The following is a 72089-nucleotide window of genomic DNA, read 5'->3' as shown; positions in this document are numbered from 1 at the left end:
CTGTTGATTACTAATAAGCGCTGAAATTCACATACTGCCTGGTGGTGTGACTGCAATCACAGGACTGGTCCAAGAACTCCAGTAGCCTTTATAAGAAACGCCGTCCGGTTTGACACGGACCCACACCTTGTATCTGGTGTCGGGCTGTAAACCACGCAAAACCAGCATGGTGCTGGCTTTGGTCTCCTCCACCTACAGAAAACAAAAGTCCAGATGAATTTCAACAAGGATAAAAACACACCACTAATCAAAAGTCTGGAACAACTCAATGGTTTTTTGAAATGTCTCTTATGCTGATGAGGCTGCGTTTATTTGATTAAAAATACAGTAAAAATGGAAATGTTGTGAAATGTTTTAGCATATTTTAACATTTAATTTATTCCTGTTAATAAAGCTTTTCGTGATCACTACTCCAGTCTTCATTGTCACATGATCATACTCATTTGCCTATTTAATGGTTCATTATAGTTTTATTATTAGTATCAATACTGATCTTTGCTTATTTTTTGTAAAAATTTTCCTTCACATTCGCCAATCGTTGGAAGTTTTGTTCCTCGCCACTGTTGCCACTGGCTTGCTTGGTTTGAGACTTGAGGAGCTGCGCATCAATGTATTTGCTATTCGGTGTTTGGACTGTCAGCTGTGAAACTTAAATCACACTGAACTGAACTCTAAAAACTGGACTGACAGTTTCAATTTGGTAGAACTTCTATGTGAAGCTGCTTTGACACAATCTACATTGTATAAGCGCTATAGAAATAAAGATGAATTGAAATTATGATCATTTCAAGTTCAAATTAAGTGAGTTTCAAATTCTATCCCTTTATCTCCTCTAACTGCAACAAATGTGAATCTGCGGAAGGCTCCTTAGGACATCTTTTTTGGTCATGCCCAAAACTTTACGAGTTTTAGACTGAAATTTTCAGATTCTACTCTAAGGCTTATTCTTGTGTCCTCACCCCTGATCCAGCAAGCGCTGTTTTTGGTTGGTTTGACTCACTTTGTGGGGTTCAGTCATCAAATTAAAAAAGCTGTCCAATATGGAACGTTGGTGGCTAAAAATATATTCTTTGTCTATGGAGAAAGGCATTAAAAGCACTTCTTAAATCCTGGCTTTCTGAATTCTCTAGCACTTTACATTTAGAGAGACTTGGACACAATCTTTCTGATAGCATTGCTAGCTTCAAAGCCACCTGAAAACCCTTTTTTAGGTGTCTGTCCAATGTCAAGGATAACAGTTTAAAGGTTTAACCCTGTCATTGTTTGCATGATCACCATATTGCCTGTGCCCACTGGCCTAGATATACAGTTGAAGTCAGAATGATTACACCACTTGTTTATTTTTTCCCCAATTTCTGTTTAACAGAGAGCAGATTTTCTTCAGCACATTTCTGAACATAACAGTTTTAATAACTCATTTCGTAAAAAAACTTGCTGGATAAATTTTCCCTTTAAATAATAAAAGGACTAAGCCGACAAGAAAATTAATAAATGAATGAATGAATGATGACAGTAAATAATATTAGACTAGATATTTTTCAAGACTCTTCTATATAGCTTAAAGTAACATTTAAAGGCTTAACTAGGTTAATTAGGTTAAGTAGGCAGGTAAGTTATTGTATAAGGATGGTTTGCTCTGATTTCAGACAGTCGAAAAAAATTACCCTAAAGGGGCTAATCATTTTGTCCTTTAAATGGTGTTTAAAAAAATCAATAACTGCTTTTATTCTTGCTAAATAAAACAAATAAGACTTTCTCCAGAAGAAAAAATATTATCAGACATACTGCGAAACTTTCCTTGCCCTGTTAAACATCATTTGGGAATTATAAATAATTTAAAAAGGGGCTAATAATTCTGACTTCAACTGTATATGTGTAACTTTGTTAAACTATGTATAAAACTGGAGGAACTGATGTGACAATGGTTTTAAAATCTTTTTTTTCCCGTCTTTTTTGTTTTCCTTTTTTTTTGTTTTGTTTCATTTGCCTTTTCTGTCTTAACAGTTGTTGTTGCTTTTTATATTGCTTTATGTTGCTTTAAGGTCAAAATAAAAATATAATATAAAAAAATTAAGTGAGTTTTTAAAAAAGCTTAAAACAAACTAAATAATCTGCCAATGGGGTTAATAAAATAATCTTAATTCAAAGCAAAAACACCATTATTTTGCTCAATTTAAGGTAAAAACTCACTTAACTTTGACATTTTTGACTATATATTTTACCCGTCTAGAAAATGCTTCTTGATTAAAGAATTTTATGTCAAAAGGAAAAACAAGCCTATTTTTCTTACTCCATTGGCTCGGGTATACACTGCAAAAATACTTTTACTGTTTTTGTCTAAATATTTTTTTTGCAGTGTATACCTGAACCAATGGGGTAAGAAAAATAGGCTTGTTTTTCCTTTTGACATAAAATGATTTTGCTTACCCCATTGGCAGATTATTTAGCTTGTTTTAAGGAACAATTCACTTAATTTTGGCACATTATTTCTTAAAACAAGACAGAACGTTTTGCTCGTCTACAAAAATTGTCTTGATTTAAGATTATTTACGTATTTGGACTAGAAACTAAAAATCTAAGTAAGAAAATCATTTTTTGCAGTGTTGCGAGTCGCTGTCAGATGTCTCGCTGACGCTTTTTGGACTAATTGCAGTCTATTCAGGGCATTTTGACTAACACCCGCAGACAAAAAGTTGCAATAGTCAAGTCTCCCCAAAATAAAAGTATGGATACCCTTCTCGAGGTCATTAAAATAGAGAAATTTGCCACAAGTCGTACATGAATTTAGTTTCCATTGAATTTACTTGTTTGTGAAATTCCAAAGCACTATCGAACTGAAACCCTAGGTTTCTAACAACAGGTTTTTGATAAGTTGATGGCCTCAACCTAATTATTCCAGAGGGGCAGGATCCTCAAACCAAACCAGCTCAGTTTTTTCCACATTAAAATGTAAAAAGTTTGACGACAGCCAGGTCTTCACCTCGATTAGACATCTTATAAGGGAGTCAAGGCCATTTCTCTCATTACAGGGCACAACGATGAGGACTGCCTGATGGCCTGGGGCCAGCATGTGAGATGCTCGGGACAGTAGACAGTATCATTACTGGCCCGATTGCCTTGTCACTAAAGTTTAATTTGCCTGTGACTATTTGTCAATTGCGTGCAAATACAGTCTTAGAATCGAGAAACAGTTTGGGTTTTTAAGCCTTCAAATGCTACCTTCTCTGTGATGTCACAAGCACTATATTGCTTTTAGGTTCCTCTTATGTGATTGGATGTTGTGAGGATGTTATTTTTTTCCATAACAACCAGTACAGCGAAAAGACGGCAACATCAAATGATGATGCTAAAAGAAACGTTTGTTTTTCATTTCTTGGAAGCAGACATTGCGAGGGTACACCACAACTAAAAAAAAAAAAAGAAGTGATTTTTTGTACAGTTTGCCATCAGTTTGGCACGTCAGCCACTTTTGTTTTGCAATAAAATACCTGCACATTTTCCATACCGCTACTTCTGTTTGCATAACACTTTGAATTTTGCTCATTATACATTAACTAACATTTTTTATAATATTTAAATTCTAGATTCACAAACATTTTTTTATTTGTGGCTAAGAAATAGCTATTAACTTTTTTTGGTGGGGCCAGTGAAAATATTAGCAGGGAAAGTCAATATCTGAACCACTGGTCCAACCAGGCCAGTAGAAAAAATCTTTAGCGTTAAACCCCGCATTATTTTTAAGAGGGACATAAATCTGAATATCGTCAGCATAAAAATGAAAAGCCACCCCATACTTACAGAAAAAACTGTAGAATATTGATATACACTGTAAAAAAGATCTGTAAATTAGCAGCTTTCCATATATTTTGTGATTCATGTTTTTATTTTTACATTTATTTATGCTTCTGAATTGCTCTGAGACCTTGATCTTTCTGCCAACAATTTTCAACCTTGACAAGTTTCAAAATGGCTTGGCAAATAATAAACTCTCAGTACAGTTATTTGACAGACTTATTTCTCTATATAATATTTCTCATACTGTACTTTTATATGATTTACAAACCACTAAAACGTCAATAAAAGTCACTTTGTTAAACTGTAGAGTTAAACTTTCAACGTCAAAAGTCGACAGAACAGTGATCAACATCCTATAATGCTATTCACAACCGTAAATAAACAGTGTAGATCAGGGATGGCTAACCCTGTTCCTGGAGAGCCACCTTCCTGCAGATTTCAGTTGCTACCCATATCAAACACACCTGAACCAATTAATTACACCTGAACACCACATGATAATTACAGGCAGGTGTGTTTGATATGGGTTGCAACTGAAATCTGCAGGAAGGTGGCTCTCCAGGAACAGGGTTGGCCACCCCTGGTGTAGATATATAACGTACCTTGCCCATGTGACTGTCCTCCACAGCGTATCTGACCTCATAAATCAAACTGTCATCAATGTATTTGACTGCAGGAGGCAGCCAGCTCACGTTCAGCTGCCCTTCCTTCCCCGAGCTCCAGACTGTGACGTTTCTGGGAGGATCCGTCAACACTGCCAGAGGAACAATAATAATAATAATAATCCATTTTATTCATTCACAATAAGTCATTTAGCTGATGCTTTTATAAAAGTGACTTAGAATTGAGGAAAAAGACGATCATTTTTAGACACAAAGTGCTAAACAGCCTTATAAAACATCTCACACATGAGGACAGCATGCATTCAACTTGTGTTCAACATTCACACAAAGAACAATAATGAATGTGAGAGAATGCAGAAAAACACTGAAAAATGCTTACATTATGGGACTTTTAAGTTAAATTTGTCTCTAATGATGATTAGATCAAGCCGCGCAGAAATGACCAGGCATATTTTTGATATTTGCTTCCATCGCTGAGGAATCCTTCTCAGAATTTTTACCATGCCTGTCTTGCTAGTTAGCTTATCACTTGGAAACAACTCGGTTTATCAACTGAACGTATAAAATCCATACACAGTATACTGAAGTATAAAAAGTTATGATGAACTTGCATTTGCGTGAAAATCTACTTGAACTCCTCGTGAACGGTTTTGCTGAACTAATTCTCACACTTACACCGGGTGACCGTACATGGCCTATTAAGTGTTAGGCCAGTGTGCTGCAAACACAGACGTTGTGGGTTCAAAACCAGCATAGGGCAACATTAGTGAGTTTTAGAGGCTGAGCACCGAAGATGACATGAAGCAGAAGTTGTTGCAGGCGTTTTTTAAGCCCTGCTAACACCATAGTAGGATAAATATGTCAGTGTCTTCACTGTGTTCTGTGGCTTGAATTCAGATTTTGGTGGTCATCTCGCAAACTGTCCTTGGACTCAAAAAGAAGAATTTTTCTCTTATCAGTCCACATGGTAGTCCACTTTTCTGTAGGCCGGTTGGTGTGTTCCTTAGCAAATTATAACCTCTTCTGCACATGCCGTTTTTTAACAGAAGGACTTTGCGGGGGGTTCTTGAAAATAGATTAGCTTCTCATAGACGTCTTCTTACCCTCTCAAGGCAGGCGTTACAGATTTGCAACAGTTAAAAATGAACTACCTTATTACTCCAGATACATATTTTATTATATGTATTATATGAGTTTTTTTTACTCAGAATTACCACTGCAGGACTTGGTTGTCCATTTGCAACAAACAGTTTCCCCACTTGCTCACCAGATGACACACAAAAAGTTTCTTGGAGTACCACATGACAAAGTGACTTGGAAACATGACCTACTCAATGAGGATTTGGATTTGATTTGGATCCCATATTGTTTTTGTTGTTGTTCTGCCACTTAAAAGCAATTTGTTACATTGTTTGAAAAGTTGTATATAAAAAGGTAATATTCAGTCGTCAGTGTCTTATTACCACACTGAGCCAATGTTGCAAATCTGGAACATCCCAGAATGCCTTGCATGTGAAGGTCTCTCTCTCTAAAAAAAAGTCAGGATTCTATTGTACTACGCCATATGATAATTTTCCCCAAATATCAGATTTTTTCTGTTTTTAAAATTTAATTTGAGCCTGAGAGGGCTAACTGTTACTTACAGGTAACTCCAGACCGTCTTAGATCATCCTGGAGCTGATCATTGGCTGAGCCTTTGCCGTTCTGGTTATTTTTCAATCCATGTTGATGGCTGCCTTTCGTTTTCTTCCACGTCTCTCTGGTTTTGCCCTCCATTTTAAATCATTGGGGATCATTTTAGCTGAACAGCCTATATTTTTGCACCTCTTCATAGGTTTTTCCCTCTCCAATCAAATTTTAATCAAAGTACGGTGTTCTTCTGAACAATGTCTTGACGTTTCACTTGCCTCACACTGCAAAAAAAGCTTTTCTTACTAAGATTTTTTGTCTTGTTTTGTAGTCCAAATATCTAAAAATTCCTAAATCAATAAGAATTTTCTACACAAGCACAACATATTGTCTTGTTTTGAGAAATAATAAGCCAATATTAAGTGAGCTTTTCCATAAAACAAGCAAAATAATCTGCCAATGGGGTAAGCAAAATAATCTTACGTCAAAAGAAAAAAAACAAGATTATTTTGCTTACCCCATTGGCAGATTATTTTGCGTGTTTGAAGGAAAAACTCACTTGATATTGGCATATTATTTCTCAAAACAAGACAATATGTTGTGCTTGTCAAGAAAATTCTTCTTGATATAAGAAATTTTAGATATTTAGACTAGAAACAAGACAAAAAATCTAAACAAGAAAAGCATTTTTTGCAGTGCAGGCTTTCAAATGCACTTTCAATAAGTCCTGACTCATCCTTAAACCTGATTCACACCTGTTTTTTTCACAAAATTGATTACCTCACTGAATGAATGCTACTCTGCTATGGAATGGCCAGCCCAATCCCCGGATCCTAATCTAATCGAGAACTTGTGGGGTAATATCAAAAATGCTTGGCATGAAAAACCAAGAAATTGTGAAATTTTGTTAAAGAATGATGGAGTGGAATAACAGCTGAAATGTGCCACAAATTGGTTGAACTCATGCCACACAGATGTGAAGCAGAACAACTGTGGTCATACAGCTAAATATTAGCTTAGTGATTCACAGGAACACAAGCGTTTGTACAAAATAGTTTTGAGTTTGCACAGTCAACGACAGACATTGCTATTTTTTTTTTAACACAGCCCTTTCAACTAATTGCCCAATTGCACAGCATTCAGAGTGTGCATATCATGAATGCTGGGTCTTGTTTTTTTTCTGAAAATATACTGCACCTACTAGTACCTTATTTTCCATGTATCAATAAAAAATATCCTAAAAACCTGGATTATTCTGGTTAGTCACGATGTACTGCTGTTATTTTGAACAATACTGAACAATTTCTGACAATAAAAAAAACAGAAGATGACAACACTGCAGCACACCTACAATAAAGATTGTTATTGTGCATTTGTTCAGACGCTAAAAGTTCAATACCTAGTATGAAAAGACTTGATTACACTTACAGATGTTCTCAACATTGAGGCTACGATTATACAGCATCTGACCATCACGGAGAACCTGCACGTCCAGAGAGGTGAAGAACAGGGCTTTGGGCAGTTTGCAGAAGAAGACGCTTCTGTTGCTGCTCAGTAAAAACAAAGATGAAACCGCACAATCCATCTTGTTCTCATTCCTGAAGACATATGAAAAGAAGAAGTTACATTGGTTAATATGCACTGACACAGTTTCAGAACTTCTACGTTAAGCTGCTTCGACACAATCTACATTGAAATAAAGATGAATTGAAAATTGAATATCTTCATTAGACAAATGAACTGCATCAATAAAGGGTTGAGATCACCCAAAAACCTGCCTGAACACTCTACCTCAAGTGGTTTTAAACTTTGATGAGTTTTTTTTAATTTTGTTGAACAGAAAAGAAGATTCGAAAGTGATGGTTGTTGGCTCCTATTGACTTCCATAGTAGGAAAAAAACAAATACTATGGAAATCAATGAGTCCCAACAGCTAACATTTGTCAAATTATCATCTTTTCTGTTCAACAGAGGAAAGAAACTCAAATAGGTTTGGAAGAAGTAAAGGGTAGGTGATTAATTCTCATTTATACCTTTAAGTAGTCAGGGTGTCTTATCTCAGTTTGTAGGAATACATTGAGAAACAACAAATAATAATATGCGATTGACTTACATGTATGTATATGTGAAGGTATAGTTATCTTGTGAATAATTCGTCCCGTCCTCCTTTTCCCAGAAGCAAGTGAAGTCCTTTTTCCCCTCCACAAAACATTTAATATCCTCGGTTTCATCTCGGATTAACTGGGCCACTGAACAATCAAATTGTGTTGCAAATATCATCAGCGACAACAGCACGTTTATTTTTGATTAATAATGCATTGATAATAAAAGCACAATGTGGAGCAACATTCAAACATTCCTTTCAAATCAACATTAAGCAATGAATTCTTACAGATTTTGGATATGTTTTTGTATAATGTGGATTTGGAGCTTAAGCAGCTTGCATATTTCACAAATATTTAGAATATCTGAATTCTTCATATTCAAAAGTTCAATTTGCATTTAATAAAAATGACAGTAAGAGCAGTCATACTGTGAACTTTAACAATGTTAAATGACAACAAAAAGCTATTATTTACTTTAAAAACTTAGAACTGTTAAGTTTATTTCGCTAAATTTTTATAATTATGCATAAAGTGATGTACTTTAAGTAAAGTGAACTAAACACTTTGAAAGCAACGGATTTGCTCGCTTTAAGTCAACTAATTGCTTTAAAATCTGCGGGTTTACGCAACTTTTTTAAAAGTAAAGTCAACTAACCACTTTAAAATTGACGTGTTTACCCACTTAAAGTAAATTCAACTAATCGCTTTAAAAGCAACAGGCTTACTCACTTTTAAGTAAAGTCAACTAATTGCTTTAAAATCAACGGGTTTACTCATGTAACAAAGTAAAATTGGTCACACTTTACATTAAGGTTCATTAGTTAATGTTAATTAATGCATTTACTAATGGGAACAGGCGACGCAGTGGCGCAGTGTAGCACGTTCGCCTAACAGCAAGAAGGTCGCTGGGTCGCAGGTTTGATCCTCGGCTCAGTTGGTGTTTCTGTGTGGAGTTTGCATGTTCTCCCTGTGTTCGCGTGGGTTTCCTCCGGCTGGTCCGGTTCACCCCACAGTCCAAAGACATGCGGTACAGGTGAATTGGGTAGGCTAAATTGTCCGTAGTGTATGAGTGTGTGTGGGTGTGTATGTGTGGATGTTTCTCAGAGATGGGTTGCGGCTGGAAGGGCATCCGCTGCTCAAAGACTTGCTGGATAAGTTGGCGGTTCATTCCGCTGTGGCGACCCCAGATTAATAAAGGGACTAAGCCGACAAGAAAATGAATGAATGAATGAACTAACGGGAACAAACAATGAACAATACATTTACTACTGTATTTGTTTATATTAGTTAACGTTAGTTAATGAAAATACAGTTGTTCATTGTTAGTTCATGTTAACTCATGGTGCATTATCTAATGTTAACAAGCATGGACTTGGATGTTAATAATGCATTAGTAAATGTTCAATTATGATTAATAAATGCTGTACATGTGTTGATCATGATTAGTTTATGTTAGTAAATGCATTAACTAATGAACCTTATTGTAAAGTGTTACCGTAAAATCAACTAATCAATTTAAAATGAACAGGTTTACTCAACTCTTTTAAGTCAACAAATCCTTTTAATATAAACAGGTTTTCTCACTTTAAGTAAAGTCAACTAATTGCTTTAAAATCATCAGATGTTCTCTCGTTTTTGAGTAAAGTCAACTAATCGATTTAGAATTGACAGGTTTATGAAACTTGAAGTAAAGTCAACAAATCCTTTTAAAATGAACGGGTTTACTCACTTTACAAATATCTTTAAAACCATTAGGTTTATTCACTTTAAGTAAAGCCAACTAATTGCTTTAAAATCTGCAGGTTTACTCACTTTAAGTCAACTAATCGCTTTAAAAGCAACAGGTTAAATCACTTTTTGAAGTAAATTGAACTAATCGCTTTAAAAGCAACAGGCTTACTCACTTTTTAAGTAAAGTCAACTAATTGTTAAAATCATCAGGTTTACAATTTTTTTTTATAGTCAACTAATCCGTAATTAATGGGTTAATTAAAGTAAACTAACCGATGTAAAACTGTAAGGTTTACACAACCTATTTTAACATGAAGTCACCTAATAAATGCAAAATCTCCTCAACTCAACTTATTTCTAGAGCACTTTCAACCAACCACATGGGTACCAAAGTGCTGTACATAAAAACACATAATACATGCAAACATACAAGGAACCAAAGTACATAAACTCACAACACATGACTAAAAGCTAAAGAGAATAAATGTGTTTTCAGTGACCTCTGAAAACACTCAAAAATTGGAAGATTGTTCCAAAGTCTTGGAGCTGCTACTGAAAAGCTCTATCACCTCGACATATCAAGTGTCACCGTGGAACTTGCAAATAGACTCGATTCTTAGAGCCAAAAGATCTCACGGGTTGGTGTATATTAAATAGCTCAGAAATATACTCAGGTGCCAGGAAATGGAGGGATTTAAAAACATACAGCAGCACTTTGTACTGAATTCTAAACTGGATAGTCAGTGTAGGGAAACCAGTACAGGTGAAAATCGACAGGTTTACGAAAGCTTTTTTCCCCATAAAGTCATCTAATCAATTTAAAATGGACAGGTTTACTCACTTTTTCTTTAATTTAAGGTCATCTTATTGCTTTTAAATGATTAGGTTTACTAACTTTAAAAAGCCTTCCCTTTAAAATGAACAGGTTTACTCACTGTTTTAAGTAAACTCAACTGATTGCTTTAAAATTGACAGGTTTACCGACTTTTTAAAGTCATCTTGCTATAAAATTGTTGGGTTTACTCACTTTTTTAAAAAAAGTGAAGTCAACTAATTGATTTAAAGCGGTTGGGTTTGTTTACTTTTTTTTAAAGTAAAGTCAAATAATTGCTTTAAAATCAATGGGTTTACTCACTTTTTTTCAGTAGCCAATTTTGCTTTTTACAGCGTATTTAAAAACTATTTTAAAATGTAAATGATTTATTTGTTGCAAGCAGCCATTACTCCAGTCTTCAGTGACACATGATTAACCATGTGAGCAATTTATATATATATATTTTTAAAGCGACTTAAAAAAAAAACTTTTTCGCCCTAAACAGGTAGTGTTTATATCCTTTTTTTAAAAAATTGCTTACAATAAAAAATTGAGTTAAACATCTAGTTAGTGAAAATTTAAATATGGATGCAACTTTATACTCAAAAACAGTAAACCAACAGATTGCGTTTCTTACCTTTACTTTCAAAATATTTTCCTCCTGAAGTGACAAATGCCAGACACAACATGAACACAATTTTCAATCTATCGCTCCTCATTTTTGTCATCCATTTAGCTTTACAAACTCATTAATAATCCATATAACTCTTCCGAAAGCTGTATTCTCATTTCCACCGGTGCTTTATGTCCAAATACCATTGCAGAAACCATAGACGGTTACGTGTATCTCATCCGATAAGCAGATCTTGTACTATAACAGTGTGTTTACGCTTTTACTATTGGAGGCGGAGCATCAAAGCGAGTGTTGTTTACAGGGAGGGGCTTAAGATCATGCTGCCACTACTCAATCCTCCCTCTCCAGATGCAAAAACGCAAGGTAGTTTTTTTTTTTTTTAAGGATCTTTAGGAGTTGTAAACATCTTGTAGGATGAATTGCATGTTCATGATCTGAAATACATTCTTCAGGTGTTTAGTAATGTGTGTTTTTTAGAGCACAAACTGCACTGGTGTTGTTCTGAACGAAGTAACCGGTTCTTTTTATCACAGCCTGACACTCTTGTTTTTTTAATGCTCAACCTGCGTTATCAGCGCAGCGCTGAGCTCCTCACACACAGATAAGCGCGCGTATTGCAGCCCTATCCAATTTGCATGCAGCTCACTGCCTATTATCACCGTGGCAGGACTGTGCCGTTATTTCAACCCAGGACACATTGTTAAGATGCCAAATGTGACTTTCATCCGTAAAGGTTAAATTACCCAACATTTACTCACTCTTGTTTTGGTTTTAGACCTTTAAGAGTTTCTTTTTTATGTTGAACACTAAAGAAGATAATTTGAAGAATGTTGGAAATCGGTAACCATCAACTTCTTTAGTAGAAAAAAACAAATTCTATTGAAGTCAATGGTTAAAGGCTTCCATATAATTTCATATATTAGGATATTTTGAAGAATGTTGGAAATCGGTAACCATCGACTTCCATAGTAGGAAAAACAAACACTACTGAAGTCAATGGTTAAAGGCTTCCATATATTATATATCAAGATATTTTGAAGAAAGTTGGAAATGGTAACCATCGACTTCCATAGTCTTTGTTTGTCCTACTATGGAAGTCGATGGTTACCGTTTTCCAACATTCTTCAAAATATCCTAATATATAATATTTTATATTATATGGAAGCCTTTAACCATTGACTTCCATAGTGTTTGTTTTTCCTATGGAAGTCGATGGTTACCGATTTCCAACATTCTTCAAAATATCTTGATATATAATATATGATAATATATGGAAGCCTTTAACCATTGACTTCCATAGTGTTTGTTTTTCCTACTATAGAAGTCAATGGTTACAGGTTTCCATATATTACCTTAGATGTATTATACCAAGACATTTTGAAAAACGTTGGAAACTGGTAATCATCGACTTCCATAGAAGGAAAAATAAAAACTATGGAAGTCAATGGTTACAGGTTTTTATATATTACCATATATTACATACCAAGATATTTTGAGGAATGTTGGAAACCTCTAAATATCGACTTCTATAGTAGAAAAAAACAAATACTATGGAAGTCAATGGTTACCGGTTTCCATATATTACCATATACAATAAACCAAGATATTTAAATTAATGTTGAAAACCTATAAACATCGATCTCCATAGAATATGGTAATAAATAAAAACCTGTGAGCATGGACTTCCATTGTATTTGTTTTTCCTTCTGTGGAGGTCGATGTTTATAGGTTAATTAATGTTGTTTAAATTAATGTTGAAAACTTTGTAAACATCGACCTCCATAGAAGGAAAAACAAATACAATGGGAGTCCATGCTTACAGGTTTACATTTATTACCATATATTATATACCAAGATCTTTTGAAGAATGTTGGAGACCTGTAACCATCGACTTCCATAAAAGGAAAAATAAATACTGTGTAAGTCGATGGTTACAGGTTTCCAACATTCTTCAAAATATCTTCTTTTGGGTTCAACAGAAGAAAGAAACTCTAATAGGGTTGAAGAATGAGTAAATGATGAATGTTTCAGTTTTAGGTGAACTATCATTTTTACAGGTGGTTTTACACATGCAAAGATATTGTTTTAGTTCACTTTAATATACATTCAATACTTTTTTCAGATCTAATTTAGACGCTACAACATGCACAATAACATTTTAAAGGGTACTATGCATGTAAGACTGAGGTCAAGGGTGCATGTATTTCCCTGGTTTCCTCTGGCTCTGGAGGTTGGTGGGTTTGCGGTGGGTAACAGGAAAATAAAACTCAGGAAGCCTATTTGCCATTGTTTTCTGTGTGCGATGATAAAATAAGAGGACTTGGCAGAGATATGGGTATAAAGTCGTAAATTACAGATGCTATCAACTCCTGCGAGTGCACAAAGTCACTTTCTTTTCTTCGAAAAGGCTTTTATTTGTGCTTTACATGCTGTCAAAAGTACAGTTCACCCATAAATGAGCATAATTTACTCACACAAGTCAATGGTTACAGGTTTCGAACATTCTTCAAAATATCTTCTTTTGTGTTCAACAGAAGAAACTCAAAGCTATTTGAAAGAGGAGGATGAGTAAATGATGACAATTTAAATTTGTATTGCTTTTGAACCTTTAAGAAGTTCCTTTTTTCTTTTGAACACTAAAGAAGATATTTTGAAGAATGTTGGAAACCAGTAACCATCGACTTCCATTGTAGGAAAAAATAAATAAGAGTGCACAAATGTTCCCCTTTTTTTGCGAAAAGGTTTTTATTCGTGCTTTACACTTTCTTTCTTTTTTTGCTGATGTTTAAATGTAGAATTCACCCAAGAATGAGCATCATTTACTCAGTCAAGCAGTTCAAAAAGTCGATGGTTACCGGTTTCCAGTATTTACATTTACATTTAGTCATTTAGCAGACGCTTTTATCCAAAGCGACTTACAAATGAGGACAAGGAAGCAATTTACACAACCAAGAGCAACAATGAATAAGTACTAAAGGCAAGTTTCAGGTCTGTAAAGTCTAAGAAGGGAAGTGTTAGTAGTTTTTTTTTTTTTTTTTTTTTTTTTTTTTTTTTTTTTTTGTGTACAATTAGTGTGATATTCAAAGAGGCAATTGCAGCTTAGGAAGTGAAGTGGAGACTAAATAGTTGAGTTTTTAGTCGTTTCTTGAAAATAGCGAGTGACTCTGCTGTTCTGATGCAGTTAGGGAGTTCATTCCACCAACTGGGCAGATTGAGCGTGAGCGTTCGCGAAAGTGATTTTTTCCCTCTTTGGGATGGAACCACGAGGCGACGTTCATTCACAGAACGCAAGTTTCTGGAGGGCACATAGATCTGCAGAAGTGAGTGCAGATAAGAAGGTGCTAGGCCAGAAGTCACTTTGTAGGCAAACATCAGAGTTTTGAATTTGATGCGAGCAGCAACTGGCAGCCAGTGCAAACGGACTAGCAGTGGAGTGACATGTGCTCGTTTAGGTTCATTGAAGACAACTCGTGTATTCTTCAAAATATCTTCTTTTGTGTTCAACAGAAGAAACTCAAATGTGTTTGAAAGTGGAGAATAAGCAAATGATGATAGTTTAAATTTTTGCACTTGTTTTAAACCATTAGGAGGTATTTTTTTCAGTTGAAGACTAAAGAAGTTTATTTGAAGAATGTTGGAAACCGGTAACCATCCACTTCCATAGCAGGAAAAACAAATATGAGTGCACAAAGTCACTTTCTCTTCTTCGAAAAGGCTTTTATTTGTGCTTTACATGCTGTTAAAGTTATAGTTCACCAAAAAATGAGCATCATTTACTCACACAAGTCAATGGTTACAGGTTTCCAACATTCTTTAAAATATCTTCTTTTGTGTTCAACAGAAGAAAGTCAAATGTGTTTAAAAAAGTGGAGGATGGGTAAATGATGACAATTTAAATGTGTATTGATTTTGAACCTTTAGGAGTTTCTTTTTTTTCTATTGAACACTAAAGAAGATATTTTGAAGAATGTTGTAAACCGGTAACCATCGACTTCCATTGTAGGAAAAATAAATACGAGTGCACAAATTCACCTTTTTCTAGTGAAAAGGTTTTTATTTGTGCTTTACATGCTGATGTTTAAATGTAGAATTCACCCAAGAATGAGCATCATTTACTCACACTTAAACAATTCGAACAGTCGATGGTTACAGGTTTACAACATTTTTCAAAATATCTTCTTCTGTGTTTAACAGAAGAAATTAAAAAAATTTTGTAAGTGGAGGATGAGTTAATGAAGTAAAATTTTGTGTTGGTTTTGGACCTTTAAAGTTTCTCTATTTCTGTTGAACACCAAAGAAGATATTTTGAAGAATGTTGGAAACTGGTAACCAACTACTTGCATGGTAGGAAAAATAAATAAATATGAGTGCACAAATTCACTTTCTTTCTTTCTTTTTTTTTTTTTTTACACTTTTACTTGTGCTTTACATTCTGATAGCAACAGGGAGTACAGTTCACCCAAGAATATTGTGTGTTGGTTTTGAACCTTTAAGAATTTCTTATTTTCTGTTGGACACTAAAGAAGATATTTTGAAGAATGTTAAAAGCCTGTAACCATCCACTCCCATAGTAAAAAAAAAAATGGAGAATAAGGAAATGATGACAATGGGTGAACTATCCCTTAAAGGAATTTCATAAGAAATAGAAACTACGACTAATAAAACGGTTTTGCTATAAAAGGATGAAAACAATTAAAGAAATTCATGTTTGCTGCTCATGTAAGCGTGTCTGAACCCTGAATGAGAGGTTTGAGGGCTCAGATGAAGAAATGTGTGAGAGTTTAACCATCCAGCAGTGTATTTAACAGCATTAAGGCCAGCTGGCACTGAAGAGGATAAAAACCCGCGGGAAAAGCTTGAGTGCAGGCGCGGGTCTGCTATCTGTTTACTCTGAGAGAACAGTGGACATAACGGACAGCCAGAAGAGTGTGCAGAAACACTGATAGAGGAGAGCAGCCCTGTCCACTGCTTAATCAACAACACCGCTCATGTTTGCCCTCAGTCTTATGTGATTTGTTGATATGCATTTAGCTGGCTGAGAAGTCAATTAATTACAACAAAGATCAACCTCATCTCAGTCATCCATCAGGGGTCGCCACAGCGGAATGAACCGCCAACTATTCCAGCATGTTTTACACAGAGGATGCCCTTCCAGCTGCAACCCAGTTATGGAAAACACCCAAACACTCTCGCATTCACACACATATATCACAGCCAATTTAGCTCACCCAATTCACCTACAGCGCATGTCTCTGGACTGTGAGGGAAATCCAGCACAACACAGGGAGAACATACAAACTCCACAGTCCACACAGAAACACTCACTGGCCAAGCCTGGACTCGAACCAGCGACCTTCTTGCTGTGAGGTGACTCTGCTAACCACTGAGCCATGTTTTTTTTAGAAAATTTAAATGTTCGAATCACTTAAATTTGTAAAAACAATTAAGTTAACAACATGAAGGAATTGCATGGGTCCCAGCATTTTTTACGGTGTAGTTTTATAACTGTTTTTCTCTCTGTTGTGTTCATGTATGTTGTCAAATGTTTTTTTTTTTCTAGATAGACATAGCTAGACAAGATATTTATATCTGCAAGCCAAGTTTCCTGTTCTTGGGTAAAGGTGTTAAGGCTATGTTCCCCTTTTTTTTAACCATCATGTTTGCATGGTTTAAAAAACTGCATAACAAGGATGAAGCTATCACATTGTGTTATACACTCATCGGCCACTTTATTAGGTACACCTGTCCAACTGCTCGTTAATGAAAATTTCTAATTAGCCAATCACATGGCAGCAACTCAACGCATTTAGACATGTAGACATGGTCAAGAAGATCTGCTGCAGTTCAAACCGAGCATCATGTAAGAGAAGAAAGGGGATTTAAGTGACTTTGAACATGGCATGGTTGCTGGCGCCAGTCGGGCTGGTCTGAGTATTGTAGAAGCTGTTGATGTACTGGGTTTTTTACGCACAACCATCTCAAAAGTATCAAGTGGCAGTTCATAGCCTTGTTGATGCCAGAGGTCAGAGGAGAATGGCCAGACTGGTTCTAGCTGATAGAAAGGAAACAGTAACTCAAATAACCACAGGTCTGCAGAAGAGCATCTCTGAACGCAAAACACATCCAACCTTGAGGCAGATGGGCTACAGCAGCAGGAGACCACACTGGTTGCCACTCCTGTCAGCTAAGAACAGGAAACTGAGGCTACAATTTACACAGGCTCATTGGACAATAGAAGATTGGTAAAACGTTGCCTGATCTGACGAGTCTCAATTTCTGCTGCCACATTTGGACGGTAGGGTCAGAACTTGCCATCAACAACATGAAAGCATGGATCCATCCTGCCTTGTATCAGCGGTTAAGGCTGGTGATGGTGGTGTAATAGTGTGGCACACTATTGGCACACTTTGGGCCCATTAGTACCAATTGAGCATCGTGTCAACACCACAGCCTACCCGAGTATTGTTGCTGACCATGTCCATCCCTTTTTGACCACAGTGTACCCATCTTCTGATGGCTACTTCCAGCAGGACAACTCACTATGTCATAAACATCTCAGCGCTAAACATCTCAGACTGGTTTCTTGAACACGGCAATAAGTTCACTGCACTCAAATGGCCTTCACAATCACCAGAGCTCAATCCAATAGAGCACCTTTGTGATGTGGTGGAACGGGAGATTTGCATCATAGATGTGCAGCCGACAAATCTTCAGCAACTTTCTGATACTATCATGTCAATATGGTACAAAATCTCTAAGAAAAAATTCTAGTACCTTGTTAAATCCTACACCACAAAGAATTAAGGCAGTTCTGAAAACAAAAAAGGGTCCAACCTGGTACTAGTAAGGTGTGCCTAATAAAGTGGCCGGTGAGTGTATAAAGATTGTTAACTTCTTCAAATAACAAATGAGGTCATTATTTTAAAAAGTGTGCCAACAATGAACAATTTATAATCAGGAACACTCCTTTTATCTGTATTCTAACAAATGTTTATTTTATTTTATTACACAAAATACTTCTCGAATTTTATAATAAGCACAAGACATTGTCAAAATCAAATCAAGAATAAAAGACGGAAAGACACTCAAAGGGATAGTTCGCCCAAAACTGAAAAGTCTGTCATCATTTACTCAATCTTCACTAGTTCAAAACCTGTTTGAGTGGCTTTTTTTCTGTCAAAGACAACGGAAGATATTTTGAAAAATGCTGAAACCTATAACCATTGACTTCCATAGTATTTGTTTATCATACTATGGAAGTCAATGGTTAAAGGTTTTCAACATTCTTAAAAATATCTTCTTTTGTGTGCACCAGAACAAAGAAACTTTGGAGGTTTAGAACCACTTGATGATGTACAAATGATGAATAAATATCATAGTTGGGTGAACTACCCCTTTAAAAAAAAACTCTCGAATCTTCCAGAAAGCTTCACTTGAGAGAATTTTTCCCAAGAGTAAACACACATCAGTTCATCAGAACTCACAACATTGATCTCAACAATAATGAGCTGAAAAAAAAGGCAACGCATGCAAAAAGCACAAAGAACCTTCAAAGCGTGAGGCCTGTTAGAGGGAAAGATGTGTGAGAAATGTGAATGAACCTGCAGTGTGTGGAGTTGTTTTGCGACGGGTGTGTCACGTAGATCACCAGCGCAGAGTCCAATCCACGTCATCATGATACTCCGTCCACGTCAACAAACCACAGCAGAGCTAGCAGGAGGAAAGTGTTTTCTGTTGTGTGCTTTCAGCAGGCGCAGGCACTGTGTCCTTCATCAGCCGCGTCCTGCAGACTGCAGTCTTTATGGTTGGACACGGCGGCGTCTCCGTCCAGGCTTTCGGTCATCTTGTCACAGATCACGTCCACCAGACACTCAAACACCTGCTTCACGTTGATGCTGTCTTTGGCGCTCGCCTCGAAAAACTGGAAACCTGTAAAGACGAATAAAAGTGAAAAATAAAGTCAAGTTTCTCAAGTATATATTTTTACAATTATTATTCCACCTCTTGTGCGATGGTTATTCTTTTTAAAATTTTGAGTGATATTCATTAGATTAAGGATTTTTTCCCACTATTTCCTGTGAATATTTTTTCTTCTGGAGAAAGTCTTATTAGTTTCATTTCGGCTAGAATAAAAGAAGTTTAATTATTATTGTTTTTTTTTGATTATTAGCCCCCATTATAAGTAATTATAAGCAATATGTTTCATTGTCTACAGAACAAAACACGGTTATAAAATGAATTGCCTAATAAACCTAGTTAAGCCTTTAAATGTCACTTTAAGTTGAATACTAGCATCTTGAAACATATCTAGTGAAATATGATTTACTGTCATCATGGCAAATATAAAATAAATCAGTTATTAGATATTAATTATTAAAAATAGTATGTTTAGAATGTGTTGAAAAAATAATCTGCCTTAGACAGAAACTGGAGAAACACACTGTATATGTGTGTGTGTATTTGTATTATTATTAATAACTGGTAAAATGTATACATTTGCTTAATATATTAACATATCTTAATATTTTTTGTTATTAATAGAAGTAAAAATTTAATAAACTAAAAAAATTACTTGTTTATAAATCAAACTTCTTTTGTAAATTATCAATTAATTAATTATCCATTATGCAAATTAGAAATTATTAAATAGTACAGGAAATTACTAAATTAATGATTGACTTTATGTATTAACAAAACAAAACAACAAATGAACTTGATTTATAAATGATCCATTATTTAATTATTCAGTATGAAAATGATAAAATATCTAGGATTTTTTTTCTAAATAATCCAGGAAACTAATAAATGAATAGATGTTTTCTTTTTCTGTATTGACAAAACAACAACACAAAAACAAAACAAAACACACACACAAAAAAAGAAACAAAACAACAAGAAACACGAAACAAAACGCAACACAAAACAAAACAGAAAACGAAACAACCACAACAAAACCAAACCAAAACACAACAACAAAAACAAAACACAAAAACAACAAAAGTAATAAAAATAAACTAAACAACACAAAACAAAACAAGGGTTAATTAAACAAAACTAAAAACACACAAAACAACACTAAATACAAAACTAAACACAAAACTAAGACAACAAAAACAAAACTAAAAACATACAAAACAAAACAAAAAACATGAAACAAAACACAACACAAAACCACAACAAAACAAAACCAAACCAACACAAAAACAAAACCTAACAAAACAACAATAAAATAAATTAAACTAAATTAAACAAAACACACACACACAAAACAAAACAAACAAAAAAACTACAAAAAAACAACACAAAAAAGAAAAAAATAAACTGAACAAAATTAAACAAAAACACACACAAAACAAAACACAAAACAAAGCTAAATTAAACAAAACAACACACAAAACAAAACTTAATACAGAACTAAACAAACAATAAAAACAAAACTAAAAACAAACAAAACAAATCAACAAAAAACACAAAACAAAACGCAACACAAAACGAAACAACCACAATAAAACCAAAACAAAACAAAACAACAAAAACCAAAAACCAAAAATCACAACAAAAAAACTACATCAAAAAATAAAACTTAAAAAAAAAAAACAACAACATTCTGGTTATTTATTTATTCAGATGATTTATTTTAAAGTGTGTGTTCCCTCACCGAGCTCGTGTGCGAGTCTCTGGCTGTCCTCAGTAGGAATGAGCCGCTCGTCCTCCAGATCACACTTGTTTCCCACCAGAATCACCTGAGCATTGTCCCACGAGTACGTCTTGATCTGCGTGGCCCTACACAGTCAGGACAGAAACACTAAACACTCTCAATCAGTATTAAAAAACTGTTTTAAACTATGAAAAATCTTAAAAGAAGTCAAATTTTTCAAACTCTTCACGGCTAAAAGTTGTTGGAAGAAAAATCAAGGTCCCATAATGCAATTCAAAGCAGAAATAAACAGAAGGAAATACAGAAAACAGGATTTACGGGATTTTTTTTATAGTGTGTTATACACTCACTGGCCACTTTATTAGGTACACCTGTTCATGTGTGCACTTGTTTGTGGTTTACAAGGAGAAAGAGTTGTATAATGGCCGTATTCAGTATGACTTGAGTATAAAAATGATTTACAGGGAAACAGGTTAAAAATCATACTTTAAAGTCTTTTGACATTCAAAATTTGCCTCAGATTTGCTGTGAGTGTTGGGTTTAGGGGTGCTGGGGTCATAAAATAAGCATTTTTATAGTGTAAAATACATTACGCCTGGAGGGTTACTGCAAACCATGTATACAAGTATGTGTGTGCGTGTGTGTCTGTGTGAAGCGTGTCACTCACCAGTCCCGAACAGCATTGAATGAGTCCCGGTTGGTGATGTCGAACATGAGCAGGAAGCCCATTGCTCCTCTGTAATAGGCTGTGGTGATGGTCCTGTAGCGCTCCTGTCCCGCCGTGTCCTGAACAACAGCAGCAGGACAATAATCACAATTCAACACATGACTGATGATGATGATGATGGTGATGGTGGTGGTGGATTAATGTGTTATTACCCTCTACAACCAGGAGATGGCAGAAAAGAGCTGCCACCATTTTTGTTTTTGTCTTCACAAATTCTGATTGTTATAATTGTATTCATTCATTCATTTATTTATTCATTGTCTTTTTGGCTTAGTTCCCTTATTAATCTAAGGTCACCACAGTGGAATGAACCGCCAACTTATCCAGCATATGTTTTACGCAGCGGATGCCTATCACTGGGAAACATCCATACACACATTTACACCCAAACACTATGGACAACTTAGCTTATCCAATTCACCTATACCGCATGTTTATGGACTTGTGAGGGAAACTGGAGCACCAGGAGGAAATCCACATGAATGGGAGGAGAACATGCAAACTCCACACAGAAATGCCAACTAACCCAGCCGAGGCTCAAACCAGCAACCGATTGTGCTACTCATTGTGCCACCATGCTGCCCTGTTATAATTTTAGATTTATTTCCTCTAGTTATTTAATATCTTAATGGGGCAGTTCATATGAAATAACTATGTTTCCTCTCCATATACTCACACTCATGTGGTTGTAAACTTTTATGAAACACAAAAGGAAGATATTGTGAAAAATGTTAGGGAAAAAAAGCAGCTGTTGACATCCTTACTCAGAACAAACAAAATACTATGGAAGTCAGTAGCTGCTTGCTTGTTTGTTTGTTTTTTCAAACATTCTTCTAAATATCTTGCTTTCTAATGTGGAAATCACTACAATCACCCTCAAAGTCTGACACGTTAAGTCTTCTGAAATTGGAGAAGATCAAGTTCTCTCTCAGAGGATCATCTCACAAGTTTTATACTCATTGGAGGCCACTACTAAATTATTATGAGAATTTAACACCTCTCGAAGCGATTATTTAAGACATTATTTTATGGTCAGAATTAGCTTACAATTTAGCCTTTTTACTCTGGTGTTATTATGCCCTAAACTAGACACATTGGTCCAACCTCAGCACAACTAAAACCACAATAACCAAGGTAGCACATTATTGTTGTTGTAATTAATGTATCTATTTTATTGTATTTATTGATCTATTTATTTATTTACTTATTTAATTTACTATGCCCCATGTTCACTTTATTTACTTATATTTATATGTATATGTATGGATGTGTGTGTGTGTATATGTGTGTGTGTGTGTGTGTGTGTGTATACACACACATACATTTATTTCAATTTATTTATATATTTATTTTAAATTGTATTATTACTATATATATTTTTGTTTATTTTACCCTTCGTCATCTGTTATATGTTTGACAAGAAGATTAGCTATGTGTATGTATGGGTAGAATGGGTGGGGGGGTTTTGGGGTTGGATGTTTACAAAAGTGTTTAAAAGAAAAAAAAAAAAGAAGATATTGGACATTTGTATACAACAAATGCTATTCACTTGTGTTCAATAAATAAAGTTTACAATAAATAAATAAATATCTTGCTTTCTGTTCAACAGAAGAAAGAAACTAAAACTGGTTTGGAGCGGATAATGAGTACTGCAAATAAGTTTTCATTTTGGTTTGAATAATTTCATACAAGGTAAAAATCACCATGTTTTAAAATGATTTATAATCATACATTGTTTATATAGTTGTTTAGGGCTAAATGTTGCCTTCAACTGTATGAAATAGCTGAATTTATACAAAATGCAATCAAAATTATTAGCCCTTCCATGAATTATACTTTCTTTTTCAAATATTTCCCAAATTATCTTTAATGGAGCAAGGAATTTATCACAGTATTTCCTATAATATTTTTTTCTTCTGGAGAAAGTCTTATTTGTTTTATTTCAGCTAGAATAAAAGCCGTTTTCATTTTTTAAAAAACATTTTAAGGCCAATATTATTAGCACCTTAAGCAACATTTGTTTTCCATTGTCTTCAGAACAAACCACAGTTATACAAATTACCCTAACTTGCCTAATTAATTGACCTAATTAAGATATTTAATTTAAATATCACTCTAGGCTGAATACTAGGATCTTGAAAAATATCTATGTAAAATATTATTTACCGTCATCATGGCAAAGATAAAATAAATCAGTTATTAGAAATGAGTTATTTAAACTATCATGTTTTAAATAATCTTCTCTCTGTCAAACAAAAAAAAAAATATGTAGGGGGCTAATAATTCTGACTTCAACATTTAACATTTAAAATAAACACACTATAATATAAATATAAATAGTATTTGATTATATTTTGTATATCAAGTAGGTATCATTATAATATGCAATATTATAAATAATATATATAATATTAATAATATAATACATAATCTGTTCTATCCTGTGATTATTTGAATAATGCAGGTTCAAAATCAAATGAATTAAAAATCATCCAGCCATGATGAAGGACTGCTGATCTGAGTTGGCACAGCAACTGACCGGCGTCGCATAGAAACCTGCTATTGGCCAAACAACATTAGCATGAAGAGCCTCCATCACCAGAGAGGACAAGTGTTGCCTGAGCAAACACAGAGTCACACAAGTTTGCACATCATCCATTAATGACTCACTGTAGGAGGAAAAACTCTGACTTTTTGAACAGTGGAAAGTAATTACTATTTAATAATTAATCAGTAATTACTATTTATTATATTTCTATGACTTCTCTAAAGCCAAAGCTAGAGAAAGTTTCAGACTGGTTATATTGTTCATGTCTTACCCTCAATGTAAGTAAAAATAAATTCAATTAAGAAAAATGAGGAGCATTGCTCAGATATTTTAGTTATTGGAGAAGTAATAATTATAGTTGATCAAGTTAAATATTTAGGTATAATTATTGACTGTAATTTAAATTTAAAAAAAAACATTAAGTAGGTTTCCAAAAGAGCTAGAGCAAGCCTGAGGATTTAGTGATGTTTTATAAACAAATTTCAGGAGGAGCATGATCAGTCTTTGACGAGGCTAATTCATCACACACACAATCATTCTATTATCCAATCAGTTGAAGAGCAGACCCCTATAAATAGTCATAGGGGGCGGGGTCTCTCTTTATCCTGATAAGGGGAATAATGCCGAGTTCAGACTGCATGATTTTAATAGTAGTCGTGTCACAGATGTTTTCACACTGCATGACTAGCTGGGCTAGCATTTCGTCGCTGCTTTGTTTACACTGCAAGATGGATCGGCGACAGGGACTTTCACATTGCATGACTTTACTATAGGAAGAATCGCCGACAACTTCGTCCAAACTACGTCTCACAGCCAAAAACACGTAGTATATCTTTTGTTATTAACTACATGATGAGAAAGAAGTCTTTAATGGGGTAGAACATGTACATGTTTGCTCACCTGGGATTAAAGGGAATTAGCCATTTCTCCTCAACGTTGCTAATAAACTAATGTCTTTCTGTATGAAACGTCAAACATACACGGTTGCTCCTGAGTCCTGTCAAACCTCCACTAGTTTTTCCTCCATTTCGTGGGTCCAAATAAACCGAAAAAGAGAGCTTTTAACTTCTCCCCCAGCCTCCTGCTGGCCTGCAGCAGGTATACACACACGCACACACACAAGTGAAAGCCGCTCTCTCATTGGCTGTAGGCAATCGCTGATGTTATTTTCAGTCAAAACTCAATTCACACGGCATGATTTGAATCGCCGACAGCTCCAGATATTTAGCATGCCGAATATCTCACAGGCATCGGCGATTCTCTCAGATCGCCTCTTTGAAAGTTCATACTGTGTGATTGTCACTCACGTGCACGAGCAGCAATTTGCCTGGGATTTCAGGCATTTGTCGGCGATTTCTCAAAACCTGTCGGCGAGCCAAAATCGGGGCTAAAATCACGCAGTCTGAACTAGGCATAATACGAGTTAGGGTGTCTTTCCCAGCTCAGAGCCCTCTCCCCGGACAACACACCAAATACGCATATTCTACTCAATCAAATATCTCTGAGTGTGAACTCGTGAATAGAAACATTGGGGCATCGGTTACCTATGGCTGCTGCTAAACGTTTTATGAATTCAATGATTTTCCCTCACTTATCTTATTGTGCTACAAGCGGCCCCACATGAACATTACAACATTTTAAACCATTGTAAACAAACTGTAAATATTTTAGCTAAAAAGCCAAGGAGCTATTATCATTGTAACTGTATTGCACAACAAATATGACTAAAATTCGACAGTTTCTTATTTTACGCTGATGTATGCTTATTGTATAAAATATTTAATGATCTTGCACCACCACCTCCCAAACAATGTGTGATTGTCAGCAAGGACAATGTAAGACAGACTAGGGTGTCGGTATGCCCACACGAAATCTGCGTGCGCAGAATTCCGTAGATTTTTAGCCCATCATTAATTCTGTTTATTTACTTGAGTAAATGTGTGTAAATTTATATTTATTCAGTTTTTAAATTAATTACAGTAATGTTATTGACTAATATGAAAATGTGCATCTGATTTGTGCACAATGCAGTTTGTACAGTGATAGTTTCTGTCTTTTAGTAGAGATATTATACGAGAGACTTGCTTTGTTTATCAAATAAAGTGCATCTAATTGGATTTGCAGATTAAACATTAAATAAAAGTTTAAAAAGGTTTTACTTTTTATTTCACATATTAAGGATTTAGTCATGATACTCCCAAAATAATTCCGCAGAAATCTGCAGATTTTTACCAAAATTCTCTGCAGAAATAGCAAAAAACTTCCGCAGATTCCGTCTGGCCTTGGTCATTGGTTATAGGTGACTTTTCAGTTAAACTTGAAAGAACTGCTTTTGAACGATCAGTTTTTTTAGTCAGAGCAGCAGAAGGATGGAATAAAACACCAGTACATATCAGAGAGAGTATCACTTTTAATCATTTTAAAACTGTTCCAAAAATTTGGCTTAAACAAAGTCAAATATGTAACCACTCATTTGATTTCATTTTATTGATAATGATGTATTGCATGCATTGTATTGTAAGTGTATTGTAAATGTATTATTTTTTACTGTTAAATTTGTTAAAACTGCCTGCCCGGGGACTACAGATGTCATGTTGTACATTGTCCCTGCGTAAATAAATAAAAAATACATTTAAAATAATAATAAAGCTCAGATACATACGCATAAAAGTATCAATCAGAGCTGTGAGATTAAAGTCAGCCTGGAAATTAATTTGACACTGTTGTGGTCGGTGTTGGTGGAAACGCATTACAATTAACGCAAGTTACATAATAAAATGACTTTTCTATGTAACAAGTAAAGTTATTACGCATTACATTAAAATAATTCCTTCATTTTCTTTTTGGCTTTAGTCCCTTTGTTAATCAGGGATCGCCACAGCAGAATGAACCAGTTAAACACAAAAGAAGATATTTTTAAGAATGTTTCCAAGAATCCAGGAGCAGAAAAAAATTCTATGTAAGTCAATGGTTACTGGTTTCCATGCATTCATTCGGCTTAGTCTCTGATTTTAAGGGCTCACCTCAGCACAATGAACCACCAACTATTCCGGCATATGTTTTACGCAGCGAATGCCCTTCCAGGTGCAACCCAACACTGGGAAACACCCACACACTCACATACACTATGGCCAGTTTAGCTTATTCAATTCACCTGTACCGCATGTCTTTGGACTTGTGGGGGAAACCGGAGCTCCCGGGGCTCGAACCAGCAACCTTTTTGCTGTGAGGCGATTGTGCTACCCACTGTGCTTCCCTCAGAAGACAACATTAATATCCAATATTCCAGCCGCAACCTAACACTGGGAAACACCCACACACTCACATACACTACTGCCAATTTACCTTCTTCAATTCACCTGTACTGCATGTCTTTGGACTGTGGGGGAAAGCGGAGCACCCGGAGGAAACCCACGCCAAAAACGGGAGAACATGCAATCTCCACAAATACATGCCCAGCCGGGACTCGAACCAGCAACCTTCTTGCTGTGAGGTGACAGTGCTAACCACCAAGCTACGGTGCAGCCCTTACTGTTTTCCAATAAACAGTTCCTAAACATTTCCTAAAAATTTCTTCCTTTGTGTTCAAAAAATAAACAAAACACAAAAAGGATTGGAACAAGTAGAGAATGGGCCTGTTTCAGTAAGGAGGTTCAACCAACTCGGAGTTTAAACTTGAACTCCGAGTTGATTTTACCGAGAGATTAAAAACTCTTGAGTTTTCGGTTTCAGAATAGCTGATCTGAGCTTGGTCAATCAACTGTGAGTCGACCAACTCAGAGTTAAGCGTGCACACCGCGACTATTACAAGGCATTATCAATGGAGCAAAGATACTACGAGTGACCATTGCAACATCTTAATAAAGAGATCACCGTTTTTTTCTCCAGCTGAACTTGATGTGCTCATGCAAAGTTATAGCAAATATGACCATACATTTTGAAAAGCAACACCACTGCATCAGTGAAACAGAGACAGTTAGCGTGGGAAGACACAGCTGCTCAAGTTAATGCGTAATTTTACATCTAAAGTATTTAAATATTTAAGAATAATACAGTAAGTAATGTTATGTGTGACGTTTATAAAATCTTTACACACGTTCCCACTTTTATAGGCGTTGATCAGTTTTAATAGATTTAAAAGTGCACTTGTGTGTCTTCCTTTTTTATTAATCAAGTGATAGAGGTTGATATGACATTTTGAAATGTAAGCAGAACTAAACAATAGTTTTTAGAAAGAATAATAATCCCATTAATCTAGTTACAGTACATGTCGAAGGTCAGTGAATTTAAGTTAATCATTTATTAAAAAAGGACAAGCCATTCTTGTACGTGCCTTTGTTCTTTGTGTGACTAAAATGTAGTTAATAGCTGTGTTTTTATTCAAATACGTTAATTAAATGTATAAATAGAACAAAATCGTCACTTCCTGATTAAAACGCAGCCAAATATCAACAGCAAAAACAGAATTTACTGCGGTAGAAGAAGCTGCGTCAATCTTTTCTTTACTTAATAAATGTACTTGCGCCTCAGAAGACAACGCTGCCACACAATGAACGCGTGGGGGCATTTGAAGCTATAAGACGTGAAGAACAGACACTCTTAACACGCTCCAGATGCTCTGGAGGTCAAAAATAATATACATTAATACTGAAACGGTTCAGGCGTTTTAGAATGACCAAAACAACACTTTAGATGTGTTACAGTGTGCTCAGCCTGTTGGGTTGTCTGTTCACACACATTTTCATCACCATATGATTTCTTATAACTAACCTTTAATGCACATACTGTAATTTGTTCAGTAAAAGTATTTCCATCATAGTTTGGGGGCATCTTTTCTATCGAATAAAAGTTTATCCTACTCAGTTATTTATGCGTATTTTCAAAAGTTATGTGCATCATGACGTTTCCATCAATCGTTTTGATGCGCATCTCCAAAATGAGCATTAAAATAGGTGGGTGGAAACGTAAGGGTAAGGAGAGAAATACCGCTTTGTCTTTAAAAAAGTGGAGGAGACCGACAGAAACTCAGAGTTTAGAGAATAAAACCTGCTCCTGACCAGGTTATGTTCACAGCGTAAGCTACTGACTCTGAGTTAAAGTTATCTCTCTTTCAGAAACAGGCTTGACTTACCCTGCTTTCTCCAGTTTAACATTACTGCCATTTTGAAATTGAAAACCCAAAGTTTCTCTCATTTTAAGGTTAAAAACTCTGAGTTTTCACTTAACCTCCTTTCTGAAACGGACACAATGAGTAAATGAGAAGAGAATTTTCTTTTATGGATGAACCGTCCCTTGGGGGTTTTTAAAAATTTGCACCCACAACCTTTCCGTTATCAGCCATCAATCTTCAAGCCCAAGCCTATTTACATATCCAAAATCTGCATAAAATATTCATGAGTGGAGTGAGCTTTAGAAATGTACTGTAACCTTTTCAAGTTACCAAACTACATGTTATTCCAGTTACAGGTTGACAGAAACAGAGGATCTGCACAGCCAAGAGGAGCTTTTATCAGAACCACGCACACCCACACACACACTTTTCTAATACTGGATCACAGCCACAACTCACATTAGAGTAAATGCACTTCTGAAAACACAGCCACGAACTTCAGTCACCCCTGAATAACAGACAGTCAAATTGCACAGTCAGAACCTTATTTTCCAGTTTGCACCTACACTTGAAAAAGAAATGAAGAATTGATGGATGGCGGCACTGTGGCTTAAGGCTGATTTATACTTCTGCGTCAAATGTCGGCGTGCATAGTCACGGAGGATGTGCCATATTGAGTTTATATGTTGGCATTATAAATTTGACCAGGAACCACAGTACAGAACACACGTGATTTGTGGAGTCACTGCAGAGTTTTACCCTAATGGAATGAAAGTTTATTACTTGCATGTGTTTTTAGGCCGGTGATTTGTAAGCATTTAGGCACAACAGAGTTTAAATGAAAACCCTTAAAACAATTGTGCATTTCTGAGTGTGCCTCACACAGATGAGTAGGCTTGACAAACCACCTGAAGAAAGACTCTTCTCTTTCAATGCAGTTTCAAGAGTTCACACTTAGCTGATGATTGATAATAAAGCTAGTTTGGCGTGCTGAGCCCTGAGCTTATAAGATCCTCGAGCCCTGGGCTCCCTCCCGTTGCAAGGCGAGAGGGGAGTTTGAGCTCAGGTATATCTCGATGACTCCCCCTCTTGCTTGTTGTAGCTATGTGTCAGATATGGATGCTGAAAGGTGTACTCAGAGTTTAGCTAAAGTATTTGGATTAATTGTTTAAAGTGCTTGTTTTTGAACAGTGGGAGGAAACCGGAGGACCCAGAGAAAACCCACGCGACCACGGGGAGAACGAGCAAACTCCACACAGAAATGCCGTCTGGTTTGGAAAGGAATTAAACCAGGGGCATTTTTGCTGTGAGGCAACAGCGCTAATCGCTGGCCACCGTGACGCCCGTTTCTTCAAGACGAAGATATTGAGATGAGAAAAGTCTGGTTATTTATAGTGAGTTAAGGATCGTCTGATAGGATAATCAGTCATTAGCTAAAGTTGGAACAGCTGTAAACAATCATAAACACGTGATCCTCTTGAAATTTGTTTATTAATAAACTTCACTTAACCGAAAGCATTTGAAAATGGAAAACAGACACATAGAAACCATATGCCTTACGCACTGCTCCTGCTTGAACACGGCTCATGTTCCTGTTCCCAGTGTGAAACCTGGTTGTTTACAAGCACAGCGAAAAAATATGTGCCGCTAAAGTATTCACAGCATTTCACTTTTTCCACATTTGTCACAGCCTTATTTCAAAATGGATTAAATTGATTGATTACCTCAAAATTCTACCACAATAGCCCATAATGACAATGTGAAAAAAAGAGTTGTATAAATTGTTGGAAATTTATTAAAAATTAAAAAGCTGAAAAATCACATGTACAGAAATGTAAATGTAAAAAAATGAACAGAATGTAAAGAGTAAAAGTAATCTTAAAATGAACAGGTCACAATTTCAATAGCAGAGTGTAAATATTGAAACTTAATGGAACTTTAGGACCAAGATTGGTAAAATGTGTTATTAATGGAGCCAGTGTACACTTTAATTGTGTACATGTTGCAAACCACTGACATTGTTACAATCCACACTATAAAAAAAAACATTACATGGTTGCCTAAATAATTTAAGTGGAATCAAATAATCTTATGCTATCAAACTTGAGTTACATTAACTTAAAACAGCTTCTATATCAAAAAGATTTGAAACAAAATTAAATTATTACATTTACCAAGTTATGATTTACTTTAGATTTAGATTAGATTACAGTCAAGAGGTCGAACATAGTTAGTGCTTGATAATATTAGCAGGTTTGGCATGCTGTCCCTAGAGTGAACCCTAAGTTCAGTAATAATTGAGCCCAGGGCTCCCGCCTGGTTGATGAGCATGTAAGGGGGTACGAGATCGGATAGTTCTCGAGAGCTCCCCCTGGTGAAGGAGGATAGGGGGAGATGAGGTGGATGGGGGGGGTTCTTCTAAACGAAGATAAGGAAGTAATGCTAGACGGGATATTTATTGTGAATTTGGATTAACCTGATTGGCTTGCTAATGATTACAGATCATTTATATCACGTGCTCCTCTCGAAATTGGTTTGTCAAACTTAGATGTATTAACCATTATTTACAGTGCAGAGCTGTTGCAACTTGCAACACGAGCATGTAAAAAGTTTTTCTGCTTTTAGTTTAAGATGTTAGACTGATCACGTGATCGTCAAACTTACCCAGATTTGTAGTTTAATCCTCTTGTTGTTCCTAAAAACGGTTTTGACCTTAAAGTCGATCCCCACTGTGCTGACAAAGGCTGAAGTGAAGGAATCGTCCGCGTATCGAAACAGAAAGCTGGTTTTACCGACGCTGCTGTTTCCGATGATGAGGAGTTTAAACATGTAGTCAAAGTTTTGGTCTGCAGCATCTTTCTGTGACGGCTGAAGACGCGAGTCAGTCACTGACGCCATCTAAAAGACAGAAAAACAGACCTTCACTTTTCATTTCAAAGTTTTAAATAAATGCTATAGCCAAAATCACTTTAATATGCTATACATTTACAAGTTGTCGAAAACTATTTAACTTACGTAAGTTTTAAAAACTACAAAAAAAAAAAAGGTCTTACTTATATTGTAGAAAAGGAATAACAGAAAGCTTTGGTGGTTATAAAACCTTGACTTTTTCAAACGACTGTAAACCTTCAAAACAGTACAATTTTTTTTTTCACTTATGCTGGTACCTTAAAATAGTACACGATTGTATCTAAAAAATCTATATTAAGCAGATTACACACGTTTATTTAAATATTTTTTACTTTTATTTATTTCAACTAAAATGAGCATATTATATATATATATATATATATATATATATATATATATATATATATATATATATATATATATATATATATATAAATAAAACACCATTTTAAGGTCAAAATTATTAGCCCCTTTAAGCTATATATTTTTTTGATAGTGTACAGAACAAACCATCATTATAAAATAACTTGCCTAATTACCCTCACCTGCCTAGTTAAGCCTTTAAATGTCACTTTAAGCTGTATAGAAGTGTCTTGAAAAATATCTAGTAAATATTATTTTCTGTCCTCATGGCAAAGATAAAATAAATCAGTCATTAGAAATGAGTTATTAAATTATTATGTTTAGAAATGTTGCTCTCATTTTCATGTTTTGAAAATCTGCTCTCCGTTACATAAAAATTGGGGAAAAAATAAACAGGAGGGCTAATAATTCTGACTTTAACTGTATATACATATATGATTTTTTTTAAGCCATTTACTATTTTTCCAAGTCTATATAATTACTACTGCAAGAAGAAATCAGAATTCGGTACATACTTTCAGTGTGCCTTTCCTTGAAATGACCCGGCCTAATCCAGCTTATATGAAATAAGCCTGCTCCTGAGCAGGTTTGGGCTACAAAAACTGTTGCTATGACAAGAACTCTCAGATGAGCTTTGAAGAATGAAACTATCCTGAATCATGTCAAATCATTAACAACCAAATCCAGCTAACTGAGCAATCCATGTACCAAGAATGGACCCCAGATTTTTAAATAGCTGTGTCTGCCAAATATTGTCCTACCATAACAAAACATACATCAAGGAAAGCTTATTTATTAAACCTTTAGAAGATGTAGACAGTCACTCCCACTAGCCATTTTGGCTGGTTGAAAACTATTTTTAAATTGTGGTTTTCTTAAAAGCAGTGTTCGACTATGAGCATGACCCATATTGCGTGCAAATGTGATATAAGAATCGAGAAACAGCAGGACAAACAAAAATAATTGCGTTCGCACAAGCAAAGAAAGCAGGTGAAAACCGACTGAGAGGATGATCGCTCGTGCTAACAGCTGATGTAATGCTCGCGACTGTTTAAAACGTGTGCGCGCTCCCGTTTCCTTGCGTGAAGCAACCGTGCCTGGAAGGCAACTGTGTTTGATTCTCTTTCAAATAGACTAGACAAAAAGTTATGCTAATACACCAACAGTCTCCATTTGTCTTTTTGTAAGCAGTACCGGTTACTTTCGCTTTGAACAGATTATTAATTGGCCTTGAACGTGTGCATGTGATCATCCTTTCATTATCACACACGGTATGTTTTTCACCTGCTTTCATTTGCTTACAGTTATTTTTGTTAATATGGTTTAATTATCTTTTTTTTGTTTACAATAACATTGCTTTAATATGAGATTAACTCTCCAATTATGAGTAGTTAACTGGTGATCTGAGAGACCTTTAGCGAGGACAGATTACTGTGCATATTTTCGATACATGACAATAACTATTTTTTAAAAGTCAATTGTTCTTCTTTGTTTTTGTTTTTTTAAAGAAATGTTTTGTTAAATAGAAAGCATAGTATACAGCTATATTTAGCTTGTTTTGACACATTTTAAATTTGTGGCTAAGATATATTTATTGTTTGGTGTGGTCCAAGATAAATTTGGATAATCTTTAATTTTAAGTTCTGAAAAGTCATGTGAAATAAAAACTAATGCAATATAACACTGAAACAATGACCCATTTGCTCATACACGACACAACAATTAATGAGGAGGCATGTGGACATAACACAAAATCTAAATCAAGTGTTTTAGCATGTCAAACTCATATTTATGCATATAAAAAATATTTTTCCAACAAAAAAATTGTGGCTAGTGAAAATACAGAGTGGCTAATAACGTTGGAAAACTACTAGCCACAGTGGCTGGTGATCAAAAAAGTTAATGTCAAGCCCTGTGTACACGTACACACACACACACACACACACACACACACACACACACACACACTGTATGAACTGAATCTGCTGTCCCATTTGAAGACAACATCAACTGAACAAGAAATAACATAAAAACAACACTCACACCTAACACTTTTTTCTTGTCAAATACCCTGCCTCACACTGACTGAAATACATCACATTAAAGAAGTTAGAAAGATTACAAACACAATATCATGCAGACTATACAAAAACATCAGGCATTTTGGTTTGAAAAGAGATTTGGGATTACCCTCTGATCACAACCGTCCACACCGACCTGCATCTTCACCGAGAGGAGAGCTCAAACTAGCAGGAGAACTCTTGGGAAATTGAAATAAAACACTGATCATTCAGAGCCTCGCGACCTGATGGAGAGCGTCTCCATGGCGACGGGGCCCACGGACAAAACCTGCAGACCCATTAAAAGGCAGGCAGACGCTCCTCTCCAGAGGTGGAGATGTTACAACAAAGAGAGTGCACTATTGTCTGGAGAGCACTTGTTAGGTATTATCAATCTGAACTCATTTGCAATAGTAATTCAGTGTGGAGTGAGTACAGAAAGTGGCACTCATGAAGAGGCGCTCATTTTTATGCTTGGTGAATAATTATTCTGATATTTGTGTGCTCAAAATTGCTCTTTTACTATTGAGGAGTTTGTGACTGGTGGTTTATCCTAACGGTCAGGTTTACAGTGTAGGGCAGAGTTGCTAAATGATTGTGAAAGATGATAAGAAACACTCAAGAGGTTTTGAAACGCCTTCCTATTTTAAGTGGTAACTGCTCCAACAAAAACGAATGCGTAGAATGCATTAAAGAGAGGCATGCTTTGCAGAAATCACTCTGCAGTATGTGTACACAACCTCTCTCTAACGGCAAAACAAAACCCACACTTCTATCCCATCCATAGTAAGAAAAGCAAATGCTACAGAAGCCAACATCCTTCAGAATATCTTCTTTTGTGCTCAACAGAATGAAAACGCAAAAAACTAAACTTAAACTTGTCATATAAGACAACAACATGGTCATTTTTAACAAGTAGTTACTTTTTAGTGATAGAATTAGTAGCTCATCAATATGTAGTTTTTTAGTACTGTCTGTTCACACACAGAGGCAGGTTTACATTTTCCTAAAAATCGAAATGTTTGTGTACATTTCATTAATTCAATCTAATTTTCATTAAACAGTTATACATTTTCCCATGAAATATACTAACACTGCATTTAGCTAAGACTTTTTTCGCTCTATTTTAACGATCTAGGTGCAAAGTCTAAAGCACATGGCACAAATGTTTATGTTTTGGGTAGGGCTACAACAACCAATTGATTAAATCGATAATAAATGTATTGCTAAAAGCGATTATTTCATAACCAATTCATTGTGTCACGCCATACAGAGACGTTTGATTATTCAAAAATCACTTAGTTTAGCGCGGAGCGGAGTGGTCTCTCGTGTGCACTAATACAAAGTTTGGCACTTCATAGGCAGGGATGAGGAGGAAGGAAGTTCAGTAGCAGGGTAAATCACTACGGAATCCTAATTCTGTTCTGTTTTGAAGTGAGGACCATAAAGTCCCTGGTGCTGGTATTTTTACTCGTTATCCAGCTTGACAAGCATGACAAGTTAGTGTTAGCTCATTTACCCTTAGAGCAGCGACTGAAAAATTCAAACTGAGCATTAGCGCGATGACTAGTGGTGAGCCAGAAAAAGATGTGTCATATTATCACAATTATGCAGCATTTTACCCGTGTAATGCTTATTTTATGTTTTAGACATGTAAATACCATACGTGCCAACACCATTTTTCCCCGGAGTCTTTTGTATTTCAGACCCATCTCATGTTTTGTTATTTGTCAAGGAAAACTCCTGTAATTACACCCCCCCCCACCCTGGTCCTCAGCTTTTTGGATTGCAGTGGCTCCCAGATGCAAACACAAACACCTATACATCCCCACCACTCCGTTACCCAACAAAAACAAGACCCCCAAATAAGATATCTTATTAATCTTATTTTTCTTACCCCATTGCCAAATATTTTAGCTTGTTTTAAGCAAATAATCACTTAATTTTTACGTTTTTTTTTTTTTTTTTAAACAAGACAATTTCTTAAGCTATTTCATGTGTCTAGTATATATATATCTTGCTTTAACGTTTTTAAGATATTTGGATTGAAAAAAGGGCAAAACTATTTAGTTTTTTATTTTATTATTATAACTATTATTATTATTATTATTATTATTATTATAACACCTCAGGGATGAGCTTTTTTGAATAAAGGATTGGAAATGAATGCTTTTCTTTTTTTTCCCCAATTCAACGATTAATCGAATAAATAATCGACATATTAATCAACTATAAAATCATCGTTAGTTGCAGCCCTAGTTGAGCATAACATGCATTAAACCAATCAAAGTCTGATCTCCCATTACCTTTAAGAGTCAGTTGCTTCACACCATGGCGCATTTGCTATTTACATGGCGGTGTTTGTAAGTAAAAAAACTGAACGCTTCACTAGCGAGAAAACAGCTAAACAGACCATCTGCAGCAGGAGGATAAAGAACAAGCCTCCTCCAATCAGCCTCTTTACTTTCTCTTTACTTTACTTTTATTCCTTTACTTTCCTGAAGTAAGGAAACAGTGAAGTACTCACTCCACAGAAAAAATCCATTAGCGTACATATTTAATTTAGCTTGTTAAGTGCAAAGATTTGTTTCAAAACTATTACTAAATTCAGTTCTGATTTCTAGCAAATGAATAAATAAGCAATAATATCGACGTGTGGTCAAAAAAAAAAAAAAATCTAAACACACATCCTATTGTGATACCCCGTATGGTAATGCATACGTCTCCAAAACCCGATAGGTGGACAAATCTAAATCTGTTTTTTAATAAAACAAAGATAAATTTGCATATAATAAATGATACTGCTAATAATAATAACAACATTGTACAAATGCAAATTGTCATGAATAAACTGCAAAAAGTTTACTCAAGATGACATGGAGGCAGTGTTTTTTATATTTATGTAGAAAAAGAATTTTTTTTTCATTTGTAAATATATTTGTGCATTGCTGTACATCCTGTGTGTATTAAGCAATGTGTAAGCATTTGGACCTGCATAGGCGCATAACTAACGTGCTCTGCACTAGACTTAGACCTGCTTTTAGTTGGTCATTTGCATGGTCTATTTCAGTTCCTCAAAATAGCATCACGCCAACAATGCGCCTTAACACACCTCCTTTTCAGATTGACACGCCCATGAGTCCACAAAATGAAGCAAAGAATTTTCTATTTAAACACTGTGGCGCAAAACATGAAAATTACTGTTGCACTGGTCGAAAATAGCAACAAATTGCGCCAAACACGACTAAAAATTCTTAAATCAAGAATCATTTCCTAGACTAATAAACGTTTTAAGAAATAATGTCAAAATTAAGTGAGTTTTTCTTTAAAACAAGTTAAATAATCTGTTTTCGCTTTGAAACAAGATTTCGCTTAACACCACCGCAGATTACTTTCTTTGTTTTAAGGAAAGACTCACTTCAATTTTTATGTATTATTTATTATTTAAGCAAGACAATATTTTATATTATATTATATTTTACTCAAAACTGCTTCTTGATTTGAGAAGTTGTAGATATTTTTCTAGATAGAAACAAGACAATAAGTCCAAGTAAGAATAGCATTTTTTGCAGTGTAAAAACGGCAAATCTCAGATTCACCAATGTTTTACTATTACACTGTTAAAACGAAACACTGAGTAAAACTCTACCTTCTAAGGTCTTAAGTCTCATCACATGCTGAGCACAAGACCCTCCAATACTAAAACTGAGGATTTAAGATGTCAAAAGTGGATTTTATTTCCTAATCTTTTGGCAACATGGCTGGCGATCATAATCCACCTCACAACTTTGCTGTGGCTTCATTTATTATTATTCCAAATGTGCATCATGCGCGAACCATAAAACACACAAATAAATGCTCAGCATTCATTTTATAGCCCAAATTTGAATGTTTTTATAACAAATGCCACTTAGCACAGCTCTGCGTCCATTAGTAATTGGACTGAATCCCATCTCACTGGTCCCGCGAGGAACACAGATCAATAATGCTTATGCTGTAGACTGTATGGATCCCCTCCCCCCTTTATATGCTAAGATTCAGAGAGTAATCTACAGCAAAACATGACATTTACAGCATAAAAAAGCTGTTTTAGAGCTTTAAATAGCTTTCTTTCCTTCCATATTAAAATGAATCAAGTCAAACTACAAATTAAGGAGATAACTTATTGTGTTTTATATTTTATCAAGAACAGGTCAGACCCTTTATGTCATTTCATTTCACATAAACTGATCATATCATTTGCCATATTTTGATCATTTATTTTCATAAAAGATTAGTTGAAACATTAAACAATTGCATTTAAAGGGGACTTACCGTGCTCCTTTTTGCAAGATGTAAAATGAGTCTCTGATGTCTCTTGAGCGTATAGAAATCTATCTGATGTTAGTGTTTACACCTGAAAGATATACTTATTAGAGCGTTTGCTCATCTGAAATTTTTAGTTTGAATTTTAAAGATAAATAGATGCTTACAATACGATGTTTAATGTTTAGAATGTTTAGTCAGCAGAACTTTTATCAAAACTTTGAACACAGCAGATGTTTTCTGAGATAAATAAATACATCTTGCAGAGATACACCTAACCCCAACCCTACTTCTATCCGCTTGTTAAGTGGTGACGTATGTAATACTGTTTCCGGGTCCATGCCGCCATTCATTTGAGTTGAGAAATCATTCGTTTATGATCACTTTTTATTCATATAACACATTAGAGTTAATTTTATATAAAGTCATAGTGTGCACAACAATCTCTGGGCTTGCTGTATAACAAATACCAACATTTTTACAATTTATAAAAAAAAGAATTACTTTCTAGCCATTGGATATTAGGCATGGACATATATATTGCGATCGTGATTTTCGAAAGTATTAAATCGCTTTGTAAACGTTTATTATTACCATTTCGTGGGTCTCCCCATTCAGTTGAATAGAGCGCTTGGACCTGGATGCCGCTTCGCGTGACGTCACACTTAACAAGCGGATAGGCATGGGCAAGTATAAGATTCTGACGGTATGATAACCTTGAATTTAAATATCACGGTATTGTGATTAGTGCTCTAAAATATGTTCTTTTCATATGGCAGGGTAAAAAACAAAAACTTTTTCAGTTTTGTGCACAATATATTTTAAGTTAAGAAACATTTCTAACATTTTGGAGCAGTAAACATGTCAGGCTATAAAATTCAATTGCATCATTGTCTTCTGTTGTCTTAATTAGTTTTTAAAAACACAGGTTTCTTTACAATCTAAGACAGCATCTTTTCTGCTGGAGATACTGTTGTCCTAAAAAACAAAACAAAAAAAAGTCAATAAAAAATCGTACATATACCTTAGGAATGGTATAGCAGAAAATCTTGACGGTTTTAAAACTTTTTCAAACCGCGGTATATCTTGAAAACGGTTATCGCCCCATGGCTAACCTCTACCACTCACAGTGACATCACGTCACTAGCTCTATTGAGTGCCTGTCTGAGATTGCATGTGCAAGTCTGCAGCCAGATACTATTGAATTGGGAAGGGGTGTGATGTGAATTTCAAAATGCATCTTCACATGTGAGCATTAGTTATTTCAGTATAGGTGAGGCGATAGAGTGGCTCAGTGGTTAGCACTCACAGCAAGAAGTTCACTTGTTCGAGTTTCGGCTGGGTCAGTTTGTATTTCTGTGTGGAGTTTGCATGTTCTGTGGGTTTTCTAAAGGTGCTCCAGTTTCCCCCACAGTCAAAAGACATGCGCTACAGGTGAATTGAATGAACTAAACTGGCTGTGGTGTATGTGTGTGAATGAGTATGCATGAGTATTTCCCAGTACTGGGTTACAGCTGGAAGGACATCGCTGTGTAAAACATATGCTGGCTAAGTGTAAGGTTCATTCCGCTGTGGTAACCCCTGATGAATAAAGGGACTAAGCTGAAGGAAAATAAATGAATGTAAAGTATAGGAGAAACTTTACCAATATCTCCTTTCTTTTTTAACTTTCCTGAAAACATCTTCATTAGACAGTGAAACATTGAGGTAAATTTGGTTTTATATTTGCACATTCAGACTTCTAAATAATATAACCTCAGAAAAGTTTTCTTTGCAAATTCTAAACCGGGAAGTCATATTAGCAGCCAATTACTATCAAAATACATCGTTTACAGTCAATTAAAAAGCCCCTATTTTGCATTAAAAATGGTCATATTTTAGTTTTAGAGGTCTCCAACAACATGCTGATATGTGTGCAAGGTCAAAAAACACTTTCATTGTATTATAATGTGCTGTTATTTTTACCTCATTTTACCTTAGCCACTCCCATCTGAATCATTCAGTGATTCATTTGTTCCCAAACCCCTCTTTAGCCCAAAGCTTATCTGCGGTTATTGGTCTGATGACCCAGTCTGTTGCGATTGGTCGACAGCGTTTAGCATGAGACAGAGAGAAATGCCCACCATGTCACGTTTTTAACGTAGTTTTGGACGCGATATGCGAATAGCCCCATACTGATTTAACCTGAGAGATATAGTACAAGCACTGATTAATAGATACGCGATTACAAACCGCGCAGGGTGATTACAACTTATAACACACAATTAAACACATATTTTTGCAAACTACACAAAACGAAGCAACAATTTTTAATGACACTTCCTGTACATGTAATGATCCGGAGGAAAAAGAAACTGGTCTATTTGAACTGTAAAAGAGACTGACAAAGTCCCTGTCAAAGTCTGACAAAGTCCCATAGTCTCTGCTGCTCCTTCAATAGCAAACTGCCAGCGAATCCCGTGTTGGAGCATAGGTTATTGTATCAAAAATCAAAAAAATGACAGGAACAAACAGAGCACTTGTTTGGCTATACTGTGGTATTGTTGTAAAAATTAATATTAACCCTTTATTCCCCACAGACAAATCTCCATCTGTCAGTGATTGTCATATTCGCGTCATGATCAGTCTTGTTATCCCTGGCCTCTCCGCTAGTGTGTGAAGGGAAAGCACGTGCACATTTTACCAGAACTGGAAGTACATATTTGGTGATGTACCATATCGACGTCAATGGGATCAAACAAAACATCCGAACCCAACTCGATTCAGTCATTCAACTTCAAGTCTACTATTTCATTAAAGAATCAATAGTATTAAACAAGGTGCACTTTGAGAATTGAACCTCAGCTAGATGTGTTCATTCACTTAGAGCCGTGTTACACAATGCATGGAAGGCCATTTTCAAAAAACTATAATAGGGGCTCTTTAAATGGTGCTAATGTTGTTTTCAAGTCAGAATTACATGTGATTTTAGACTGAATATTCAAACGTTCCATGGTAAACAATATAGGGAGCGTCACTGAATGAATATGCAAATATAAAGCCAACTTTACCTCAATATTGAAACACATCATCAAATGCATACAACAGTAAGCACAAGTCATTTGAAACGAACAGCCATGACGATATCAAATCTCTTTTTAATACCTCAGAGACTGGGATGAAAGTTCACCTCTCTGCAATAAACCAGTAAAATCTTCATCCCTTAGTTACAACAGAGGGCCAAATGGTGCTTTGAGGGCCAGTGTCTCTGGTTACCATGGCACTGATCTGTCTATTGATCGTCTGGCAGATGTCCACCACAACTGTGTTCCAGTACAACAGGATAAAGCAGGACACATGATTCACTTTGGTAGGCTATTTACTCAAATGTGACAATGACATAAAATAAAAAAATGATCCAGTAACTTTTTTTATAAAACCTGTTTTGGTAACACTTTATTTTGATGGTTCATGCAAGTATTAGTATAATGTCTGCTTAATATCTGTTGATACTGCAGCTAAACAGACATTTAACTGACTATAAGAAACTTTGCAAGTACATGTCAACTTACACTAACTCTAACAGTCTACTTATAATTTAATAAGAATTAGTTGGCATGTAAATGCAATGAAACTTATCAAACGGACCATCAAAATAAAGTGTGACCCTGATTTTCCCTGATAATAAAAACAACGGTTATAGTACTTCGGTTAGTTATATTTACCCTGGTATTTACATGGTAGTATTCCAAAGTAACGTAAGAATTCCGTGGCACTGTATTGTACCAAAGTAAATGGTTCTATGGACTTTCGAACGTTCTAAACTGTTCCAAACTCCTTTAAAAACAATGACATCATCACTATGTCCCTGTGATCAAATGTAAACATTTCATATCCTGCTCAAGCCAAGTTAATAAGACTGCTGTGGTTTTCCTATCCGGAGACAGAGAATTGTTTGTATGACCGTCAGAAAATTAGTGTTAAACACAAACACTGAAGAGAAGTTCTTACCTTCACACGGCGCTTTATCCCTCGTGCTCCGGTAAATCCACACTGGATTCCTCGAGTGGAAAGGCGCCTGTAAAAAAACTCAGTCGGTGTGTGTGTGTGTATGAAAGTGTGTGCACGCGCTCGTCTGTGTGTGTGTGTGTGTGTGTTTGAGCTCCCGGATTTGAAGTGTGTACACAGCGGCTTCTACAGCTTATTCCCAACTACTCTAGTTCCTTCTTCCTCTTCACAGTTTTTTTTGTAAATACTATAGTATCTATATATGGGGATTAATTTTAAGATAGTTAATCAACAATCACAATCCATCCATCCGCATATGTTTGTCTGAAATCCATTTATTTTTTAGTTCGAATGAGTTCAAGTTAAAAAGTGAAAAACATGAAATGGAAGGATTATGTTTTGGGTTACATACAGCAAAGCTCAAAATTAGAGCTACAATTTCCTAGATTTGCCTCAGCTTAGTCCTCCAAACAAAAGCAAAATTTTGTTTTTATTTTAAAAAATAAGTCTAATATGCCCACTTACACATAATGTTAAATTGCACCTGATGGTTATTTTCCTAATTATTTGACATAACTGGCATCCAAATTTTCCAGTTTGTACATGAAGTGACTAACAGTTAGTTGTCTAGCTGAAAACCAAAGAGAGTAGATCTAAATCTGTGATTTCTAAAATCTTAACAAGGCAAAACCTCATTCAAGCCCCCTAAAAAAGGCTTGTCGTTACCTAAAGAGGGGGGTACATTGGCTCAGTGGTAAGCAGTCGCCTCACAGGTTGCTAGTTCGAGTCCTGGCTGTGCCAATAGGCATTTCTGTGTGGAGTTTGCATGTTCTCCTCGTGTTGCCGTAGGCTTCCACTGGGTGCTCCGGTTTCCCCCACAGTCCAAAGACCATGCAGGTATAAGTGAATTGATTAAACCAGATTGGCTGTAGTGCGTGTGTGAATGTGAGAGTGTATGGGTGTTTCCTAGTACTGGGTTGCAGCTGAAAGGGCATCCGTAAAACATATACTGGAATAGTTGGCAGTTCATTCCGCTGTGGCGACCCCTGAAATAGAGAGTAAGCCAGAGGAATATGAATGAATTCCTGAAAGACAAATGTAGGAGATTACGTGGAGAATCTCAATAAGCAATTGGTTCCAGACAGTTGGAATTGATCACCAATTTATCTCTAAACAGTGTCAAGAGAAATCAAGAAAACTTGGACTGAATGTTGGTTTAAAGGATGCTTTCTGCAGCAGGAGTTGGGTCTCTCTATTTATCAAAGAGAATGCAAATGTTTATCAGAAGCTGCTTCCATTCTTTCTGCTTATCACCCAATCAGCAGAAATGTTCATGCAGGACACTAGCAATGTTTTAATCGACTCATTTTTTATGTGCATTTTGTAATATCGCATAAAAAACTTATGTCCACAACTGAGTAGAATAAGCTTTTTATCTGATCAGAAAAAATGTGCATCAACTACGATGGAAACACATTTACAGAATAAGTTCCAGCATGCTAATCAAAAAAAGTGATTTTTATTTTACATTTTTTAAAGCTGATATGATAACAAAAAAAGGGTTTTAGGGGGCAGAATTATTGTACAAACCAGTGGAATGACCACACTGTACAACATCTGAAATGTTGCTTTGGTCATCTCAAAATGCTTAAGCAAGAGTCTGTCTTCAAAGTGGTTCTGTACTTTGAACTGTATAGAGGCGCTGCACAGCCAAAGAGTGATCTTATGCCTCTAAAATCCATTTTTGTTATTATATACTTTACAACAGCAGCAAATTCCATTTTTCTTTTTGATATTTGGCACCAGTTTATCATGAAGTGGTGATTCTGCTCACTTTGACATGTCGGATGGACCTTTATTCTCCAATGTTTAATGCAATATTCTGGCTTCGCACATAAGTCCAATTTGCATCACTGGACGGATGCTACTAAGCCCAGTCACAGAGCAAAATGGGCTTCAGTTTATTGAAGCTAAAAAAATGAAATTGCCAGCCCAGTGTCCTGGTCTAAACCTAATTGAAAATTCTTGGTGACAGATATGATTAATCAACCCAATACAATGGGCCATATGCACAGTGTTTTTCAGCCAATGATGAACTTTCAGTTAAATGTTTATGTGACTAATTTTAATTTCATATGGTTCCTGTTACAGCATCGATGTTGCAAATGCCATTCAAATATAATCAGTTAAATAGATTCAAGCATCCATTTGGTTGTTAAAGCGTAAAAAGAAACGAAAGACCGTGTAAACCCTAGCGCCGTCATTGGTTAGCCCAGAAACTCCATTGAAAATACTGAGGTCAAATTAATCTCCATATTTTAAAGACATGGTGTGAAAATTTTTTATTCAATGCAGTGCTTATTGTTTGGTCTGATAACCAGTTTTGTATACAATTTAGAAATAATGTGATGTTCATTCAGAGTTTAGACATATTAGTCAGTATTTTACTAAACAACCAAAAAATTAAAAATAGCGAACAGCAATGACTGTTGCGTGAAGAAAGATTACAGCAGTCAAATATGAGCAAAGACCTCTTTGAATGACTTCATGACTTCTCTTACTCACTTCTCTGCTGTGATCTTGACAATCACAGCAGTAGTTCAGTAATATATGCAGAAGGACTTTTAATTTCAGTCAGAGCCAGGGCTTCAGGTTAATTGTCATCCATACAAAATTGCAGTGTTTAAGATCTGATGTATCAAAAAAAACTGCTATCTTCACTGCCTGGCTGGCATACGATATTTATCTATCTTTTGTGTGTAGTCTGTATATTTTGAAAGTAAGGAATCTGAACAGAATATAATACTTAATTTCCCTTTAGTGAGGACAATTCAATTCAAATTTTCAACAATTGAAATGCTGCCGATCTGATTTCACCAAGTAGGACATTTTACGGGATTAACTTTAATGTAATCAGCCAATCAGAATTAAGGGATAAGTTTACCATTCATGTTTCAAAAGTTCACACTTAGCTAATGATTGATTATAAAGCTTGTTTGGCATGCTGTCCCGGGAGAGAGCCCTGAGCTCATAAGATCCTCGATCCCGTTTACAGGGCAAGAGGGAAGAGGGGAGTTTGAGCTCAGGTAGATCTCGAAAACTCCCCTGCTGTAGAAGCTAATGAACAGGTTGCTCTTGCATGTTTTTGGACAGTGGGAGGAAACCGGGGGGCCCAAAGGAAACCCATGTGAGCACAAGGAGAATGTGTAAACTCTGCACAGAAATGTCGGCTGGCTTTGTAAGGACTAGAACCAGTGATGTTCTTGCTGTGAGGCAACAGTGCTAACCACTAGCCACCATGACACCCATTTAGGAAAGGAGGAGTAAGGGGATTCTTCAAAAACTAAGATGGCTGTTATATGGAACTTAGGGTATTTATAGTGACTTAGGAATCGTCTGATTGGTGAATCATAAATTGGATAACGCGGGACCAGCCGCAAGCAATCATAAGCATGTGATCCTCTCGAAATTATTTATAAATAAACTTCACTAAGTTTAGGCTTACGGTTAGGTTTATGCACTTCTACATGATTGCTATCCAACTATTATTCCCCTGTGATTTTGGAAATAATTCACAGTTATAATTGGGTTTAGGGGTAGGTAATGAGTATGGATTACATTTTCGAACAAACATAGATGTTAATCCAGTATCGCATCGTACCTTGCAAAATCATGACATGCTTAAAATTCAAATCAAGACTTACTAGTAAATAAAACAAAAATTAAGCACAAAAAGTTGCACCTCTTTTTTTTGACACATATTCAGGTTTGCAAAAGTCTTGGATGTATTTAGTCAGTTCTAACAAGAATGTGTACATGATAGTGCTGAGCGATATGACAAATGCAATCTTGAAAATTATTTTTCATATCGAACGATAATGACATATTTCGATATAAGTTATTAATACTTCCAGATTTAATAAAGCACCCCAACAATGACTGAAGCAACAAAAATTAAAGAGTCCATTAAATGGCATAACATATTTTCAGCCGATACATTTTCGGTGGCCGAAAATTCGGTGCATCTCTAATATCAACACACTTTTAGATTCCTGTTTTTGCACATTTCTGCAATGTGATTGGCTCTTAGATCAATATAGAGTAAAGAAGTTCAGAACTTATTGTTATTGACAAATTATATCGTGATTCGATTTAATATCGTTAATCTGCCCAGCCATAGTACTTGATACATAAGACGCTGTACATACAATTGTAATCGATGTGACACAGCAACAGTAAACACAAATGAAAACAAAGCATGCTAGATCTGTGTAGATCTTTCAGACTACTCAAAGTGTGCTTTTATTTTTGTAATTGAAACTCAACATCAGCTAAAGATGTACTGATTTTAAAGACATAAGTGTAGATCGTTTCAGTAGCTCCTACGAATCCAGTTCCTGGAGGGCCACAGCTCTGCACAGTTCAGTTTCAACCCTAATTAAACACACCTGATCAAACTAATTGAGTTCCATCATGAATGGAAGTCTATGGGGAGAAAAGTGCAGTGTGACCGCAGCTTATGTTTGTTGATGCAGGGTTGGAACTAAACTGTGCTACGGCCCTCCGGGAACTGGATTTGACACTTGTGCTTTTACCTGAAACACATTTGTTCAGTGTCAAAAATTCCCAAACACACACAAAATGTCCACACTGAAAATAGGAAACTTACTCTGCTGTTCAAACATTATATCTTACAAACTGGATCAGAGGTCCATTTACAACGTTGCTTCTTGAAAGTTGGCATTTAATTGCCATTTTAGTGTCTTTCCGTTTCTAATAAAATGTAAACTATTTAATCATTGACACGTCTAAAACTGGTCCACAAATTTCTAAAAACAGCCCTCTAAATGGTGTAATACATGTGTTGTTCACATTGAAGTGTAAAGGCATGAATCATAATGCATACACAACCAACAAATAATAAGATTAATAATAATAATAATAATAATAATATTTAAGCAATCATAAACAGCTATATTATCACTCGTTTACATACATTTTCTGTTTATCATAAACAATTCAGTGCAATTACCCACTTTGAAACATATTAAAGTAGGGACAAAATACTGTGAATATCCATAATATTATCAGTTAAGGTTGAGCATGAAACTGATAGAAACGCAGGCCTAAATAGAAGTTATATAAAGAGATAGTTCACTCAAAAATGAAAACTGTTATCATTTACTCATCCTTCACTTTAAAACTAGTTTGAGTTTCTTCTGTTGAACACAGAGGAGATATTTAGTAGAAAGTTAAAAAACCTGTAATCATTAACTTCCATGGTTGCAAATACTATGGAAGTCAATGGTTACCAGTTTCCAGTTTTCTTCAAAATATCTCCTTTGTGTTCAACAGAAGAAACTCAAACAGGTCTTAAGTACAGTGTGATTATTTTATGACAGAATTTTCATTTGTGGATGAACTGTCCCTTAGCAATCATTCTTGTAATATTCATCATCCTTGGTGTTTCGATATAAAAACTAGAAGCCTTATTGTTATACTTAAAAAAACTCGACAGTAGAAAACAGACAACGTATCATCTTGAAAAATATCTGTCTGTCTGTACTCATATAGTTCCCAAATTGAGGGCCAGGTAGATGAGATTGACGGTAATGCAGAAAAAGCCAATGAGGTTGCAGAGGTTGGACAGACCATGGTAGCGGTAGAAGGTGCTTCTGTGCTCCTTGTATTTGGGGTCCTGTTCACGCAGTTTGGTGTATCCTTCCCTGTTGGAGCTCATGCCCACTTGATTTCCCAGACCGTGCTCCTTCTCGATCTCCTGCATGACCAGCATATTCTCTGTGGCAGACGGACCAAACCACTGCGCATTCAGACCAGCCATAATCACAGCCACAAAGAACAGGCTCATCTGTCGAGGACAATACAAACTGAATGATAATAGAGGGTATCCAAACATTGGAGTACACACAGAGTTAAGACTGGGTGATGAAATGAAAGCACAAGTGAGATTGAGTTCAAACTACTTATTTGAAATGAGTTGAAACAACACAATTCTTAATTTTTTGAGGGGACAACTTAATTGTTTTAAGTTCAGTTCACTTAAATATGTAAAAATGATTAAGCTAACTTAATCGATTTGCATTGGAACAACATAAAGCATTTGTGTGGAATTAAGCTTTTTTTTTTAACAGCGTAGTGTAATCTAGAGGTCTGCGCTGGACAGATTTTTTAGTCCCGCTCCTGTTAACTTTTATTCCGCACCCAACCACTTCGGCTGTATATTCAGTTTTTATTCATTTGCTGCTTGCTTAGAATAATTTTCTATCCAACCAGACCGTTCCTGCTAAATTTAGATCTGGTTTCCAAAATCTTACATTACAATTGGCCACCACCAAAACAGAGAGATAACAGATAAAAGTGTAGGTTGTACAAGGATTGTAGGCTAAGGCCCAATCCCAATTCTACCCCTAAGCCCTTCCCCTTACCCCTACCCCTCGTTTTGCGCGGGAGTATTGCTGAACCCGGAAGTAAGGAGATGCACAAATTAGTATTTTTTTTTGTCATTATTCTGAGTTTTTATGACAAAAAAAAAAAAACACATGTTTTAATATATATTTATAACCGCGTTTGTGTTTTACCGTCATGCTTAAAAAAAACGCAAAAAACCCCCCTGCTAAATTTCGCGGTTTATAATTCATAATCATAACTCCTGTATAGTAGTCGCACAACATTTTCACTCGATGACACTCGAATACCCTGTCAGAAAAAGTCTAGTGGCTGAGAATGAGCTTTTTACAGTGTCTGCTATAATGTTAATGTTGTTTTGGTGTGTTTACATAGATGATTATGGCCACTGTGTAAATGCACAGCACAGTTATAATCTTATCGTCACATTAGGTCGTAATGATAACATAATATATGCCTTCAGTGATTTCTTGAAAATAAATACCAAAAAATAGCACAACTGGAATAACTACAGCAGTCCCCATCGTCTGATCTCATATGAAGCGAGAGATCCCGATGACATATGATGACGTGTGCAGATGCTGTGGTGCTGTCCCAATTCTTAGGGGTAAATTTTGAAGCCCTTCCCCTAACCCTCGGTTGTAAGGACGAAGGGAAAGGGGTAGGGGTGCAAAAATAGAATTGGGATTGGGCCTAAATGTCAGTTTTGTTTGCTTCTTTGCAATGAGACATCAGTGCTGGCTTAAACCTGAAGTTCCAGTCTTCTGAAGCTGGTCGCACACCGGATGCAGGTCGGAGGCATATGACAGTTGGAAGTAACATTCGCTGGACATGCACATTCGCATGTTATTTAAAAGGAAACTATTCAGATGGCACTCGTGGCGTGGCAGAAATACGAGTGGCAGATGAGTGCCACAGACAGCCGTCGACTTGCATTGCCGCAATGTGTACCCAGATGGAAATCAATGCTTAAATTTCTAAAATGCATGGCGTGGCGCACCACCCCCTTGACTGCTAATGGGTACAACTTTGAGGTATTATCCCATCACGCAAAAGGTAGTTTTGTTTTACATTTGCATCTATGACGCATGAAAATTTTTGACTTGCCTGATGTGGGTTTCCTAACGGTAAACTGACTTTTCTAATGCAAGCTGAATGTCCTTTATGTCCTTCAAATTGTGTGGACAATAACCAAAAATGTATTTAAAGAATATTATTTATTTATTTATTTTATTATTTTTGTTATTATTGTGGTATACTGTAATGTATAGACTCAAGCCCAACATTATACATACCCCTGGCAAATTCTGACAAAATTTGAGAAATATTATTTTTCCACAATGATGCCACGAGTATTTGATATAAGAAAAAGACCATTTTTGTATAAATAGGAATTATTTAAATGTATGTGAATATGAATAATTTTATGAATCATTTTGGGTATTCATAATTGTGGGCTTAACTGTATATATTGTTTTTTTCCCCCCAAACCATTATGCACTAAAAGGATTCCAGTCTTTAAAGTAAAACCAGAGGTGTTCAAACTCAGTCATGGGCTGCGTCCGAAACCGCATACTTCCATACTATATAGTACGCTAAAATCAGTATGCGAGCCGAGTAGTATGTCCGAATTCATAGAATTCGAAAATCAGTAGGCGAGAAGTTGATGACTTACTACTTCCGGCGAGATTCTGAAGTGCGTATCCCATGCACGCTGCGCTATCCCATAATGCCCCGTGAGAGAATTCATGAATGGAATTGAGGCGACGCAACTGACGCAGGTAGGTCACGTGACCATGTCAAAATGGCGGATGTAGTACGTCCGAATTCCATTCATACTTTTCACATTCATACTGTATAGAGTGTACTTTTTTAACGGCCGAGTAGTATGTTTAAATTCAAATGCAGTACCTACTGAGTAGTAGGCGGTTTCGGACGCAGCCATGGAGCGCTACTGTCCTGCATATTTTAGCACCAACCCCAATTAAACACACCTGAACCAGCTAATCAAGCTCTTTGTAGGCATCCTAGAAAGTTCCAGGGAGGTGTTTTAAAGGAAGTTGGAGCTAAACTATGCAGGACATCGGCCCTCCAGGACTAACTTTGGGCACCCCTAAGCTAGACTATTTCCTTATAGAGTTATTGAAGTTATCAGTTAAACATCCTATATGTCTTAAAACAGGGGTCACAAATCTCAGTCCTGGAGGGCCGGTGACCCTGCAAGGTTTAGCTCCAACTTGCCTCAACACACCTGCATGGATGTTTCAAGTATACCTAGCAAGACCTTGATTAGCTTGTTCAGGTGTGTTTGATTAGGGTTGGAGCTAAAATCTGCTGGACACACGACCCTCCGGGAACAAATTTGGTGACCACTGTCTTAAATAGAATGCAAAGAATCCAGCTTATTCCCTTCCATCATTGTGCAGCCCTGTTACGTTTCACGTATGTTGTGTGCTGTTTTGTTTGTTTTCTGTTTTGCGTTCTCTTCTCTCTCTCTCTCTTCCGTTGTGTGCACTGTCCTGTTTTAGATGTGCAACCATTGGTCGAGGGGCTGTCAATCACCATCATGACTCAATCGGCACGCCAATCAGGAGCTGGTCCGCACAGTATAAAAGCTGTGTGCTTGCGCTGTTCTCCAGGAGCGCTTGGCTCTCCGCCAAACTCCTTGCTTGTGTCGGCCGGCCTGTTTATTTGTGTTTAGGTTGGTTGCTGTATTGTCTCGTTTCTCTTGATTAAGCCATCGATTTATTAGATAAGCTTGTGAAGCTCAATTTAGTATCTATTAAGAAGTTGAACGATCTTTATGAGAATTGGATTATGAGATCTTGTTTTGCTAATGGCTTACATGTACTTAACGAGAAGTCTAGTAACGCTGTTAGTTAGTTTATGGAGGGGTTGCCACATTTGTAATTATGTTTTGAAGTAGTTATGAAGTTTAGTTAAGCGACATGCTGAAGATTACAGTTTTGTTTCAGCATTTCTCTATGGTTAGTTAGTTTAGTGGGATGGGGTTTAGTTAGATCATTCGTTATCATTATTTATCATTATTGTGATCATTATTTATTTCTTTGTTTTGGCTACACTTCCATTTTCCTGTTTAATTCAGTAAATTACATTTACATTACATCTAATTTCCTATTTTCATTGTTTGACATTCTTTGTTTAATAAATACTTACTTTTTGTTTCATTTAACCAACCGCTTTGTCTTTTAATTTTTCATCTAGCATCATTACAGACTTACTGATTGCTTTGTTTTATCCATTTAATAACTTAAAAACTTCAACGCGTAACAAGCCCAAAAACAATGACTCAATCTGTCACCTGTATGCCTTCATGCCAATCGAGCAGTTCTCTAGGGTGATACACAGCATATACGGCGAGGCTGACTGCATTGCCACCCAGCAGACAGTAGAAATAAACTGGGAACAGCTTGCTTTGCACAAGACCGAATGTGTGCATGGACACCTGAGAAATCAGCACAAAACCTAAGAAAGACAAAAGCAGAATTACGGGTACATGGCATGCATCGACTGTATTTCTGTTTAGTTTTCATACAAGTTTGCTTACCTGCTATGAAAGACACCCACACCTGCATTCCCCAAGTGAAGGAAATCACCAGCAGATGAAGAACTTTCACAAAGTCAGTCGGATCTCCCTCAGTAGCCATAATTATCTTTCTGTAAAGAAAAAATGTTCTATAAATAGAAAAAGAAGCAATTTAATTAAGATTAAAACCTCAAAGAGCAAATTACAAAATATGGCAGGACACTATCCAATCACCAAACATTACTAATTAAATAAAAGGCCTGTCACCATATAATTAACACATGGACATGAGCTCAATCATTTTTGCTGATGCAATATATATCGCCCAGACGTTAAAAAACAATTCTAGCAACACTTTAGCTGATTGTGCAACATCTCTATCTGTATTGGAGCTGTCAGTGTCAGTACGGTTAAAAAAACACTGCAGTATTTACTATAAATTACTATAGTATATTTTTATACAAGTGTGTGACAACTGAATATAGATCTGGTAGCAGATATCGCAGCCTCTGTTACTTTTTACATTGAAGTTTTTTTGTTAACATTTATTATTATTTATTTAGGATTTGCGTTTTCACATTCTGATTCCAATGCATCATTATTAAATAGTTAAAATGACTGCAATTACATGAATTATTCTTAAGAATAAAACATGATGTGTTCTTTGGAAGAGTGTATTTGCATTGTAATGATATGATATTGTCATTCTGGCATTATATAATGATGAGTGGCTTAAAATGACAATAATATTGTTAATCGCAAGATATTTTGGTGCAATATATCGAACAACAACAAAACATTCATATCGTAACAGGCCTATTAAATAATACCATCTCCTTTTCACATAGCATACACAGCAAAGCTTCATTCACACACCATTAAAATTAAAATTCAAGTCAATTCCTTGTGAGTTGACAAAATGTATATTTAATTCTAATCCTGGATTTAACCATGGCATTATTATTTATTTTATTTACAAAATCTCTATATTCACCCTTTCTATGAGCTTCCGATTTGATAATTTAGCTTGACCAACAATGAGAGAAAGGGATATCAAATATCTTTTTTTATTCATTCATGCATTTATTTTCCTTTCGGCTTAGTCCCTTTATTAATCTGGGGTCACCACAGCGGAATGAACCACCAGCTTCTCCAACATATGTTTTACACAGCGGATGCCCTTCCAGCCACAACCAATCACTGGGAAACATCCACACACACACACACACACATACACTACGGACAATTTAGCTCACCTAATTCACCTATAGCGCATGTCTTTGGACTTATGGGGGAAACCGGAGCATCTGGAGGTAACCCACGCCAATACAGGGAGAACATGCAAGAAATGCCAACTGACCCGGCCGAGGCTTGAACCAGCGTCCTTCTTGCTGTGAGGCGAACGTGCTACCCACTGCGCCACCCAGATTTTTTTTTTCAAATTAAAGCAAAACTACAAGCTTAAATACATAAACAACTTAAGGCATCACGGTGGCTCAGTGGTTAGCACTGTAGCCTCACAGCAAGAAGAGTGCTGGATCGAGTCTCAGCTAGACCAGTTGGCATTTCTGTTTGCATGTTCTCCCCGGGTGCTCCAGTTATTAGTGTGAATATGAGCGTGTATGGGTGTTTTCCAGTGCTTGGCTGTGGCTGGAAGGGCATTTGCTGTGTAAAACATAAGCTGGATAAGTTGGTGGTTCATTGCACTGTGGTGACCCCTGATAAATAAGGAACTAAGCAGGAGGAAAATTAATAAATAAATGAAGATACAAACTTTAAAAAAAGTTATGTACTTAACAAAACAAAAAACTATTTTCAACCTAACACAACCATATTTTGAATATTCCAAAATGCCTTCAAACTTACCTACAAACAGGGGCGTAGCAGACATTTTAAAAGTGGGGGGACAGCGAATATTATTAGAAGGTTTACATTAATATAATTATTAATCACTGGTTTCTAAATGGTCTGTCCCCCCCCACAACCTTCACTGGTAATTAAAAAGTAAAAGCATTTCTCATTCTTGCTTTTATAAGCCCTTTCAAAATCAAGTTACCTTGATATAATAGGTCCCATACAAAATATTGTCTTCTACTAATACATATTGCCATGTTTGCTTGTCTTGATATATAATTTAATAAACATCCTTTTCTCTTTTTTTGCCTTTCCCATACATAAAATCAAACACAGTCTTTGTGAGAGAACACCAGTATTAACAGCAGCAAAGTATGTCATAAACACAGAGAGTCAGCCAGGGGACAAAATTAGTCAGAAACATTATAGTAAACCATCTGAATGGATGTACAGTGCTGTATAATATTGTTTATGTTATTATACTTTAAAAATATATATTATTCTGGTGACGCGGTGGCACTGAGAGCAGCGATGTCGCCTCACAGCAAGAAGGTTGCTGGTTCGAGCTTCAGCTGGGTCAGTTGGCATTTCTGTGTGGAGTTTGCATGTTCTCCCCATGTTGGAGTGGGTTTCCTCCGGGTGGTCCGGTTTACCCCACAGTCCAAAGACATGCACTATAGGTGAATTGGGTAAGCTAAAATTTTCTGTAGTGTATGAGTGTGAATGAGTGTGTATGGATGTTTCCCAGTGATGGGTAACTGCTGGAAGGGCCTCCGCTGCGTAAAACATGTGCTGGATAAGTTGCCGGTTCATTCCGCTGTGGCGACCCCAGATCAATAAAGGGACTGAGCCAATTCAGTGGTAAGCACTGTCACCTCACAGCAAGAAGTTCACTGGTTGGAGTCCTGGCTGGGTCAGTTGGCATTTCTATTTCGAGTTTGCATGTTCTCCCAGTGTTGGCCCGGGTTTACTCTGAGTGCTCCCTGCTCCGGTTTCCCCCTGGCCATAGGATGTGTGTGTGTGTGTGTGTGAGAATGAGTGTTTATAGGTGTTTTCCAGTACTGACTTACGGCTGGAAGGCCATCCACTGCGTAAAACAAATGCTGGAATAGTTGGCGGTTCATTCCACTGTGGGGACCCCCGATAAATAAGGGATTAAACTGAAGGAAAATTAATAAACGAATGAATTTTTCTCCTTCATTGTCCTTTAAATCCTCATATTAATGCTTTTATCTTTCTTATTTATGCATGCATTTATCAAAATATTAATTGTGTTTTCCCTTTTCTGTATGTATACATGTATTTATAAATCAATGTATTTTATAATCACTCGATTTTTATAATAATCGTTATTCGATTTTATTTATCGATTATGTAACCTGCAATGTTTTGCCGATACTTGACAAGTCATGCCAAAACAGCTCTTTTGAACTTGATTAATAGAGATAAATGGATGAATATTTTCCTATCTGCATAGTGCATAACAGCTCACAGTTAGTAGGCTATATAGGCCTAACATGTATTATGAACGCACATGCATATCAAGTGTGTTAGTGTAGATAAGAGGAGTTTTAAGCATGGGCTGATGTTGATAACATGACAGCAACATACTAATTCAACACAGAGCCTGTGTTTGTGCGTTCATAAACCTCACCTGAGATCCTGACAGCGTATGTTTTTGATCCATTTATTTATGTTTGCATCAGTTTATTTTTAATACTCCGTTAATAAGACGTTAATAAGCACAGCGTTTCAAGACTTCCGTAATGGTCGTTCACAAAATTTCTGTTACTTGGGCAAGCATGACACGCTTAAGCAATTTCCCTCCAACTGTAAACTCTGTCGGTTTATAGAAAATACATACCCGGTCGCTCTACGCCTGGTTCTGTGTGATCAGTTTGGGTTAATCCTGCAACTTGTCTTGTCGTGCACAAATGTTCTGTTGGTTGCTCTTTTCGCCTGATATCACACCTACCGTGTTAGTCCCGCCCTCGTGACCTCGACATCCAATCACTTTCTACTATCCAAACACATGAACGAAAACGAACCAATCACGAGCTGTTTGTCGTTCTGAAGTCCAGTCTCACACCGTTTTACAATATAACATTAAAAAATAACATTATGACACGGAGTGGTTAGTGTTAGGTATATACTGATAAAATATTTAATTTAATATTTTAAAATTAAGATTTTATAATTAATTCTTAATTTAAGCAATTTTATATTTCTAACAATTTACTTCATTTTTTTGCCATTTCTAAGGGAGGATGAAACCTGCAAAACATTATATAAATAAATACGCAAATATATAAAGGAGTGAGTATATAAATCGGGCCGACGCGGTGATGCAGTAGGTAGTGCTGCTGCCTCACAGCAAGAAGGTCGCTGGTTCGAGTCCCGGCAGGGTCAGTTGGTGTTTCTATGTGGAGTTTGCATGTTCTCCCCGCGTTCGCGTGGGTTTCCTCCGGGTTTCCCCCACAGTCCAAAGGCAATGCAGTACAGGTGAATAGGGTAAGCTAAATTGTCCGTAGTGTATGGATGTTTCCCAGTAAAGGGTTGCAGATGAAAGGGCACCCACTACGTAAAACATATGCTGGATAAGTTAACGGTTCATTCCGCTGTGGTGACCCCAGATTAATTAAGGGGCCTAAAAGCAGAAAAAAAAAATGAATGAATGAATGCTCTCCATGTTGTGCTTTTGTTGTTTGCCAATAGAGAGCGCTCTTTTAAACTGAAGGCGTATTTGACCGAGCGGAAGTGAATCCTCTGTTTATTCTCTGCAGGCTGTGCGTGCTTTTCTCCAAGAGCTGCTTCGTAATATTTGCAGTTTCGTAAGAGATTTATTCTTTACCTGATGTACAATATGCTTATTTGAATATTAGAGAGCTCGTGTATTTATCGGAGAGTGCTTTACCGTTAGCTTCGCGGTTTAGCACGGATTAGTTTTTTTTCTGTATTCGCGTTTGCTGTGCTTTCAATCCAAGTGTTGTCCCCCGTTAAGACCTCCAAATAACACGAAACCACTAAATAAAAAAAGTGAATGCAAACATTCCAGCTTGAAAGACGGTTTTAACGAGATATTTGGACGTTAATCCATTTATTTTGTCGGTTTTAAGACGAAATGCTCAGTCGTAACGTAATAGAAATAGCCTTTACACGACTTGTGGTCTAGTTTTAGATGTTAAACTTTTTAAAGTTGGATTTTACTCTAGTTTTAGATGCTGAATGTATTACTTGAAGGTTACATTGATCTGTGTGTTTGTACTGTAAACCTCATGGCAGCTGCTTGTGTTGTTATTTGACACACAAGTGCTCCTGCTTTCAGATTTCGCAATTATTTAACTGTATTATTATTATTTTTATTATTATTATTATTGTTTTTTTCCTCTATGTAGTACTAAACAGCATGGGACGCAGAAAGTCCAAGAGAAAACCTCCTCCCAAGAAAAAGATGACTGGAAACCTGGACACCCAGTTCACCTGCCCCTTCTGTAACCACGAGAAATCATGTGACGTTAAAATGTAAGAGTTTTACCAAGTCGTTATTTTATGTTTTAAAAATAAAGCAATAAATAATGCAAAATCAATGTACTTTATTCCAGGGAACGGAGTCGAAATACCGGGATAATATCATGTACTGTGTGTCTAGAAGAATTCCAGACACCAATAACCTGTATCCTTCCAAAAAGACAGACATTTTGGGAATAAAGGGGACTATATTTTGCTGCTTGATGTCTAATGTTGTTGTGTTTTTGTCCTTAACTTACCTGCCAGATCTCTCGGAGCCGGTGGACGTGTACAGCGATTGGATAGATGCTTGTGAAGCAGCCAATCAGTAGTTTTGCTGGGTCAAAATGTCATAAATGACCAAATACACTTAAGATTTTTGTTTGTGTTTGTTATTTTTAACTCCCATGAATCGCTGTCCCATCTTCTATGGAAAGTTAAAGGGGTAGTTCACCCACAAATGAAAATTAACTTACTGTTTACTGCCAGACAAGTGATTCTAAACCTTTCTTATTTTTGTTGAAGCGAAAAGGAGATATTTAGAAAAATGTTGGAAACCTGTAACCATTGACTCCATACACTCAGAAATAAAGGTACACGAGCTGTCACTGGGGTGGTAGCTTTTCAAAATGTACAAATTTGTACCTAAAAGATTTACATTAATACCTCAAAGGTACATATTAGTACCTAAACAGTACAAAAGTGTTCCTCTTAAAATCTGTAGGTAATAATATATGCTTTTGAGGTACCAATACGGACCCTTTAAGTACAAATGTGTACCCTTTGAAAAGGTGTCACCCCAGTGACAGATCACGCACCTTTTATTTCTGAGTGTGTAGTAGGGAAAACAAATACTATTCAAGTCAATGGTTACACGTTTCCAACATTCTTTAAAATATCTTCTTTTGTGTCTAACAGATAAAGAAACTCATACATGTTTGAAACAAGTAAAAGGGTGAGTTTTGGGTGAACCGTCCCTTTAGGAGATGATCTAATAATGCTACAGATGGAGATTCACACAACATTAAGTAGATTTATGAAGTCTTTTCCCTTTAGTTTAGTGTTACAGAAATGCTTAGAAAATGTAAAGGATGTTGTTATTTTTTTCCAAGATGGATAATTTCCTGTTTGTTATCTTTTAGTTTGTCTTGTTTATTTTACAATTTGAGGTTTTTATGAGACCATTTAATGCCAATAAACAATTTGTGCATTTTCTCTTGTGAAAAACTGCTCTCTGTGCTTCTATATTACTATGCATGCACACATTTACACAATGCCTAAACACTACAGGGTTTGTATGAGTGCTGGAAATCCTGGAAACTGCTTGATTTTTAATATAGTGTTTTCAAGGTTAGAAAAGTGCTGGAACCTGCTTGAATTAGAAGTTGCATTGCTTTCATAATAATTCGTTATCTTATGGAGTGGTTTTCCCTTTCTATAAAATACATTCTGCACATAACGAAAACTATTTGACAGGTGGGACAATTGCCATACAGTTAAAACAGTACGTTAGTCCTAACCTAAAGTAATATTGATAATAATAAAAAGTAATATTGATGAAAGCTTACAAACTGTGCTTCCCATGTTTGGTGATGGATTTTGGCAACAGTTGACATAGGAACAGTTCATTTATTTGCTGCAGGAATATTCTCTGACTCAAGGATTTAATTTGCTGCATGAATTTTGAATGACAGCGGACATGAAATGTCACAAACGACTGGTCATAAAAGTTTGGAACTACACCCAAACACAATCTGGCTGTAAGCTCATTTTCTTTTGAGAAATCAACTTCAAGTAGAATGAGACCAAACTTTAAAAGATACTTCATCCAATAACTGATTTTTTTATTTAATTCTTTGTACCATTTTTGGGTGAACTATTTCAGTAAGTCTGTGCTCCAAAATATTCAACAATTTAAGTTGAAATGTCATATTGTGTTTTTTTTAATAGCACAATGGATTTAAATGTAAAAAAAAAAAAAAAAAAAAAAGTAAAGCATATATAAACACAATTTATCACAGTTGCCAGGTGCTGAAAAAACATAAAATTCCAGCACTTTCAAGGTGCATTTTTAAGTTGGAAAAGGTGTAAGAACACAGACACTAGCTTTATTTAGAAATTAGTTAAAGTCTAAGCTTTGTTGAGCTTTTATAATTGGGTTTTAGTGTTTGTCATTTCTGTATATCTAATTTAGGTTTGAATTTATATATATTTTTTTGCCTCTGATCTTTTTGCTTGTCTAATGAAATACATATTAAAAGATATACAAATACTTAATGTCGTCTTTATACACACACATTTACACAGTATGAGCTAGCTTTAACTAAGAATTTAAATATTCATTTTGTTGTGCTTTTATAATTTGATGTTATTTCAGTTTTAGTGTTTCCGTATATTTACAACCCCAAATCAGAAAAGTTGGTACAGTATGGAAAAAATATATATATATATATATAAAAAAAAAGAAAGTAGTGATTTCTAAATTTACTTTGACTTGTATTTCACTGCAGACAATATGACCACAAAATATTTCATGTTTTGTCTGGTCAACTCCATTTCATTTGTATATCTACATCCTTTCCTGTGATTCAGACCTGAAACATCTCAAAAAAAGTTGGAATTAAAAAGCTGCGGTCACACTGGGCTTTTCCTCCCATGGACTTCCATTAATACGCACGCGAATGCGTCAGACCGGAAAAGCAGGGTCATGCGTCAAGTTTCGCAGGTTGCTGCGGTGCAAAATTCAAGCTTTGTGAACTCTGACCTGCGAAATCGCATCACTTGACAGCGTGAGACCAATTGAGGATCAAAATACGACCTCTCTGGACAGAAGTTTTAAACATTGTGCAATCGCTCGCTTTTTAAAATGTCTAATAATCTTGTTTAATCCCAGCCCTTTTCGCAGTGCTGCGCGACAGAATTTCGCACACACAAACTCTAGTGTGACCGCAGCTTTAAGCGATTAAGTCATTTGATAAATTGGTTAAATAATGATGTGATTTGAAACAGGTGATGTCAACATGTGATAGTAATTATGATTTGGTAACAAAAAGCAGCTTCGAAAAAATGTCTAGTCCTTTAGGAGCAAAGATGGGCTGAAGATCACCAGTTTGTCAATAAAATATGTGAGAAAATTCTTTAAAAAGTTTAAAAACAATGTTCCTCAAAGAAAGATATGAAGATATTTGGATTTTTCACCTTCAACAAAACATCAATAAAAGATTAAAGGAATCTGGAGACGTTTCAGTGCGTAAAGGACAAGAGCGCAAGCCTAAGCTGAACTACCGTGATCTCTGATCAAGCATCAAGAATCGTCATTCATCTATAAGCCATAACACCACATCGGCTCAGAACTATTTTGGCAAATTTTTGTTTAGTACGTTGTTACATCCACAAATGGCAGTTAAAACTGCACTGTTCCTATAGGAAGCCTTATGTTAACAGTGTCCAGAAGCACCATCGGCTTCTCTGAGCTCGGAGGCATCTAGGATGGACCATCCCACAATGGAAACGGATACTGTGGTTAGATAAACCAGTATTTAAGGTATTTTTTGGAGAGAAATTGATGCTGTGTGCTCCGGACAGAAGAAGAAAAGGATCATCCAGACTGTTACCAGCAACAAGTCCAAAAGCCAGGGTCTGTCAGGGTATGGGGTTGTTTAAGTGCCCTTGGCAAATATAACTTGCACTTCTGTGATGGCACCATTATTGCTAAAAAGTACATCAAGATTTTGGAACAGAATATGCTGCTTCTTTCCAGGCTACAGAGGAAGAAAATACAAGTACTTGACTGGCCTGCCTGCAGTCCCGACCAGTCTCCAATAGAGAATGTGTGTCGTCTTTTGAAGCGCAAAATGCAACTCACAAACTGTTGCCCTCCTTAAGACTTGTTTGCAGGAAAAATGGGACAAAATTACACCTGAAACATTTCATCACTTGGTGTCTTTATTCCCTAAACGTCTTTTAAGTGTTGTGAAAAGCAACGACAACATTACAGAGTGGTAAATGCTCTACTGTTCCAACATTATTTTGAAATGTGTTGCAAGAACCATAATTAAAATGCATTTTTGAAAAAGAAATTGTGAGTAGCACAAATAAATAATATTTGTTGTATTGTCTGCAACGAAATACAAGTCAAAGTACATTTAAAAATCACTGCTTTTGATTTGGGCTGTAATTTAGGCTTAAATTTAATTTAATGTTTAAATTATCTTTAAATTATTTTTTGCCTCTGATCTTTTAGTTTGTTTAAAGATATAAACATTTTCTGATTCTGTCTCGTTTTTATCATTTGTAAATTTTCTTGAAGAAAACTGATCTGATTCTTATGTTTTGCAAGCAGTTAAATGTGTAAGGATTGTATCGTTCACAGTAGCTACTCAAATAGAAATAAAAAAAAAAACAAAGTAATTTGAAAACAGTGATTTATTCGTTTTTTATATGCTCAGCCATTGTTGGTAAGCCTCATAAATAAAGACATTTGAAGGAGGAGGGATGCATTGTATCACTTTCAATGGGAAACTAAAGTAAGATTCGCTGTTTTATGGTCTTGAGTTACTGTAACAGAGCTCACATCAGTCATAAACAACACATTTCTGGATTATACATTGTTGTTGCTCTGATCATTGAGCTTTAAACATGAGAATTTTGCAAACACAAAAGTTTAATGAAAACTTAATAGAAACAGACAGTTCACCCAAAAAAGAAAAAAAAATAATACTTACTCTCGAAACATTGTTTCTTTTGTTGAACACTAAGGAAGATATTTTGATGAATGTTGGAAACCTGTAATTCAATTCAATTTCAATTCAGCTTTATTTGTATAGCGCTTTTACAATGTAGATTGTGTCAAAGCAGCTTCACATAAATGGTCATAGTAACTGGAACAGTGTGGTTCAGGTTTTAGTGTTTAAGTTCAGTTCAGTTCAGTTTAGCTCAGTTCAGTGTGATTTAATCATTACTGAGAGTTCAAACACTGAAGAGCAAATAAATTAATTAATGTAACCATTGACGTCCATAGTATTAGTTTTTCCTATATGGACGTCAATCATTACAGGTTTTCAGCTTTCTTCAAAGTATCTCCTTTGGTGTTCAACAGAGTAAAGAAAGACATAAAGGCATGGAACCACCATATATGGTCAGTAAATTGTCATTTCTGGATAAACCATTCCTTTAAAGAGTGCATACCCTTTGGTTGTCACACTTAACATCTTAAGTGCAGTTTCATTCATTCTGTTTGGGTTCGCATGAATGTTCACAGTATGCTTTTGTTTTCAGAACTGCTAACAGTGCTCTATGCCAGTAGTTTATTCTCTTCTCACTTTTAGGATATACTGCATCAATAAATATTTTTGGACAGTTCTATTCTACAGTTCTTATTTGAATTGTACTTAATAAATGACTTCAAGGGTCTATATTATTCTGTATTTTAATAGACAGTCCTGTAGCCAGCCTGGTGAAAGGGTTGGTTCCTTTTTTTCTCAAAAAGCAGACCTTTTTGCAATTACTTGCCTCATTTTCTATTTATGTCATTTTTAGTGACATTTTAAGCACTATTCTGAATTAGCTTGTCGGGTGGTCATCATAACAACCTTTTTTGACAATTTTAGCCAAAAAAGTTTTCGAAGTCAATTTTAATATGGTGCACTTTTGGCGCTTCACACCTTTTCATTGGTCAATTTTTATTCCAAGATTTACAATCAAAGTTACTTGTAAAATGTTTTCTCTGTTAAAAAACAACACAGTAGCGAAAGATGACTTCACTTATGTCAGATTGTGTTGTATATTGTTGGCCAAAACTGATTAGCTGAAGTCACACCAAAGCGACCACCAAGAGGATTCAGCTTGCTCTTAAGACCTTTTTTGATGGGTTATTTTCACCACCGTGATGATGGCATAGCAGTCAAATAAGCTCATGTATAAGACAAACTCTGAACCTTTGTCAGTGAGGGGTATAGGTCTTACCACCCGAATCCCTCCAGTTTATCGGAATCTATTTACGCTGATTGTGTATGGCAGATCAAGAACGATTCCAGAACAGAGATGTGCTATACTGAATGTGTTTTTAAGGTCCCTCACACAAACAAAATGACAATACAATGCCTGTATGTGGCTTCAAATTACTGTGAGTGATCCACTGAATCATTCATTCAGATTGGTTCAAAAGCAAGTGAACAGGCATACGGTGTGTTCCAAATGATATATATATATATTACACTATGGAGGGCACTTTGGTGTTTGGAGCAAGACTTTAATATGGTGGATGTAATTGTTTCACTCCAAAGTGCTCATAAATGGCCACTTTTTAGTAGTGGTGGGCAGAGCGAAGCTTCATAAAACCAACATTATGAAGCTGCCCACCCAGAGACCCAACTGCACACTCAGACTTGTTCGCTCAGACCAGAATATCCAGGCCCATCGTTAGGGTTAGGGTCAAATATCCGATATTGCTACTTGCTAGAAAGTGCCAAAATGTCCTCGTCTGTAATCACAATGACGTACTGGACCCGGTGCAATATGTAGTGGACATTGTACTGCCCACTAGGGTAACACGCATACTACTTTGATGGTTGGGTTTGGGGTAGGTGTAGGTGATCGTTCATTACAGAGTGGACCTGGGTCTCCGGACCTGCCGCTTCACCCGACCCAACAGCACATGGCACTGTCTCAGAAAATGATGGGAGTGAGCATGCAGGTGTGAGTGTGCAGTTGGGTCTACTCAGGGCCGGAGTGGGACTCTTTTTCAGCCCTGAAGTTTCAAGCCTTATACGGCCCACCTCAGTTCACGACTGACTATATTAAAATCAATTTCCAATTCAGTTTCTAATTAGACTATCATGTCTTTTTTTTTTGAGAAAACAGCTGTTTTAGAACTTCAAATGTTCAACAACCCTCACAGTATTATATGTCTTTAAAAAAAAAAAAAAAAAAATGTTTCTCAGACGAGGACCGAACCCGGGTAGGCCGCGTCATAACCTAACGTGCTAACCACTGTATCACAACAGCTGTACATTAAATGGTGTCATATCTAGTTATATCATCATTAAAATTCTCCCGGTGCTCCTGATTTGCCAATCCGGGCCTACCGTCTACTCTCAGGCCTGCAAGTTCACCCTACTCAGTGAAACACAGTTGAAGCACGCTTGCTGAGGTTTCAAATCTCGTCTCTACAGTGCCACCTAGCGGTTGTTCAGGTATTGCGCTGAAACAACTTGAATTGGTTTAACCCAGGTTGTTTTGAACGAGATATCAAGTGATTTAGTGGAGTGGTAGTCAGGCAGAAATGGTGGGATTTAATTCAGGGTCATCCTACTGTCCTTTAAAATTTGCGGTTTTATTGCACTGTTCTTGAAATGATTTATATGTACATTAGTCTTACACACAAATTAACTTTTTGTGAATAAACGTGTTTTGGTCATTAAAACAATTAATACAATGAAAAATTATTTTAAATAAAAATGTTAGGCAGTAAATGTTAAATTGCAAACTGTTGTTGAATTTGTTACAGTTGGCATATTTTCATGAAAAAGGCACTCGTGAATATCATATTACTCAATCGTATATTGTAAGAACAATAAAAACAAGGCCGCACACATTTGTTTTGCTTTCATAATTTGAATTACAGACTCATTCTAACTGTATACGTTTCATCTCGTCAATACTTTTGGATTACAGACACATAGTTTGTTTTGACGCACTTAATGTCAGCTCACACATCGTTAAAGTAATCGATTATTATAGAAACGATAATTATTAAAAACCGGGCTACTCCTGGGTTAACATTCTCAATGAATGAATGAATCAACATAAAATCTTGGGATCGTTTAACACAGATTAAACCAGGTATCCAATGCCTTCAGATTCCCTTGATAACACAGGCAGGAGTGTTGGAGCAAAATTGAAACTTACAGTAGGTGTCATTAAAGTCTTGATGTCTAATATGTTGTCCTGTCTTGTCCTAAGGGATGAATTGACTAAAAGAGTGGAAATGTGGTTTCAGCAATGTCAATTCATTCATCAATTACAGCTAAACGCCAAGCAGCTGTAGTGCATTTACAAAATCATGCAGTAGTTAATGGGATAGTTCACTCAAAAATGTGAAAACTCTGTCATTATTTACTCAACCTTTACTTCCAAACCTGTTTGAGTTTCTTATGTTAAACACAAAGATATTTCGAAGGAAGCTGGAATTTAGTAGCACTGACTTCCATAGTATTTGTTTTTCCTACTATGCAAGTCAACAGCTACAGGACTCAGCTTTCTTTAAAATGTCTTCTTCTGTGTTCAACAATAGAAACACAAAGATATGAAACCACTTGAGTAAATTAGCATTTTTTTTTGGTGTGAACTGTCCCTTTAAAAATCAGTGGGCATCTTTGTGAAAGTGATCTGACTGGCTCTTTAGTGGATTTTCTCATCTTCTATCTGATCAAAGCAGCACAATGGGACATTAAAATACACACTTCTAATAGCTTCTGGTGTGACAAATCCATTTAAAGCACTTAAAGACTCCTTTTTATATGTTTTTTTTTTAAACGGCTGCATTTATTTGACCAAAAATATAGTAAGAACAGTACTAAATCTGAAGGATCACCTGACATCGAAGACTGTGATACTTCACATGAATAAATTACATTTTAAAAATATATTAAAATAGAAAACAGACATTTGCAGTTAATATATTTCACAATATTACGGTTAATTATATTTAGATCGAAGAAATGCAGCCTTGGTGAGCATGAAAGGATTTTCCCCAGTAGTGTTTATATAAGGCATCATAAATAATATCTATATTTATCATCTGCATTATTTTTTTTTTTTCATGTATAAGAAAAAAAGGGCCATGCAGGAGGACAATTGCACACTCAAAAAATGTAATAAAATATAAAAGTAAATCTACTTATGTGAGAAGCAGGAAAAGCCTGTGTTTACAGCAGGGGTGCTCAACCCTGTTCTTGGAGATCTACCTTCCTACAGAGTTTAGCTCCAACCCTGATCAAACACACATGAACTAATTAATTAGGACATGAACAGCATTTGATAATTACAGGCAGGTGTGTTTGATAAGGGTTGCACAACTGAAATCTACAGCAAGGTAGATCTCCAGGAACAGGGTTGGTCACCCCTGGTTTAAAGGAGCACTCCTTTATGGGAAAAAAATAGGCTCATTGTATCTTCCCTAAAGTTAAACAATTAAGTTTTACCATTTTTAAATCCATTCAGCTGATCTCCAGGTCTGGTGGGAGCACTTTTAGCTTAGCTTAGCATAAATCATTGAATCGGATTAGACCATTAGCATCCCCCTTAAACATTCAAAAAATAATTTTAATAAATTTCCTATTTATTCTTTTGCAGTTAAATTGTGTTCTAAGGCTGACAGAAAAGTTGCTATTTTGTATTTTGTCTGCTGATATGGCTATTGGAATTATACTCACATTCTGGCGTAATAATCAAGCAACTTTGCTGCCGTATCACGGCTGTAGCAGGAGCAATGATATTTAGAAGCGTTACCTAGCAGGGGACTATTTTCAGGTGCTGCTAAACATCATTGCACCTGCTGCAGTTTCTTTTTGAAATTTTTAAGCAAGATGCTAATGGTCTAATCCGATTCAATGATCTATGCTAAGCTAAGCTAAATGTGCAAATGGAATAAACTCAACTGTTTAACTGGCAACACTTTACAATAACAGTACATTAATAATGATGTGTTAATATGTCAACTAAACATTACTTTATTATAGACTAATGATGAGTTTATGTGTGCGCTAATCATGAGCTAGCTTTAACTACAACATGTGTAAATAACGGTTTCCTAAATTACTTGTTAGTACATCCTTGTTTTTTAATTAATGTATTAAATACTACATTAGTTTATGCTTAATTTAACCATCATGAACTCCAGATATGTTCATGAAAATTATATCATGACTTTACTTGAAGGGGCACATCATCATTAACCAATTCTTAACTACTCATGAACGCCTTATGGACATCCGTCTAGTGCATTTGCACTAAATAACAATAGAAAAGTGTTCTGTCAGCATGAACATGAACACTTTAAACACAGGAGTTCATTAGTAGCTAAGGTTGAGTTAATTGTGATGTGCCCCTCCATGTAAAGTCATGATATAATTATACATTAACAGCTCATGAGCTCATCCCTGCTGAAAAATCCAGCTTAAACCAGCCTAGGCTGGTTGGCTGGTTTTAGCTGGTCAAAAAGGCTGGTTTTAGAGGGGTTTTGGCCACTTCCAGGCTGGTTTCCAGCCATTTCCAGCCTGGTTTTAGCTGGTCAGGCTGGAAAATGACCAGCTAAATCCAGCTAAAACCAGCTTGACCAGCCTAGCCAGGCTGGGAGCCCAGCCAAAACCAGCTATGTCCAGCTTAAACCAGGCTGCTTTTAGCTGGATTTAGCTGGTCATTTTCCAGCCTGACCAGCTAAAACCAGGCTGGAAATGGCTGGAAACCAGCCTGGAAGTGGCCAAAACCCCTCTAAAACCAGCCTGGTCGACCAGCTAAAACCAGCCAACCAGCCTAGGCTGGTTTAAGCTGGATTTTTCAGCAGGGATGTTTGTTACATTTAGCTTAAACTAAAAAGTTGAATGATACATTCATTAATAACATGTACTAACAAGTAATTAAGGTAGTCGTTATTCACACATAAACTCCTTTGACTCATGTTTTAGTTAAAGCTAGTTCATGATTAGCGTACTCCTTAACTAATAGTTAATTCATAATAATGTAACGTTTAGTTTACATACATCATTATTCTTGTACTGTTATTGAAAGTGTTACCGTTTAACTCTAGGTGACCAGTAAAATGAGCTTATTTTCGCCAAAGATGGAATGTTCCATTAAAAAAAGTCAACAAAATACTCCTAATTTAGTTTTCTACGACCGGTCAGACACTGAAGTCTGCAGCTATGATCAGTGGCTGTGGTGGCGGTAAACATTTAAAGCTGGTCCTACTTGTCGACATGAATCTGGAATATCAAAAGTGCAGGTGAATTAAAAAAACAAAAAGTAGTGTGCCGGCTGTTCATCCTAGTCGGAGTACTGATATCCATCCATCTCTGAGTCCTGGCCGTTGTTGATGTATTCATTGGCGCTGGAGCAGTACTTGCTGTCGTACACTTGACGCGGCAGGCCGTACACCGTCATCCCGGTCTGGGACGCAACCTTGTTGGTTCCCATCTGCAGCGAGACGATAGAAGTGTCGCACATCTCCATGTCCAGCTTCTTCTCGAAGATTTGCCGCTTGGTGCCTGGAGCTGTCATACCAGCCTGATAGAAAGAAGAGGAAGTGAAATAATTTATGCATGGCATTTAAAGCAAGTTTATTAAAAAATTAAATGTTTTCATCTCTAGTACCTGACTGGCTCCTTTGTTGGTGCCCATCTGCAGGCTGATTGTCGATTGATCTAGAGGATTTTCCATACCGGTCTTAGGGTCGTATAGGTGACGCCGTGTGCCGTAAGATGTCATGCCTTTTTGACTGGCAAACTTATTGGTTCCCATCTGAAAATGCAAGAAAGTGTTGAATAATATACAACCCTAAAGAAATAAGGAATCTGGAGGAATTTCATTCATCCATGAGCAAAATCATCACATGGGGTCAGGACTACTTAGGCAAACCTTTGTCAAGTGACACAATATGTAGTTTCATCCACAAATGGCAGTGAAAACTGTACAGTGCCAAAAGGAAGCCCTATGTTAACATTGTCCAGGAGAGCAGTTGACTTTTCTGGGATCGGAGGCATCTGGGGTGGACCATCACACAGTGGAAATGTGTACTGCGGTCAGATGAATCAGTATTTCAAGAATTTTTTTGGGAGAAATAGACACCGTGTGCTCTGGAGCAAAGAAGAAATGGATCATTTAGACCCATTAAAGGTCCCGTGAAGTGCTTTGAAATGCGCCTTTTTTATTTGATGTTTGGCGTTATCTCAATTGAAAAAGGGCAAGACAGAGTAGCTCCTCCCCTTTTAAAAAAACAGCCAATAGTGTTTTGTTTTATCACCGCTCTGCCAGTGAGAGTGAGTTGAGCTCAAGCGCATCAAATGAAAAGCAAATGAGAAGCGTCTTGAAGGGGCGGGGCATGTCAGACACTAGAGAGCATTTGATTGGTCAAAAAATTTGATGAAAACTGAAGAATGAGCTGATGTGAAAAATATTGGTTTTATATCTTCTAATTGTGAAGTTTGTCATTGTTCTGTATCACACTAGCTTATAGATATCCCTGAAGACTAAAGTACTGATACTAACATCTAAAAACATTATTTTATTTTCACTAGACCTTTAATGCTGAAAAATACATAAAGAATTTGGAGCACAAAATGCTGCCTTCCTTTCCAGGGATGTCCATGCAGATTTCAGAAAGACAATGCAAAACCACGTTCTGCACACATTACAAAGTCCTGGCCACTAAGGGAAGAGGAACAGGTACTTAACTGGCCTGCCTGCAGTCCCGACCTGTCTCCAATAGAGAATGTGTGTGATTCAAAATGCGACAACGAAGACCCTGTACTGTAGCCCACCTTAAAGGCTGATTTATACTTCTACGTCAAGTGCACACGTATACTACGCGCAGCCTATGTGTGGACGCATAGCCCCTCGCCCCCCTGCGTTGATGAGCATCTCTCAAAAATGTAACGCGTACGCATAGCACAAGCTTCGTAATTGGTCGACTTGGTAGTGCTGACAAGTGTGTGTTTACAAGTGTGGAGTACCATGAAGGAGCTCCGGATGGAGACTGCTGTTTTGTGTTTACCTCATGATTAAAGTTGTTGCACGTCTGCCGGTTCCCGCTTCAAAATGAGCGAATTTGAGCCACTTGTACATTAAGTAAGCATGCAGAAACAATTCAATTCAATTCAATTCAGCTTTATTTGTATAGCGCTTTTACAATGTAGCTTGTGTCAAAGCAGCTTCACATAAATGGTCATACTAACTGGAACAGTGTAGTTCAGTTTTTTAGTGTTTAAGTTCAGTTCAGTTTAGCTCAGTTCAGTGTGATTTAATCATTACTGAGAGTTCAAACACTGAAGAGCGAATTCCTCGATGTATAGCTCTACCAATCCTGAACCATGCGAGCCAGTGGCGACAGCGGAGAGGGAAAAAAAACACACCAGCGAAGAAACTGGACACAGAGAAACATAAACACCTACTGCCAGCCAGCGTTTTGGAAGTGTATTGCAGAGCAACAGAAACAGTGCAGAAGTATAAATGCACGGCTACGCACAAGGCTTGCGCCGTGGGTCACGCTGATCACTTGACGCAGAAGTATAAACCAGGCTCTAGGCTTGTCACTCTTGGATGCTTTTGTACCAAATCATAATTAGAATCACCTGTTGACATCACCCGTTTCAAATCACATCATTATTAAACCAATTTACCTGATTACTAGCCCTAAATTGCTCCTGTCCCAAGTTTATTTGGAATGTATTGCAGGTCTGAATGGCAGGAAAGGACGAATATTTACAAATGAAATCAAGTTGACCAGACAAAACATGAAATATCTTTATATTGTCTGCAATGAAAAACAAAACAAAAGTAAATTTGGAAATTACTACTCTCTTTTTTATATATTTCTGTTTTACACACCGTGCCAATTTTTTTCTGATTTAGGGTTGTAAATAACTTCCATATCGTCCAATATTTAATATCCATGACAAATACATCCCTAAATAAAATCTCATTAAAGAAAATGTACTGATTAATAGCCTGCACTGACCTGCAAACCAATAATATTTCGTCCC

General features: G+C 36.3%; 5 protein-coding genes across 12 annotated transcripts in view; 1 reads left to right on the top strand and 4 right to left on the bottom strand.

Moving 5' to 3' along the window:
• The window catches only part of epor (erythropoietin receptor), a 17026-nt gene extending 5602 nt beyond the window's left edge, over positions 1-11424 (bottom strand). The window contains 5 exon segments of the mRNA NM_001043334.1: positions 36-192; positions 4398-4549; positions 7476-7645; positions 8160-8295; positions 11334-11424. Coding sequence (NP_001036799.1) covers positions 36-192; positions 4398-4549; positions 7476-7645; positions 8160-8295; positions 11334-11424 — 706 coding nt within the window.
• A 6873-nt stretch (positions 11425-18297) lies between these two features.
• On the bottom strand, positions 18298-43208 carry rab3db (RAB3D, member RAS oncogene family, b). Of its 2 annotated transcripts, none has more exons than XM_005168476.5 (5): positions 34837-34894; positions 32038-32271; positions 21656-21774; positions 20989-21113; positions 18298-19259 (listed from the first exon to the last, which is right to left on the bottom strand). In XM_005168476.5, exons 1-5 carry the CDS (start codon positions 34867-34869, stop codon positions 19075-19077), a joined length of 696 nt encoding a protein of 231 aa, XP_005168533.1. In that variant the 5' UTR covers positions 34870-34894; the 3' UTR covers positions 18298-19074.
• A 3914-nt stretch (positions 43209-47122) lies between these two features.
• Positions 47123-56815, bottom strand: tmem205 (transmembrane protein 205). 3 transcript variants are annotated; one of them, XM_068217691.2, is made up of 5 exons: positions 56690-56815; positions 55896-55985; positions 52993-53102; positions 52747-52910; positions 47271-48867 (listed from the first exon to the last, which is right to left on the bottom strand). In XM_068217691.2, the coding sequence occupies exons 2-5, from the start codon at positions 55907-55909 to the stop codon at positions 48565-48567; spliced, it is 591 nt and encodes a 196-aa protein (XP_068073792.1). In that variant the 5' UTR covers positions 55910-55985; positions 56690-56815; the 3' UTR covers positions 47271-48564.
• A 767-nt stretch (positions 56816-57582) lies between these two features.
• On the top strand, positions 57583-59559 carry elof1 (elongation factor 1). Of its 2 annotated transcripts, none has more exon segments than NM_200386.1 (4): positions 57583-57656; positions 58221-58347; positions 58428-58498; positions 58600-59559. In NM_200386.1, coding segments are annotated over 3 exon segments (252 nt in total). In that variant the 5' UTR covers positions 57583-57656; positions 58221-58231; the 3' UTR covers positions 58665-59559.
• Positions 59560-65196: 5637 nt separating this feature from the next.
• cnn1b (calponin 1, basic, smooth muscle, b) overlaps positions 65197-72089 on the bottom strand; it is an 86239-nt gene continuing 79346 nt past the window's right edge. The window contains exons 5-8 of one of the 4 annotated variants that reach the window (XR_012400882.1): positions 72065-72089; positions 69703-69849; positions 68820-69615; positions 65647-68579 (exon numbers count right to left, since the gene is read on the bottom strand). The exon at positions 72065-72089 is cut by the window's right edge and continues 92 nt beyond it. Coding sequence is in view for 2 of the 4 variants with exons in the window: in XM_695946.10 (XP_701038.5) it covers positions 69376-69615; positions 69703-69849; positions 72065-72089 (412 nt within the window). In the remaining 2 variants the exon portion in view is untranslated. Of the gene's footprint in view, positions 69616-69702; positions 69850-72064 lie in introns of all 4 variants that reach the window. The other 3 variants (XR_012400883.1, XM_695946.10, XM_068218782.2) reach the window with 3 other exon arrangements.

The sequence above is a fragment of the Danio rerio genome, chromosome 3 (genome assembly GCF_049306965.1).
Source record: "Danio rerio strain Tuebingen ecotype United States chromosome 3, GRCz12tu, whole genome shotgun sequence".
Classification (NCBI taxonomy): Eukaryota; Metazoa; Chordata; class Actinopteri; order Cypriniformes; family Danionidae; genus Danio; species Danio rerio.
This window is presented reverse-complemented; position numbering and strand designations above follow the sequence as displayed.

Excerpts from the sequence above, each read along its gene's own strand:
- tmem205 (XM_068217691.2), bottom strand. Across the intron at positions 52,911-52,992 it reads GTGGGTGTCTTTCATAGCAG|GTTTTGTGCTGATTTCTCAG; the intron begins GTAAGCAAACTT and ends TGTCTTTCTTAG. Across the intron at positions 48,868-52,746 it reads ATTGGCATGAAGGCATACAG|ATGAGCCTGTTCTTTGTGGC; the intron begins GTGACAGATTGA and ends TGTCCTCGACAG.
- elof1 (XM_005168475.5), top strand. The coding sequence starts at position 58,232 with ATGGGACGCAGAAAGTCCAAGAGAAAACCTCCTCCCAAGAAAAAGATG. Across the intron at positions 58,348-58,427 it reads AAATCATGTGACGTTAAAAT|GGAACGGAGTCGAAATACCG; the intron begins GTAAGAGTTTTA and ends ACTTTATTCCAG. Across the intron at positions 58,499-58,599 it reads ATTCCAGACACCAATAACCT|ATCTCTCGGAGCCGGTGGAC; the intron begins GTATCCTTCCAA and ends CTTACCTGCCAG.
- rab3db (XM_005168476.5), bottom strand. The coding sequence starts at position 34,869 with ATGCAGGTCGGTGTGGACGGTTGTGATCAGAGG. Across the intron at positions 21,775-32,037 it reads GGATTAAACTACAAATCTGG|GACACGGCGGGACAGGAGCG; the intron begins GTAAGTTTGACG and ends GCTGTTGTTCAG. Across the intron at positions 21,114-21,655 it reads TTCAATGCTGTTCGGGACTG|GGCCACGCAGATCAAGACGT; the intron begins GTGAGTGACACG and ends CTGACTGTGTAG.